The following is a 72,089-nucleotide window of genomic DNA, read 5'->3' on the forward strand; positions in this document are numbered from 1 at the left end:
GATCATCCTATCCAGCAAAAACTTCCTTTAGATTAGTTTTGATTCGAAAATTTAGGGTTAGGTTTCCGCCGAACTCATCTCGGACCGACCGAGTTGTGGAAATCGGTTTCGCCGATTTGGCTTAGACCATTGCACTTGTAACTTTTGTTCTGACCAAAACTTGCAAATCGGTGTGACCGAGTTCAACTCTCAGTGAAACCCTAGCAATCTCGGAGTCACCAAACTGTGTCTCGGTCTGACCGATTTCACTAGTTTAGACTCCAAAGTTGCTTTGGTGTCACCGAGTTTAGCAAATCAGTAGCTCCGAAATGCTTTATGTGGAAAACTAAAACTAAGTTTTTGACTCATTTGTTTGGAAAAATCTCTAGACTTTGTGATTCTCACAGGGTCAGCTGTCAGATTGCAGTGTTAGAATGTCAGATCAAAGTGATAGTCAGAACAAGTCTGAGGAGCAAGTGAATCTGAGTGAGGGCACTAGTCCCTCTGGCAGTTATGATGAAGGCGGCAGAAGTACTCCTAGCAACTTGCTTAAGGCTGCTACTAGGCAAAGGAGGAAGAGAAATTATGATTCTAAAGATGAAGATTATGTGGGTGCTGAGGAAGAGGTCAGCTCAAGGAAGAAGGTTGTCAAGAAGGAATTTGGCACAGTTGCCTCTACAAAGCCAGGTCTGAACAAGAAGGCACCTGCAAAGAGAGTGCCCATGTCAAAGGCCAGAGCCTCAACTCTTGAAACTTCCAAGTCAACTATTGGAGAGGCTGCTGGTGAGGGCAAGAAGAAGAAGGAAAGAAAGAGATGGAGATGGTGCAAGAAAGTAGATCCCATGGCAGAATTTGAGAAGCACTCCTCTGATGAGGAAGAAGATGAAGAAGAGGATGCTGCACCAGCACCTAAAGCTCAAAAGCTGATGGGGGATGCCATCAAGTCTGGGGCTACTACATCTAAGCCCAAGACTGCCCCCAAAGCTTCTGCTCCAGCCCCCAAGACTGCACCAAATAGGAGCACAAGAAACATACCAGCTGCAGAAAAGAACAAGGCCCCAGTGCCTGAGATTGAAGAAGAAGAAGAAGATGAACAAGCCCAAGTGCTCAGGAAACTAAAGCCAAAGATCCCTGACCAAGATGACAATCATCCAGTAGCAGAAAATATGAGAATCAGGAAGGATGCAGGTCTAAGATTATGGAGAGAATCAGATCCATGTGCTGTGAGGAGAAGGACTGCTGTGGACTATAGATTTCACACCAAGGAGCAGCAGGACTTCTATGAGACTATTCTGTTAGATAAGAAGCCCATAGTGTGTGACATGAAGTGGGTTGACTGGAAATACATCGACAACAATGAAGACCATTTTTCAGGAGTGCACGGAAGTTTCAGACTCAACGGAGTAGACACTTTTGTGGGTCGGAAACTGACAAAGTGGAATGATGAGCTCATTATGCAATTCTATTCTACAGCTCATTTCTATCCTGATGGAAGGATTGTTTGGATGTCTGAAGGTACAAGGTACCAATCAACAGTTGCTGAGTGGTCCAAGCTGATCAATGCCCCTCCAGTTGCCACTCCACCAGCTCCAACAACTTAAACATATGCATTCGTCCTTGGAGTCCTCTCAACGCCACCTCCCGATGATCAAGCCTGGAGATACGCACAGCACTATGCATTTTCGAGCTTTTTGGTAACATGTTGCCAAAGGGGGAGAAAGTGTATAGATCATAGGCTTCGAGAGAGAGAGCTTGCTTCTTTTTGCTATCTCTTTTGCAACTTGTTTGATACTTATTTGTGTGCTTGCCTGGATGATACTCTATGCTTATGTGTGTGAGATACTTGTATGGTCATGTGTTTGATCATATCCTACATTAATGCTTGTGCTTGGATGATATTATTTATCTCTCTTGTATGATCATTCACTTTGCCTTGGTGATAAGTGCATATTTTATTTTCTATCATTTTGAGCGCTCCACCAAGATGTATGTGACATGGAAGAGTAACCCATGATCCTAATCCATTGTGCATTTGCATTCAAAAGCAAATTTTAAATAATGCACAAATTTAGGGGGAGCTCTTGCTTATCACATACTTCTCAAAGCAACGATATATTTCGCTCTTATTATCACTTGTCGAAGCTTTGATCTATATGTTCTCCTCAATTACCAAAAAGGGGAGATCAAAAGTGCAACTAATCCCTGGGTGGTTTTGGTAATTCCTAACAACATATAGCTCATTGAACTAATACTCTTTCAAGATGATCATTTCAGAAAAGTTCAATGATTGGCATGGCATGGACTAGGAATGTGGACCCCTCAAAATGCTAAGGACACATATTGGCTCAACCTCAAGACTCCACATTTTCATTTTAGTGATCCGAGATCACATTGAGTCCATAGGAAAAGCCAATACTATTAAAAGGGGATGAGGTATTGCTTAATGGCTTGCTTGCTCAAAATGCTTCGTTATATGCTCCAAAAGCCCTCAACCACTTTCTCATATCCACATATGTCCCAAACCAAAAGTCAAACTCGGCCCCACCGATTTGATCTATCCAGCGCCACCGAGTTCATTTGACATAGCCACTGCGAGAAACCCTAATCAGTTCGGTCTCACAGATAGGGATCTCGGTCTCACCGAGATGGGATTGCAAACTCTTTGTTTCCCTTCATAACGTCTCGGTCTAACCGAGATGAGCGATCGGTCCCACCGAGTTCGCAATGCAAACTCTCTGTTTCCTTTTTGTAACGTTTTGGTCTCACCGAAATGAGCGATCAGTCCCACCAAGTTTGCCTGACCAACTCTCTGTTTGCCTATTACAGAAATCGGTCTCACAGAGTTCATGTGATCGGTCTCACCGAGATTACGTTATGCCCTAACCCTAACGAAATCGGTCCCACCGAGTTGACATGTCGGTTCCACCGAAAATCCTAACGTTCACATTTTGAACTAAATCGGTCTGACCAAGTTTGAGTATTCGGTCTCACCGAGTTTGGTAAATTGTGTGTAACCGTTAGATTTTGTGTGGAGGCTATATATACCCCTCCACCCTTCCTTCATTCGTGAGGAAAGCCATCAGAACGTGCCTACACTTCTAGCATTCATTTTCTAAGAGAGAACCACCTACTCATGTGTTGATACCAAGATATTCCAATCCAACCACAAGAATCTTGATCTCTAGCCTTCCCCAAATTGCTTTCCACTCAAATCATCTTTCCACCAAATCCAAATCTGTGAGAGAGAGTTGAGTGTTGGGGAGACTATCATTTGAAGCACAAGATCAAGGAGTTTATCATCAACACACCATCTATTACCTTTTGGAGAGTGGTGTCTCCTAGATTGGTTAGGTGTCACTTGGGAGCCTCCGTCAAGATTGTGGAGTTGAACCAAGGAGTTTGTACGGGCAAGGAGATCGCCTACTTCGTGAAGATCTACCCTAGTGAGGCAAGTTCTTCGTGGGCGTTGGCCATGGTGGGATAGACAAGGTTGCTTCTTCATGGACCCTTCATGGCTGGAGCCCTCCGTGGACTCGCGCAGCCGTTACCCTTTGTGGGTTGAAGTCTCCATCAACGTGGATGTACAATAGCACCACCTATCGGAACCATGCCAAAAATCTCCGTGTCTACATTGCGTTTGCTCCCTCAAACTCCTCCCCTTTACCTTCATATGCAATGATTTACATTCCGCTGCTATACTCTTAGAATTGCATGTGTAGGTTGATTGCTTGACTTGTGCTAAGTTGCTAAAATCTCCCAAGACTTAAAATTGAAAAAAGGCTAGATTTTTATTTGGTCAAGTAGTCTAATCCCCCCCTCTAGACATACTTTCGATCCTACACGTGCGCATCCCCAAGCTTAGGCCCTTGCCACTCCTTATTCCATAGTCCATCAAATCTTTACCCAAAAATTGAAAACTTTACAACACAAAACTCAACAGAAAACTCGTAAGATCCGTTAGTATAATAAAATAAATCACCACTTTAGGTACTGTTGTGAACTCATTCTAAATTTATATTGGTGTTATATCTACTTTATTCCAATTTCTCCGTGGTTCATACCCCCCGATACTACCCATAGATTCATCAAAATAAGCAAACGACACATAGAAAACAGAATCTGTCAAAAACAGAACAGTCTGTAGTAATCTGGAAACTTCATATACTTCTGTAACTCCAAAAATTATGAAAAATTAGGACAACCTAGGAAATTTATATATAAATCTTTTGTAAAAAATTCAGAATTTTATCATGCTTATGTGAATTCAAAAATTCTTCTACTGGACGCAAAAGTTTCTGTTTTTCAGCAAGATCAAATCAACTGTCACCATAGACCATCCCAAAGGTCTTACTTGGCTCAACCACTAATTAAAACACTAAAACACAATTACTACAGAAGTAATAATGTGTATACTCATAAAAATAGAAAATAAAAATATTGGGCTGTCTCCCAGCAAGCGCTTTTCTTTAAAGCCTTTTAGCTAGGCATTGATAATTGTAATGATGCTCACATGAAAGATAGCAATTGTAACACGAAGAGAGCATCATGTAGCTTGTGAAAAACAAGTTTAAGTCTAACATACTTCCTATGCATAGGCATTTTGTCAGCAAACAAATTATCAAGACAAGCAAAAACTAGCATATGCAAGGAAGAAGAAAGAAACAATAGCAATCTCAACATAACGAGAGGTAATTTAGTAACATGAAAATTTCTACAACCATATTTTTATCTCTCATAATAATTACATGTAGTATCATAATCAAATTCAACAATATAGCTATCACATAAAATTTTCTCATCATGACCCATATGCATGCAAAGTTGACACTCTTCGAAAATAGTGGGATTATCATCAAATAAAGTCATGACCTCTCCAAGCCTACTTTTATCAAAAAATTCATAAGATTGATCATTCTCCAAACTAGTGGGATCATTATTACCTAGATTTGACACTCTTCCAAACTCACTTTCAATATTATTGCAAAGACTATTATCAATATCAAATTCATCATGAGGTTTAACTAAATTTTCAAGATCATAAGAAACATTATGACCCCAATCATGATCATTGCAATAAGTAGTGGGCATGGCAAAATTAGCATCCCCAAGCTTAGGGTTTTGCATATTAATAGCACAATTGACATTAATAGAATTTATAATAACATGTTTCAATCATAATTTTCATTGAAGGAACTATCAAGTGTGGGTGCAATAACAATAATTTCATGTTTAACATAAGGAACTATAGCAAGTTCATCTCCATAAGCATAATTAATATTGGAATTGCGGCCATAAGAACAGCAAGCATCATGTTCATCAAGGGGAATTATTTCAATCAATCAACGGAATCATAATTATCTATAGATTCATGCATATCATTATTTTCTTCCAAAGCAGCGGACATTCTCTCAATAAATTCCTTAACATAAGCATTATGAGCATAGTTTTCATAGCAATATTTAAGTATGTCAAAATTTTCAGATTTGTAGAGAGTAATATCATACTTTTCAATCAAAGAAGCAACTTCATAAGCACCCTTAAAAGCAACAAAATCTTCAATTTGTTCGATATCATAGTAACTATAAACACCTTTTGGCATAAGAAGATAGGATTTCATTATCATTAAACTCACATAGGTAGGGAAGGTGTTTTTTAGGGTTTTCCGAGCTACAAGTAAAATTATAAATTTCACATAGATTCCAAGCATAGCATAGCAAACAATTTATTTGATTCCATAAGAGTCCCCCCTTTTGAGACAAACGGTGACGCGCAAAATGAGCATGCTCATCTAATGATTTTCCTCAACTAAACTAGTTGGAGTTTCAGCACGAGCACATATTGATTGAAGATGATCCAAGTAGAAAACTTTAAGTGGATCCATAAGCTTTTTGCTTTCTGATTTTTAATAAACACACAATTATACCAAGGAAATGAGCAAACAAACCAAGTAAGACATAAAGGAAAACGGAAAGAAGGCAGACAAAAAGGGAATTATTTTTGTATTTTTCTGAAAACGTTTTAGAAGTGGGGGAGAGGAAAACGAGAGGAAAATGAAAAATTATGGAAATGCAAGAGATGAGAGTTTATGATAGGTACTTGGTAGGCTTGATGTAGAACCTCCCCGGCAATGGATCTAGAAATTCTTCCTGCTACTTCTTGAGCTTGCATTGATTTTTTCCTTCAAGAGGAAAGGGTGATGCAACAAAGTAGAGATAAGTATTTCCCTCAGTTAAGAACCAAGGTATCAATCAAGTAGGAGGCACAAGCAAGTCTCCAATATACGCACCTGCACAAACTAACAAACACTTGCACACAACGTGAAAAAGGGGTTGTAAATCCCTTCACGGTCACGAACAAGAGTGAGATCTAATAGTGATAGGTATAAAAGATAAATAAAAGAGCAAACTAAAGTAAATATAAATAAATTGCAGCACGGTATTTTTGGGTTTTTTGGTTTATAGATATGAAAATATATGATGGAAAATAGACTTGGGGGCCATAGGTTTCACTAGAGGATTCTCTCTTGAATAAAGCATATGGCAGGTAAACAAATTACTGTTGAGAAATTGATAGAAAAGCGCATAATTATGATAATATCTAAGGCAATGATCATGAATATAGGCATCACATCCATGAAGAGTAGACCGACTCCTGCCTGCATCTACTACTATTACTCCACACATCGACCGCTATCCAGCATGCATCTAGAGTATTAAATTCATAAGAATGGAGTAACACCTTAAGCAAGATGACATGATGTTGAGGGATAAACTCAAGCAATATGATATAAAACCCATCTTTTTATCCATGATGGCAACAATATAATACATGCCTCGCTACCCCTTCTGTCACTAGGTGTGGACACTGCAAGATTGAACCCAAAACTAAGCACCTCTCCCATTGCAAGAAAAACCAATCTAGTTGGCCAAACCAAACCGATAGTTCGAAGAGAAATACAAAGATATCTTAATCATGCATAAAAGAGTTCAGAGAAGACTCAAATAACATTCATAGATGATCATAAATCCACAATTCATCTATATCAACAAACACACCGCAAAAGAGGATTACATCGAATAGATCTCCAAGAACATCGAGGAGAACATTGTATTGAAGATCAAAGAGAGAGAAGAAGCCATCTAGCTACTAGATATGGACCCTTAGGTCCGTGGTAAACTACTCACGCTTCATCAGAAGGGCAGCAAGGTTGATGTAGAGGCCCTTCGTGATTGAATCCCCGTCCAGCGGAGCAGACAATGCCCTAAGATGGGATCTCACGGGAATAGAAGCTTGCGGCGGCGGAAAAGTATTTTTGGTGTGCCCTATGTTATAGGGGGAATGTTTGAGGATTTATAGTACAGAGATTAGGTCAACACGGTCCACGAGGGGCCCACAAGCCAGCCCCCCTGGGGCGTGCCCCCATGGCTTGTGGCCGCCTCGTGGGTCTTCTGGCCTCCTCTCCAAGTCTCATGGGTTTCTTCTGGTCCAAGAAAAATCACCATAAAGTTTTATTCCGTTTGGACTCCATTTGATATTCCTTTTCTGTAAAAGTCAAAAACAAGGAAAAAACAGAAACTGGCACTGGGCTCTAGGTTAATAGGTTAGTCCCAAAAATAATATAAAATAGCATATTAATGCATATAAAACATCAAAAACAGATAATATAATACCATGGAACAATAAAAAATTATAGATACGTTGGAAACGTATCAAGTAGCAGTGCTGGTTTGGAACCAGCGCTACAGATAATGGGTTTAGTAGTAGCGTTGGGCCGTGACCCACACTGCTGCTAAGTCAGCCTTATCCTCCCCGTCCCGCCCGTTCCTCACTCTCTATGTTCTCACTCTCTCACTGTTGCGACCGTCTTCTTCCTCCCGGCCTCGGTAAGCTTCCCCTCCTCCTCCCTCCTCTAGCCGCCCCTCCTCCCTTCCCCTCCTCCTCCCTCCCCCTCCCTCCTCCTCCCTCCTTGCTCCTCTAGCCGCCCCTGCTCCCTCCCCTACTCCTCCCTCCTCTAGCCGCCTCTCCTCCTCCCTCCCCCTCCTCCATCCACATCCCCTCCTCCCCCCTCCTCCATCCGCAGCCCCTGCTCCCTCCCCCTCCTCCCTCCTACATTTTGATTAAGGTTTAGTTGATATGTAACACTTTGATTTAGTTAATAGTTTCTAGTCGATAGTTTGTAGTTCATATATAACACTTTGGTTTAGTATGCTTCTAGGGTTTAGTTGATAGCTTATAGGGTTTCACTAAGTCCTAAAATAAGCATGATAATGTTTTTGTTTATATTTTGTTTGTGCAAAAATCAAGTATTTGCCCCTACATCGTCCTCGCCTTCGTCCCCGTCACCGACCCCCTCCGACCTCGAGGTGAGACCAGCCAATGATGAACATGCATAGAGGTCCTGTTATATGCAAGTTTTCATAGATGTTTTTTTAGATGTAGTAGTAGTAGTAGATGAGTACTTGTGACAATGTGAAGCTAGTTTTCTTTTTGAAATGATAATTGATTCGGATAGCATTTCAAGTTTAAACCTTCCTGTATAAAAAATAACTTGACTCTATTCATGCTTAAAAAAGAACATGTGTAAGTGTATGGACATGTTGATCTTGAGCTCATGTGTATATGGTGCCAAAGATGGCCATATTTGACTCTTTGTATCGCAGGGAAAATCCTAGTGGCCTACGTTTTGCCGGAATGTCGATTCATTTCCGTTTCGGCAAATTCCAGACGCTCGATATGTCCTATTTTTAGCAAAGGTCATGCCGAAATTTTTCCATGAATTTTAGCATGACTTGTGCTAGAATATAGGAAATATCGAGTACCCTAGATTTGCCGGAAAGAGAATTAAACGACATTTCGGGTTGACTTTAAGTCTCTCGGGGCTCCGTACATGACAGTCAAAAAATCAGTGAGGGAGAGTGTCCACCATATATGAGAGAAAAAGAATGCCGACTCTTGTCGTGGGGGTCGCTCTTCCTCTTCTTTCTCGTGATAGACCTTTTGGTAATGCACGGGAAGGATGAGAAGAGCGACCATCACTGACGGTCAAAAAATCAGTGAGGGAATGTCCACCATATATTGTCGAAATATCAGAGAGGAAGAATCCTGACTGTTGTCGTGGGGGTCGCTTCTCCTTCTTCCCGTGTGCTAGACATTTTGGTGTAATGCACTCGGAAAAGAAGGGAGGAGCGACCATCACCGATGGTCGAATATATCAGAGAGGGAGTGCCCGCCATATACACCACATGAGATGAGAGTTTTCAAGGAAGACTCGACAGACCAAAAGTCAACCCGTGCTGAATTGTGATCTATGTGTTGAGTTTCTGGTAATTGTTGTCGATTTATAATCTTTGAATTATGAATACAGGAAATGTCTGATGATGATAAGATCCCTGAGTGTGAATACTGCAGCGACAACCGGGGTATGTGCGACATGCATCACCTGGAAAACGGTAGGTTCTTCACCATCAAGCTAGACGAGAACTTCGATGTTTTTACGGTATGCAACAACGATAGATTTTTTTCGTAATTACGCATGACTTGTGCTTCTTTGCTTCAACGTGTAGTGCATCACCTGCCATGCAAGACTGTTTGTCTTGAATAAGCTTGATTTCCAAGATAGTCACAATATGGAGACGGAGATAGCTTACCTTAGGACTCAACATGGTTACGCTTTTGCGTTTAAGGTCTACAATGCAATTAATCACACACATTTTGGTTGCTCAATTGGAGAGCTCTATGCAAGGCCTATGGATTTCATGAGGATATGCAAATAACTTTCGATATTCGTCCTGAAGATGATGTTGAAGATAATATCGACATTTGGCTGAATGTGGATATGATTCCAGTTCTACCTCTATGTGAGTTTGTCAAATAAATTTGTTAAGTAATTTATATTGTTTATTTAACAATAATTGACAGCTTATTTCCATTCTTAAAGAAATGTACGGAAGGTAGTAGACAACACCTACTATGGTTATGGCTCTGAACTAACTTGCGAGGGGGAAAATCATCTTGTCTCATTTATTAATGATATTGAGACTTTCAAGAACAATTATGAAATTAATCCACATTATAGTCAATACGTGCCACTAGTCCACGTGTTGAACTACGGTAATATAAATGGAAATAGCATGGTAAGAGTTTTACTATTATTTCACTAGTGCATCTTTTGCATACAATCTTATTAAGCTAAACTACATTGCTAACTATGTTATTATTGTGTTCTTCAACAGAAACTCCCGAAGGATTGTGCCTCATCTGAAGACATCACAATCAAAGGATGGATACAAGTTATGGATGATCGCAGGGAGCTACTTGGAGGGGACATGGTGCGAAGCCCATAAATTGGAGACATGTTATCGGAGTAATTGGTCACGGATACCCCGAAGACGGCGATACAATAATTCAAGACATCGGGGCTAGCAAAGCCCCTCAGTCCGACTGCCCGGCCGCTCCTGCCGGCTCCCCGTCCGACTGCTCATCCGGCCGGCTGCAGACTGCTGACTGCGCCGACCAGCCGGCTGCCGACTGCAGCCCGACCCGACATCGACAAGACCCCGACGTGGCGGCCATACCGCGGACGAGACGGCTGTACCTCGATGCCATCATGTATAGTGTCACTTGTCCCCTGGCACTATTTATGAAGTGACCCAGGGGACAAGCATGACACCCCACCATACCCCCTTGCTTCCATGCCACCACATAGCTTACATGCTAAGCTAGCCATGCCTATATAAGGCACACATCCATCCATCCACTCCCATGGGCACACACATGCACTCACGCATGAGCACCCACGGCCATAACCACTCGGCCACAAGAGCATGCATGGTCATCCAGCCACCCGCATATACAAAGTCAGATGCCTATGGCACTGACCAATGATATAGCTCCAGGAGCACTATGTACCAGATATACCAGATATACTCAGACATGCAGGAGTAGGGGTATTATCTCTCCGGAGAGCCCCGAACCTGGGTAAACTAGCGCGTGCTACTCGCATACCCGCTCCCAGGCCTATCAGCAGCAGTCTTACCCTCACACTAAGCCCTTGTGGCATCTGTCGACTCGCAAGCCCCCCGTGAGACTACCACGACAGTTGGCGCCCACCGTGGTGTGGTACTACTACCATGCTACCACGCTGCTGCTGGTTTCGCAGTCCGGGCGGGACCATTTTCGTCTTCACCGCCGCGGCGTCTGAAGGAAATATGCCCTAGAGGCAATAATAAAGTATTATATATTTCCTTATATCATGATAAATGTTTATTATTCATGCTAGAATTGTATTAACCGGAAACATAATACATGTGTGAATACATAGACAAACAGAGTGTCACTAGTATGCCTCTACTTGACTAGCTCGTTAATCAAAGATGGTTATGTTTCCTAGCCATAGACATGAGTTGTCATTTGATTAACGGGATCACCTCATTAGGAGAATGACGTGATTGACATGACCCATTACGTTAGCTTAGCACCCGATCGTTTAGTATATTGCTATTGCTTTCTTCATGACTTATACATGTTCCTATGACTATGAGATTATGCAACTCCCGTTTACCGGAGGAACACTCTGTGTGCTACCAAACGTCACAACATAACTGGGTGATTATAAAGGTGCTCTACAGGTGTCTCCAAAGGTACTTGTTGGGTTGGCGTATTTCGAGATTAGGATTTGTCACTCCGATTGTCGGAGAGGTATCTCTGGGCCCACTCGGTAATGCACATCACTATAAGCCTTGCAAGCATCGTGACTAATGAGTTAGTTGTGGGATGATGTATTACGGAACGAGTAAAGAGACTTGCCGGTAACGAGATTGAACTAGGTATCGAGATACCGACGATCGAATCTCGGGCAAGTAACATACCGATGACAAAGGGAACAACGTATGTTGTTATGCGGTCTGAACGATAAAGATCTTCGTAGAATATGTGGGAGCCAATATGGGCATCCAGGTCCCGCTGTTGGTTATTGACCGGAGAGGTGTCTCGGTCATGTCTACATAGTTCTCGAACCCAAAGGGTCCGCACGCTTAAAGTTACGATGACAGTTATATTATGAGTTTATGTGATTTGATGTACCGAAGGTTGTTCGGAGTCCCGGATGTGATCACAGACATGACGAGGAGTCTCGAAATGGTCGAGACGTAAAGATTGATATATTGGACGACTATATTCGGACACCGGAAGTGTTCCGGAGAAGTTTCGGATTAAACCGGAGTGCCGGAGGGTTACCGGAACCCCCCGGGGAAGTATTGGGCCTTGGTGGGCCTTGAGGGGAGAGAGAGGGCAGCAGCCAGGAGGTGGCGCGCCCCCTCCCAAGGGGAGTCCTAGTTGGACTAGGAGAGGGGGGCGCAGCCCCCTTTCCCTCTCCCTCTCCCTCTCTTTCCTCCCCCCCCCTTCTTTCCTAGTAGGACTAGGAAAGGGGAGTCCTACTCCTACTAGGAGGAGGACCCCCCCTCTCTCCTTGGCGCGCCTAGGGCAGCCGGCCTCCCCCTTGCTCCTTTATATACGAGGGCAGGGGGCACCTAAGAACACACTTTGATATACGATATTTTAGCCGTGTGCGGTGCCCCCCTCCACCAGATTACACCTCGATAATACCGTCGCGGAGCTTAGGCGAAGCCCTGCGTCGGTGGAACATCATCATCGTCACCACGCCGTCGTGCTGACGAAACTCTCCCTCAACACTCGGCTGGATCAAAGTTCGAGGAACGTCATCGAGCTGAACGTGTGTAGAACTTGGAGGTGCCGTACGTTCGATACTTGATCGGTCGGATCGTGAAGACGTACGACTACATCAACCGCATTGTGATAACGCTTCCGCTGTCGGTCTACGAGGGTACGTGGACAACACTCTCCCCTCTCGTTGCTATGCATCACCATGATCTTGCGTGTGCGTAGGAAATTTTTTGAAATTACTACGTTCCCCAACAGTGGCATCCGAGCCTGGTTTTATGCGTTGATGCTATGCACGAGTAGAACACAAGTGAGTTGTGGGCGATATAAGTCATACTGCTTACCAGCATGTCATACTTTGGTTCAGCGGTATTGTGAGATGAAGCGGCCCGGACCGACATTACGCGTACGCTTACGCGAGACTGGTTTCACCGTTCGGAGCACTCGTTGCTTAAAGGTGACTGGCGGGTGTCTGTCTCTCTCACTTTAGTTGAACCGAGTGTGGCTACGCCCGGTCCTTGCGAAGGTTAAAACAGCACCAACTTGACAAACTATCGTTGTGGTTTTGATGCGTAGGTAAGAACGGTTCTTGCTAAGCCCGTAGCAGCCACGTAAAACATGCAACAACAAAGTAGAGGACGTCTAACTTGTTTTTGCAGGGCATGTTGTGATGTGATATGGTCAAGACATGATGTGATATAATGTGTTGTATGAGATGATCATGTTTTGTAACCGAGTTATCGGCAACTGGCAGGAGCCATATAGTTGTCGCTTTATTGTATGAGATGCAATCGCCATGTAATAGTTTTACTTTATCACTAAGCGGTAGCGATAGTCGTAAAAGCAATAAGTTGGCGAGACGACAGCGATACTACGATGGAGATCAAGGTGTCGTGCCGGTGACGATGGTGATCATGACGGTGCTTCGGAGATGGAGATCACGAGCACGGTGCTTCGGGGATGGAGATCACAAGCACAAGATGATGATGGCCATATCATATCACTTATATTGATTGCATGTGATGTTAATCCTTTATGCATCTTATCTTGCTTTGATTGACGGTAGCATTATAAGATGATCCCTCACTAAAATTTCAAGATAAAAGTGTTCTCCCTGAGTATGCACCGTTGCGAAAGTTCTTCGTGCTGAGACACCACGTGATGATCGGGTGTGATAAGCTCTACGTTCAAATACAACGGGTGCAAAACAGTTGCACACGCGGAATACTCAGGTTAAACTTGACGAGCCTAGCATATGTACAGATATGGCCTCGGAACACAGAGACCGAAAGGTCGAGCGTGAATCATATAGTAGATATGATCAACATAGTGATGTTCACCATTGAAACTACTCCATCTCACGTGATGATCGGACATGGTTTAGTTGATTTGGATCACGTAATCACTTAGATGATTAGAGGGATATCTATCTAAGTGGGAGTTCTTAAGTAATATGATTAACTGAACTTAAATTTATCATGAACTTAGTACCTGATAGTATCTTGCTTGTCTATGTTGTAGATAAATGGCCCGTGTTGTTGTTCCGTTGAATTTTAATGCGTTCCTTGAGAAAGCTAAGTTGAAAGATGATGGTAGCAATTACACGGACTGGGTCCGTAACTTGAGGATTATCCTCATTGCTGCACAGAAGAATTATGTCCTGGAAGCACCGCTAGGTGCCAGGCCTCCTGCAAGAGCTACGCCAGAAGTTATGAACGTCTGGCAAAGCAAAGCTGATGACTACTCAATAGTTCAGTGTGCCATGCTTTACGGCTTAGAACCGGGACTTCAACGACGTTTTGAACGTCATGGAGCATATGAGATGTTCCAGGAGTTGAAGTTAATATTTCAAGCAAATGCCCGGATTGAGAGATATGAAGTCTCCAATAAGTTCTATAGCTGCAAGATGGAAGAGAATAGTTCTGTCAGTGAGCATATACTCAGAATGTCTGGGTATAATAATCACTTGATTCAACTGGGAGTTCAACTTCCGGATGATTGCGTCATTGACAGAATTCTTCAATCACTGCCACCAAGCTACAAGAGCTTCGTGATGAACTATAACATGCAAGGGATGGATAAGACGATTCCCGAGCTCTTCGCAATGCTAAAGGCAGCGGAGGTAGAAATCAAAAAGGAGCATCAAGTGTTGATGGTCAGTAAAACCACTAGTTTCAAGAAAAAGGGGAAAGGGAAGAAGAAAGGGAACTTCAAGAAGAACATCAAGCAAGTTGATGTTCAGGAGAAGAAATCCAAGTCTGGACCTAAGCCTGAAACTGAGTGCTTCTACTGTAAGCAGACTGGCCACTGGAAGCGGAACTGCCCCAAGTATTTGGCGGATAAGAAGGATGGCAAGGTTAACAAAGGTATATGTGATATACATGTTATTGATGTGTACCTTACTAATACTCGCAGTAGCACCTGGGTATTTGATACTGGTTCTGTTGCTAATATTTGCAACTCGAAACAGGGGCTATGGATTAAGCGAAGTTTGGCTAAGGACGAGGTGACGATGCGCGTGGGAAATGGTTCCAAAGTCGATGTGATCGTCGTCGGCACGCTACCTCTACATCTACCTTCGGGATTAGTTTTAGACCTAAATAATTGTTATTTGGTGCCAGCATTGAGCATGAACATTATATCTGGATCTTGTTTAATGCGAGACGATTATTCATTTAAATCACAGAATAATGGTTGTTCTATTTATATGAATAATATCTTTTATGGTCATGCACCCTTGAAGAGTGGTCTATTTTTAATGAATCTCGATAGTAGTGATACACATATTCATAATGTTGAAGCCAAAAGATGCAGAGTTAATAATGACAGTGTAACTTATTTGTGGCACTGCCATTTGGGTCATATCGGTGTAAAGCGCATGAAGAAACTCCATACTGATGGAATTTTGGAATCACTTGATTTTGAATCACTTGGTACTTGCGAACCGTGCCTTATGGGCAAGATGACCAAAACACCGTTCTCCGGAACTATGGAGAGAGCAACAGATTTGTTGGAAATCATACATACAGATGTATGTGGTCCGATGAATATTGAGGCTCGTGGCGGATATCGTTATTTTCTCATCTTCACAGATGATTTGAGCAGATATGGGTATATCTACTTAATGAAACATAAGTCTGAAACATTTGAAAAGTTCAAAGAATTTCAGAGTGAAGTTGAAAATCATCATAACAAGAAAATAAAATTCCAACGATCTGATCGTGGAGGAGAATATTTGAGTTACGAGTTTGGTCTACATTTGAAACAATGCGGAATAGTTTCGCAACTCATGCCACCCGGAACACCACAGCGTAATGGTGTGTCCGAACGTCGTAATCGTACTTTATTAGATATGGTGCGAACTATGATGTCTCTTACTGATTTACCGCTATCGTTTTGGGGTTATGCTTTAGAGACGGCTGCATTCACTCTAAATAGGACACCATCGAAATCCATTGAGACGACGCCTTTTGAACTATGGTTTGGCAAGAAACCAAAGTTGTCGTATCTTAAAGTTTGGGGTTGCGATGCTTATGTGAAGAAACTTCAACCTGATAAGCTCGAACCTAAATCGGAGAAATGTGTCTTCATAGGATACCCAAAGGAGACTGTTGGGTACACCTTCTATCACAGATCCGAAGGCAAGATATTCGTTGCTAAGAATGGATCCTTTCTAGAGAAGGAGTTTCTCTCGAAAGATGTGAGTGGGAGGAAAGTAGAACTTGATGAGGTAACTGTACCTGCTCCCTTATTGGAAAGTAGATCATCGCAGAAATCAGTTTCTGCGACACCTACACCAATTAGTGAGGAAGTTAATGATAATGATCATGAAACTTCAGATCAAGTCATTACTGAACTTCGTAGGTCAACTAGATCAAGATCCGCACCAGAGTGGTACGGTAATCCTGTTCTGGAGGTCATGTTACTAGACCATGACGAACCTACGAACTATGAAGAAGCGATGGTGAGCCCAGATTCCGCAAAATGGCTTGAAGCCATGAAATCCGAGATGGGATCCATGTATGAGAACAAAGTATGGACTTTGGTTGACCTGCCCGATGGTCGGCAAGCCATTGAAAATAAATGGATCTTCAAGAAGAAGACTGACGTTGATGGTAATGTTACTGTCTATAAAGCTCGACTTGTTGCAAAAGGTTTTCGACGAGTTCAAGGGATTGACTACGATGAGACCTTCTCACCCGTAGCGATGCTTAAGTCTGTCCGAATCATGTTAGCAGTTGCCGCATTTTATGATTATGAAATTTGGCAAATGGATGTCAAAACTGCATTCCTGAATGGATTTCTGGAAGAAGAGTTGTATATGATGCAACCGGAAGGTTTTGTCGATCCAAAGGGAGCTAACAAAGTGTGCAAGCTCCAGCGATCCATTTATGGACTGGTGCAAGCCTCTCGGAGTTGGAATAAACGCTTTGATAGTGTGATCAAAGCATTTGGTTTTATACAGACTTTTGGAGAAGCCTGTATTTACAAGAAAGTGAGTGGGAGCTCGATAGCATTTCTAATATTATATGTGGATGACATATTGCTGATTGGAAATGATATAGAATTTCTGGATAGCATAAAGGGATACTAGAATAAGAGTTTTTCAATGAAAGACCTCGGTGAAGCTGCATATATATTAGGCATTAAGATCTATAGAGATACATCAAGATGCTTAATTGGACTTTCACAAAGCACATACCTTGACAAAGTTTTGAAGAAGTTCAAAATGGATCAAGCAAAGAAAGGGTTCTTGCCTGTACTACAAGGTGTGAGATTGAGTAAGACTCAATGCCCGACCACTGCACAAGATAGAGAGAAAATGAAAGATGTTCCCTATGCTTCAGCCATAGGCTCTATCATGTATGCAATGCTGTGTACCAAACCTGATGTGTCCCTTGCTATAAGATTAGCAGGGAGGTACCAAAGTAGTCCAGGAGTGGATCACTGGACAGCAGTCAAGAACATCCTGAAATACCTGAAAAGGACTAAGGATATGTTTCTCGTTTATGGAGGTGACAAAGAGCTCATCGTAAGGGGTTACGTTGATGCAAGCTTTAACACTGATGCGGACGATTCGAAATCGCAAACCGGATACGTATTTACATTGAACGGTGGAGCTGTCAGTTGGTGCGGTTCCAAGCAAAGTGTCGTGGCGGGATCTACATGTGAAGCGGAATACATAGCTGGTTCGGAAGCAGCGAATGAAGGAGTCTGGATGAAGGAGTTCATATCCGATCTAGGTGTCATACCTAGTACATCGGGACCAATGAAAATCTTTTGTGATAATACTGGTGCTATTGCCTTAGCAAAGGAATCCAGATTTCACAAGAGAACCAAGCACATCAGAAGACACTTCAATTCCATCCGGGATTTAGTCCAGGTGGGAGACATAGAAATTTGCAAGATACATACGGATCTGAATGTAGCAGACCCGTTGACTAAGCCTCTTCCACGAGCAAAACATGATCAGCACCAAGACTCCATGGGTGTAAGAACCATTACTATGTAATCTAGATTATTGACTCTAGTGCAAGTGGGAGACTGAAGGAAATATGCCCTAGAGGCAATAATAAAGTATTATATATTTCCTTATATCATGATAAATGTTTATTATTCATGCTAGAATTGTATTAACCGGAAACATAATACATGTGTGAATACATAGACAAACAGAGTGTCACTAGTATGCCTCTACTTGACTAGCTCGTTAATCAAAGATGGTTATGTTTCCTAGCCATAGACATGAGTTGTCATTTGATTAACGGGATCACCTCATTAGGAGAATGACGTGATTGACATGACCCATTACGTTAGCTTAGCACCCGATCGTTTAGTATATTGCTATTGCTTTCTTCATGACTTATACATGTTCCTATGACTGAGATTATGCAACTCCCGTTTACCGGTGGAACACTTTGTGTGCTACCAAACGTCACAACGTAACTGGGTGATTATAAAGGTGCTCTACAGGTGTTTCTAAAGGTACTTGTTGGGTTGGCGTATTTCGAGATTAGGATTTGTCACTCCGATTATCGGAGAGGTATCTCTGGGCCCACTCGGTAATGCACATCACTATAAGCCTTGCAAGCATTGTGACTAATGAGTTAGTTGCGGGATGATGTATTACGGAACGAGTAAAGATACTTGCCGGTAACGAGATTGAACTAGGTATCGAGATACCGACGATCGAATCTTGGGCAAGTAACATACCGATGACAAAGGGAACAACGTATGTTGTTATGCGGTCTGACCGATAAAGATCTTCGTAGAATATGTGGGAGCCAATATGGGCATCCAGGTCCCGCTATTGGTTATTGACCGGAGAGGTGTCTCGGTCATGTCTACATAGTTCTCGAACCCAAAGGGTCCGCACGCTTAAAGTTACGATGACAGTTATATTATGAGTTTATGTGATTTAATGTACCGAAGGTTGTTCGGAGTCCCGAATGTGATCACAGACATGACGAGGAGTCTCGAAATGGTCGAGACGTAAAGATTGATATATTGGACGACTATATTCGGACACCGGAAGTGTTCCGGAGAAGTTTCGGATTAAACCGGAGTGCCGGAGGGTTACCGGAACCCCCCGGGGAAGTATTGGGCCTTGGTGGGCCTTGAGGGGAGAGAGAGGGCAGCAGCCAGGAGGTGGCGCGCCCCCTCCCAAGGGGAGTCCTAGTTGGACTAGGAGAGGGGGGCGCAGCCCCCTTTCCCTCTCCCTCTCCCTCTCTTTCCTCCCCCCCCCCTTCTTTCCTAGTAGGACTAGGAAAGGAGAGTCCTACTCCTACTAGGAGGAGGACTCCCCCTCTCTCCTTGGCGCGCCTAGGGCAGCCGGCCTCCCCCTTGCTCCTTTATATACGGGGGCAGGGGGGCACCTAAGAACACACTTTGATATACGATATTTTAGCCGTGTGCGGTGCCCCCCTCCACCAGATTACACCTCGATAATACCGTCGCGGAGCTTAGGCGAAGCCCTGCGTCGGTGGAACATCATCATCGTCACCACGCCGTCGTGCTGACGAAACTCTCCCTCAACACTTGGCTGGATCGGAGTTCGAGGGACGTCATCGAGCTGAACGTGTGTAGAACTTGGAGGTGCCGTACGTTCGATACTTGATCGGTCGGATCGTGAAGACGTACGACTACATCAACCGCGTTGTGATAACGCTTCCGCTGTCGGTCTACGAGGGTACGTGGACAACACTCTCCCCTCTCGTTGCTATGCATCACCATGATCTTGCGTGTGCGTAGGAAATTTTTTGAAATTACTACGTTCCCCAACAGCGTCGCGCCGTCTCTCCGATAGTGGTCGGGGGCTCGACATCGACATGCCCCCGGAATGGCCGCGAGGGGCGGCACGTCCTCGCCGTCGGCCTCGCCTTCTTCGTCACCACCACCCTTGCGACGCCAGCCATCCAACCGCACGCGCGCCGCGCGCGGGGCTTCGCTTCGGTCGGCCGCATCCGTCCACGCGCTGCTCGCGTCTGCTCCCCTCCGTGTTGCGCCTTGCTCCGGCCAAAACGCGCGCTCACTCCTTCATATTTCATCTATGCTAGCTAGCTAGATGCGAGTCAAACAATGATCAAAGCATAGCCATACACAAGCCAGATATTGCCTATACACTACACAAATACTACCCACACAATCCCCATACACTAGCCAGATGCAAGTCGGGTGATAGTCAGACAATGGTTGTAGTTGGCCCGTACATTGGCTGGATACAAGACGCACACCGCCCGTGCGCTAGCTCGCTTCGGCCGGCTGCGCCGCCAGCGCGCGCTGCTCTACATCGCTCTGCTCCGTCCGCCGCGCGCTCATGCCCAGCCATCTCCACCACCATCTCCAGCCGTTGCACGTGAAGCACAGCGTGCACCCACCAAGCCGCCTCCTTGGTCTTGCTTCATTCTGGACCACTGCTCCTCCCCACAGCCCCGCTGATTCAGTCCACGGGTCGGCTCCGTCCGTGCGATCTCCTCCACTACGACACCGAGCTGCGCTGCCAACGGCCTCTGGCTGGCCGCCTGCGCACTCGCCGGCCTTGCGCCCGCGCTGGCACGGCCGCGTCCCGGCGGCTCTGCCTGCTGCAACGCGCGGCTGCTCCCCCGAGCGCCTCCCGCGGCGAGTCCTCCCACCGCGTCGTGCCGACCCCGCCTCGCCGCTGGTCTCACGCACGACCGACTTCCCCTCAGCCCGCTGCTGCTGTGCGTCATCCAACGCCCCCCGCGGTGCTTCGTCCCCTGCGCCGGCCGCCAACTCGCCCCGGCTCCAGCGCCCGGCCGGCTCCGGTCGTCCTCGCGCCCGTCTGCGGCTGGCCTCGCGCGCCCGTGTCTTCCTCCGCCAGGCCGGCCTCGGCCGCGTACGGCCTCGCGCGGCCTCGCGTGCCTCGCCTCTCCTCCGCTCAAGCCGGCGGCTGCGCCCCCGTGCGCACCGGCTCAGCGCCTCCGCGACCGCCGGCCTACTGCCGGCTGCTCCTCGTGCCCGGCTGCCGCCTTCCCGCAGCTCGGCCATCGCCCCGCGCTCGGTCTCCACACCCGGGGGCTGGGCGGGCCGCCTCGCGCCACGCCGGCTGCCGCCCCGGCCGCCTGCTCCGCCACTACTCCGGGCCGACTCGGCGCCCGCGCTGCCCTTGGCCGGCTGCCGGCTGGCCGCTCCTCCGGTCCGCCCCGCCAGCCGGCCGGGTCGCCGCTGCCGCCTCTGCGCGCTGGCTCCGCCTTGCCGCGCTGGCCGGGTCGCCGCTACCGCCTCCCGCGCGCCGGCTCCGCCTGACCACTCCTCCGCCTGCCAGCTCGTGAGCGCTGGCTCCCGCGGCCGGCTGTTCGGGCAAAGAAAAAGGGTCGTTTTGTCGCTGTGGCCGGCTGCTCGTGCAAAAGAAATGAGTCCGGCTACCCACAGCTGGCTAGAAAAGTCAGCGGCCGGCTGTCCAAAAAAAAGAGAAGAGGCTGACTGCCTGCTAGCTGACTGGTAAAAAAGAGAGAAGTCAAGGGCTGTGTGCCCAGCCAGCTGGCTAAGAAAAAAATGTTCGGCTGCCCGACCGAAGAGAAAAGGAGAAAAGAGGGAGGCCGGCCGGGTCAACGCAGTACGCCGGCTGTGAAAAAAAAGTCCGACTACCCAGCCGGATGAAAAAGAAATGTGTGTCCGACTGCCCACCGTCGGACAAAGAGAAGAAGAAGAAGACAAAGTAGTTGCCGGGAGATCCGGTCCGACTGCTCAGCAGTCGGCCCAAATCTCGGGGGCTACACCCAGCGGGTGCGCTGACGCGCCCCCGCGAGAAAGAGACAAAGTAGTCGCCGGGAGATCCGGCCCGACTGCTCAGCAGTCGTCCCGAATCCCGGGGGCTACACCCAGCGGGTGCGCTGACGCGCCCCCGCGAAGAAGAAGACAAAGTAGTTGCCGGAAGATCCGGCCCGACTGCTCAGCAGTCGGCCCAAATCTCGGGGGCTACATCCAGTGAGTGCGCTTGCGCGCCCCATGGAAGACTGCAGACAAGAGAAGAGTTTTGTTCGGCTGCCAGCAGCCGGCAGAAGAGAAAAACAAGAAGAAAAAGGGCGCTGTCAGACGCCTCGCCACCTGGCCGGCTGTGCCAGGCCGGCTCGGCTGCGTTCTGCTTGCCGCCTGGCCGGTCAGGCCCGACCGGCTGGACCCTCCTCGAGCGCCTAGAGGCTCGAGGGCTACACCCAGCGGGTGCGCCGACGCGCTCCGCGAGCGCCGAGCCGCGCCGGCTATCTTCGACGACCTCCGCCTCGGCTACACGAAAATCAATGTGAGCTCCTCACCCGCATATTTTTTCACCGCGAGAGCACGGATAACCCCGAGCGATGCTCGGGGGCTATCTCCGCATTTTATTACAGTTGCAGCACTGTTCGCCCCGGCGCTAGCCAGAGTTGGCCCGGGGGCTGAACGCTTGGCCTGAGACGTTTGTTCCCGCAGACGGCTTAGTAGCGTGCGCGGTACCAAAGGCCCACTCTTAGTCACAGACCGCAGAGCGGCTGTCCGACTAGCAAGAGTGAACGCTGGAGGCCACCCACGCGAAAAACGTCCGGGAAGAAAAGCGGTTCGGGCGACCCGACCGTTTTCTTTATGAGTATCTGCTCGGTTAAATTCGCTCCCAGAGTCTGAGTATTGTACACTTCACTCCGCGGCCCACTCTCAGCCACAGACCGCAGAGCGGCTGTCCGGCAAGCGAGAGCACAAGCCAAAGAGCGGAGGGAACATGAAAGAGATTGAAGGGGGCTCGGACGAAACCGAGTCAGCACCCTCCGCATAAAACTTGCAGTGCTAAAACCAATCATTTGATATATCTGCGTGGACTAACTTTGTCTTTTGCATGATCATTTCCATGAAACACCCGCCAAAAAACCTCCGCCCAACTTTGCCAAGTTGCCCGGAGGCTTGGGGGCTATTGTCGGAGTAATTGGCCACGGATACCCCGAAGACGGCGAGACAATAATTCAAGACATCGGGGCTAGCAAAGCCCCTCAGTCCGACTGCCCGGCCGCTCCTGGCGGCTCCCCGTCTGACTGCTCATCCGGCCGGCTGCAGACTGCTGACTGCGCCGACCAGCCGGCTGCCGACTGCAGCCCGACCCGACATCGACAAGACCCCGACGTGGCGGCCATACCGCGGACGAGACGGCTGTACCTCGATGCCATCATGTACAGTGTCACTTGTCCCCTGGCACTATTTATGAAGTGACCCAGGGGACAAGCATGACACCCCACCATGCCCCCTTCTTCCATGCCACCACATAGCTTACATGCTAAGCTAGCCATGCCTATATAAGGCACACATCCATCCATCCACTCCCATGGGCACACACATGCACTCACGCATGAGCACCCACGGTCATAACCACTCGGCCACAAGAGCATGCATGGTCATCCGGCCACCCGCATATACAAAGTCAGATGCCTATGGCACTGACCAATGATACAGCTCCAGGAGCACTATGTACCAGATATACCAGATATACTCAGACATGCAGGAGTAGGAGTATTATCTCTCCGGAGAGCTCCGAACCTGGGTAAACTAGCGCGTGCTACTCGCATACCCGCTCCCGGGCCTATCAGCAGCAGTCTTGCCCTCACATTAAGCCCTTGTGGCATATGTCGACTCGCAAGCCCCCATGAGACTACCACGACACATGTGGATCTTCATTCTCCATAATGGAGAGTGAGGCGCTATCTTGTTTTATGCTATTTTACCTTAGAGAGAGTAGGAGGTCCTAGGTAGTACTCATCATGTGCTAAGAACAATTAACTAGTGTTGGTTATGACTATGATGATGAGGAGGAGTTGTTATTATTATTATTATGATGATGAGTTATGTGCTAGAATGATAAGTTGTTATATGACTATGATAATGATAAGTAGGACTTGTTATGATGATGATGATGAGTTGTTATTATGATCATGATGAGTTATTATATCAGTGGGTGAAAAAAACGTGGATTAGATTCAAGTGGATGGATCCGGATCTTGGATCTCGTACCGGCGCTCCGGCGTGAGCATTAATTGCGTAGTATGTGATCTTGCTCTGAACCATGGCGGAGCGCCGGAGTGGGAGAGGGAGGAGGTGGATGGGCTCGGATTGGCGGCGCGGAGAGGGGGAGGTGGATGGGCTAGGGTTGTGGGGCGCTGCCCAGGTTAAATTAGGCGAATTTGGTCTCGGGCGACGAACCGGAGCGGCGCCACGCGGCGTTCACAACACAGCGACGAAGGAGGCGCCCGTCGGATCGCCAGGTTTTCGGGCAAGTCCGTGTGAGACCCCTTCGTCTATGTGGCAGGCGCGCCCGTGCGCCCCAATATCCGACTCATATTTAGGTTGGATATGAGAGGTGCCGATCAGTTCGGGCGTTTGAGGCATGTTTGAAGGGCCGTCTAGGTCAAAAATCGTGACCGGGCGACCTGCCCAGGCGTATGAGACAGGTTTGGAGCGCCTGGTTGTAGATGCTTTTAAGGGAGTCTCCGATTTTGAGATATAGGGAATAAATTTTAGTGGAACTGCTGAACTTACGATGTGTCTACAAGACTAAACCGCTTTCTTGAAAAGCCGGCCACAGCAGCACTCGGTCCACTTCTCCCGCGACAACCGCAAAAGACGGCGGCGGCCATGCCTCGTTCCAAACCTTGACATACGCCATCGTTTATACCAACGCCCCGACATCATGACCTCTTTGTTTCTATCACCGCCCTTGCCGCTAAAACCACACACATCTTTGTATGCTTCTGCTCGCGACGCCCATTATTTATATACCCGCGATTAATCTGTAACACTGCACACATGAGCTTCGACAATCAAGTAGTAGGAGCAAGAAGTACCAGTCGAGGTAGCACAGCAGGTATCCCTCGGTTTTCTGCAACCATGAGCAAGCCACTCCTCGAGCTGATGGCGGCCGTGGACGCCAGCCCTGTGGCCGCGGAGGGCGACGGGGCTAACTTGGTATCCCGACGCCGTGCGAGCTACGGCCGCAGCCGACAGACGGTGCCGGTGGTGGCGCCGCAGATCCCGCCCGCGCCATCGACGGAGACGGACGCCAGCTTCGAGTTCAGCGCCGTGATCAGCAACAGCTCGGCGTCGCCCGCCAGCATGGTGTTCTCGGACGGCCAGCTCCGGGCGCACCAGTTCCCCGCCGTGCGGTCACCGGCGGGCTGCAGCCAGGCCGCGTCGCCGGTGCTGGGCTCATCCGTGGGTGGCACGGCCGGGAGCAAGAAGCGTGTCAGCTTCGCGGCGGACGGCGCCGGGAAGACGGCGGCCAAGTCCGGTGGTGCGCAGAAGAAAGGCGGCGGCATGCTGGGGTGCATCGGGTCAGCGTGCGGGCTGTCTCGTGACGAAGTGGTGGAGCCGACCATCAACGCTAATCGTAAGGTTGTGTGTGTTTGATTGTTGAATTTGGCAGTAAGTGATCTTGCGTATGCGCGCTAGCTTGTGCATTCCAGTTCGTGTTGTTTGGTCCGCCCTGCTTTGATTAATTTTCCTTTGTCGTCACGGCCTCACGGGTGATGGACTCTTTTGGTGCTGCTGTCATCAAGACACCTAAATTTCTTCGTCTCCCCCTCATTTGTTCAAATGTACCTCCTCCGTTCCTAAATATTTGTTTTTTTAGAGGTTTCAAATGGTGACTACATACAGAGCAAAATGAGTGAATCTACATTCTAAAATATGTCTATATACATCCGTATGTGGTGACCATTTGAAATCTCCAGAAAGACAAATATTTAGGAACGGAGGGAGTATCACGTATGCAAAAATCCCCAAACGCAGCCCTTATGTGGGGAGGAAATGGGGTGTCCACGCTGTTAGGATGATCTCCACCGTCTGGGCCCAACGGCCCACCGGGCCTTAGATCTGCGCCCTGATCGGGGGCGTTCAACCCACTATGGGTGACGGGCCCCTGTCACCTGCACTATATAAAGAGGTGGGGGCCGACGGCTCGCATCACGAAGTTCGTCGCAACGCCGTACACCCCACCTAATCCCCTACCGATCTAGGGTTAGTGCAGTGCTAATGGGAAGCGCCGCCACCACTTCGCCCACTACTCTCTGCCATCACCGGCCACCGTCACCATGGCATCTATCAATGGTATCAGCCAGAGATTGGTTTAGGATTTTTGGTACAGAAAAGAAAAGGAAATCCTCTCCTCCCCAAAGAACCCTAACAGGGCAGAGAAAAGCAAACAAAAGAACACAAAAGTACACCGGAGAAGGCCTTGGGCCGCCGGCAAAGTGCGCCGCCACTCGGCCGCGCCTGTTCCTCTCGATCCCCACACGCATCGGCAAGCCGAGGTGCGGGGACGAAGAACCAACCCCACACGGGGCAAAGGGCACCACCACCAAGCCGTTTGACGGCGGCGCGTTCACCCTCGAGGTGCTCGCGCACGCCGGCAAAGGGGTCAGCGGGACGCCGCATCGGAAGGCCGCGGCACCTCTCTGCTCTCTCTCTCTCTCTCTCGCATACAGGAGGATGGTGGATGGGTGAAGTGAAGAAAGGGAAGGGGGCTCGCGCGGCGCGGCTTGACGCCGTGGCCGGCGGCCGGTGTGGCTCTAACCCGCCGCATAGAAAAGCTCCCGTGGTCGTCTTCAGGGGAGCAGACGAGGGCGCAAGCGCGACCCTCTCTCTCTCTCTGCCACAGAAGCATGAACAGAGGAAAAGGATGGGGGAGGGAGAAGAGCTCGGGGGAACGGTGGCTATCAGCCCTCTCCGGCGGCCGGCGGCCGGCGTGGTACGCCACGGCGCAGTCCGGGGAGACGCGGGGTCGAGGAGAGGAACTGGATCGGGGTCGGGGGAACTCGCCCGGTTTTGTTCGAGAGAAAATCGCGGGTGACCGTCGGATCGTGATCGATGGCCCGGATTGAAACCCTAACCTGCTGCAGGCCTTGGGCCAGAGAGGAGCTGGGCTGCTGGCCCTGGCGGGCCTTCTAGGCCGAAAGCAGAAGAGGCCAGGCCGGCTCGCGTGGCGCGGCGCGGGGAGCAGGCAGTGGACCGGCTTTTTCCGCTGCGGGCCTCACGCGTCAGGCCGAGGCTGTAGCTGCGCTGCAGTTTTCTTTTTTGTTTTTTTTCCAGTTTGGGCAAATTTTATTCAAATTAATCCAACGAAAATTTGTCTAGAAAATAGAAAAGTCAAAGAAAAGTTTATGAAAAGAATAAAAAGTTCATGAATTTTTATTCATGTTTTCCGCTGCAAATAAAAATAAAGTGCTTTTTTAAAAAGAGAATAGAATTAAAGTAAAAGATTAAATTGTTGCTTCTCTAATGCATTTTTGAACCAACCGGTTAAAATTGCTTAGAGAGAAAAAGAGTACGGAATTGTTTCTAAATAGAATATTGTAAAGTTTCCGCTGCAAATTAACAATTTTATCCGCCAATTAAATTGGAACCAACGGGAAAATTTAATTGGAAGAATGGTTCTTAGCAATGTTTTTCCCCTGTGGGTGAAATAAGATGCAGATAGTTTCCGCTATGACAAAAGAAAGATATTTGTTTTAAAGTTAAAATATGGTATTGTTATTTTCTGACTAACGTTGATGATAACAATACTATAATTCTATGAGTCTTATGTTCAAAGCTTAAACTCTGATAAATTTTGTGTCAAAGTGATCAATTTTCAGAGAACAGTTAAAGATGAAGAAATGCTCTTGAACTAGAGAAATGCATATTTCTTGTTTCCGCTGCAATAAAGTTGAACGATTTGAGATGAAACAAGCAACATGCGTGTTTAATTTGACCAACGTCGGATTAAGCATGTGTGTCAAAGAGCGTTCGGATTTATTTCTGAATTTCATGATTGCATATGCAGTCAAAAGAGCCAATTCTGGCATTTATGTTCCTTACAGGGAATTACCCGCATAGCGGGAAAAGAGGATTATGATAAAACCTGCATGGCGGGGAAAGTCTAGCTCTTTGAAGTTTCCTCAATTCACAAAAGTTAACTTCGAGTAGTCAGATGAACTTCGAGTAGTCAGATGAATGAAATAGATAATTGAAGTTTCCTCAATTCACAAAAGTTATGAATGGTTTTTGAAATTGTGGCAGAAAAGTTCTTGCCACATTTCGAGGGGGAGAAAGAAATATGAGATAAATTAAGAATGATGAAACTCCTCTATGCTGTCGATAATGTGATGCACATTATGCATCTAAAGTGATCCATTAATGAAGAATGTGATCGTCTGGGCTAGTACGACGGTCATAATAATACCCCTAAAGAAAAGAAATAGTTGTATTCCTGGATCTTTTACAGTTCCGAAAGCAGACTAAGGAATACTAAGACGGTGCTTAAAGTGCCATAAAGAAGAAAGTTTTAACAAAATAAACCCAAATTATAAAGTTTAAAGATACGCCATTTTTAGTGAAGATGGAGTAATCTGGGGGAGCATGTTCTATGACCTATACAACACCTGATGTTAGCTCTATAAAGGATGAATGAGTACACATGGATCTTGTGACATATGTCCCTGTAAAACCTATTGCCTCTTGGAAATAAAAGACTATAGAATTAATTGCCTCTTGGCAATGACAGAGTAACAACAGCCCCATATGAAAGAAGTGCCAGTACCTGAGACACAGATGGTCTCAAGGAATGAGAAAATCAGATACTTCTGATTACTATAAAGTCTATGTTAGTGAAATTCAAATCGAGGTTGATCACACCTCATTTAAAGCGCTCAATCGAGCTTAGAGAAGTGTCTGATTGTTTAAATGATAAGAGACTATGTGAGATGAAATAAAATTGGTGAATCCCGACAATGTTTGGGACTCATAAGTAATTTTCAATGGAGCATAAACAGTAGGCTGTAAAAGGTCTACAAGGTCAATGTGACTCCAAAGGAAATATGTAAAGGTGTAAAGCGCGACTTGAATCGAAAGATTTTGTGCAAAGCGAATGAACAAATTACAATGAGTGTTAGTGGCACATCATGACCGACATCATGATCTGAGTTACATCAGATGAAAGTAAAGAACACAAGGGATACTGCTTCAAGAATTTTTTTATGGACTAGAGCAAGTCTCTAGATAGTTGCATTTAAAGTTTAAAGAATCAGATGATATTTTGGGTTAAAGAAAATGGAAGGACAATTGTATTCATGCAAAGTTATAGAATGGGAAATTCATTTCCCAATCCTGTGCATGTGGATGACGTCCTACTTGCTAGTGGTGATGTCAATCTACTTCAGGAGGAGAAAAGAAGTTCTTGTCCTCAAAGTTCAAAATTGCATTTCTCGAATTGTCTCTCGTTATAAATATCGAGATTCACCAAGAAAAGAATAAAATGGGGTATTAGGAATGCCGCATGGACATGCTAACAAAGGTCTCTAAAGTATGCATGCGAGAAAACCTACGCCTGTTCTTATAGTCAAGGGTAATGGAACTGGAAACTATGGTGTTCCAAAAGTTGATGAGAAAAGATTGAAAACGGCTATGGTACCATATGCTTCAGCTGTTGGAAGCTCAATATATTACCCTGACATAGTTCATGTATCCAGGTTGTTTTGGCAATGTCCAGTCCATATATAGATCACTGGGATGGAGTCAAAGATATCGGCCTCATGCTGAAAGAAATAAGTGCTCTCAAAAGATTGTGAGTACAAAGACAGGACTTGTGAAATGTGTAGCGAAATCCACAATTGTCGCTAACTTTCATACTTGGAGCTTTTTGTGTGGAAAAGCTCCAAAGAATGAAACAATTATCATCAATGTGATGCAAAGATATTTTATAGCTTGATATGAGGCTGAGTGACAGGCAAAATGGTTAAGGAGACCTGTACCCGGTGTTGATAATGGTTGACAACGGCGATAACCATTTTAAGTTTTTCGCTCCTATAACAACGAGTCAAGTGTTGATGTCAAACACATTGACACAGAGTTATGCGTTGTAAAGGAGAAAGTCCGGAATTATGTAGAAATGCTTGAAGCATAAAAGCAACAGACAAGTGTTTGCAGATCTGCTTATTAAAGGCTTACCGCCCAGTGTGTTCGAAGAACACAGTCGACATGGGTTTTATGGTATAGTCTAACATTTCGGACAATAAAAGGGCCCAAGGTTAAAGAATTTGTTTCAAAACAGAGAGGTACGTTGTGGCTGTCTGATTCTATCGGCAATTGTGTTGTGACGATGAAACATGTTCTATGTATTGATCTGTTATGAAACGAGTAAAGTATAAGTATAAGGTCAAAAGTAAAAGTTGAGATCAAGGGGGAGAATGTTAGGATGATCTCCACCGTCTGGGCCCAACGGCCCACCGGGCCCTTAGATCTGCGCCCTGATCGGGGGCGCTCAACCCATTATGGGTGACGGGCCCCTGTCACCTGTATTATATAAAGAGGTGGGGGCCGACGGCTCGCATCACGAGGTTCGTCGCAACGCCGTACATCCCACCTAATCCCCTACCGATCTAGGGTTAGTGCAGTGCTGATGGGAAGCGCCGCCACCACTTCGCCCACTACTCTCTGCCATCACCGGCCACCGTCACCATGGCCGGCACCGGTGGCTCCTCGAGCCACAAGGAGAAGGTAATGCCTACCATCAGTTGCCGGAATCCTAGCCTACACGATCCAGAGCATCTATCACACGCATGTTCAGCCAGCCACGTCGAACACAGTCCACCCCAGACCACTTTGGCTCTTTCTTTGTCTCTCACTTCATCTCCACCAATTATATGCACATGTCCGGACAATTTTGGGGGACACCATTGTGTGCATAGATAAATGAGCGTCCGGAGCGGACACATAATGCCAATGTCCACAGACAAATGAGGGGCCAAATTAGCCTAGCCCAGCTGAAAATGCTCTACTAACCGAAATATAGAGAAACTCCATTGAACAAACTAATTTAATTAGTTCCTAAAATATCTATAACAAGAATGGATCACATCACAAGAAAGGCCACAAAGAAGCACGACTACTCGACTAGGCGTAGCTATAGAGGTGTAATGTGGTAGGCCGTTCGAGCATGATATAACCAACTAAGAGTGGAGCAAACATGATAACAATGGCTTAACATGATCATTTGTAGTACTGTGTTTTTACAACTAACTTGCTTTCAGACTTACTGTCTGAAGAGCAAAGAGACATCTTTTTTGTTCATTCTTTTTTCTTTCCTGGCTCTTATCGCTTCAACGGCCCAGCTCCGGTGGAGAGGCTGTCACTGATCTGAGAAGTGAGTCTATAGTTCAGATAGACTAATTCTGCAAATGCCTAACCCCTGGAATCAATTTCAAAAATTAAGCGTCAAGTTTCCATAGCAAGTCATGGGTATTTAGCTAGTTATAAGGCTAATCTAACTGCCGTTGATCATCTATCTGTACCAAAAAGGACCACGTCAGAGTTCGCGAGGAAGCACGGCAAGTGTGACTCTAGAGGTGTAATGCCATAGGTCAGAACATAATGTGACAGCACAGCAAGAAACATGAGCCCTTCACAATGGCTTAGCATGATCAGTTATGGGTATTTTTTGGTAGCAAACCACGGGTACTTAGCTACTAAAACCTAATACAACTGCCGTCGGTCATCTATGCCATGACCATATTCTTTGCTTATTTAGTCCAGAGAATGTACAAAATGAAGTCACGAGGTAACTGAAATCAAACATGCACTTCATAAAGTCTCTGCAACAGCAAGAATTTAGAAACACATGAACCAGCAACTTGATCTTTCAGTACCAGCCATGAGGGGAAAAAAAACCACTTGGTTTCTTTGTCAGGGAAGGTCATAACAGTATGTTGAACAGCACGCCTAACAAATGCACAATCTTAACTGCCAAGCTCAGGTTTGTGATGCTATACCTGTTACCCACAGAACCACTCTGGTCTTTTGGAAAGTTCGAGCAAACCTTCCGATGAGAAACAGAAATTGATTCAACACAAATTTACAAAAGCAGGATTTAAACAATATCGTAAAAATAAAACTATCTTCTCAGTGCAATGGTAAGCCTCTATTTTTGTATGTCCTTCTAGCTCCATATTGTTAGTTATCACCCAACCATTATGCATGAATATGACACAGATCCAGGTATGCAGAAGTACCAGAAAACAATCCACCATGAAAGAACAGTAGCACCTACTGACTGTGGAAACTAAGTAAGAAACATCAACAACATCAACCGTAGCTAGCTTCAATGTCATGGACAGCCACAAGCCAACAAACACCGTCAACATACATTGCTGGTAGCCCTGGCCTATCCGTCGCTGCGTCGCGTGGAAGGATATCAGAAAATTCACAAAAAGAAGACAAACATGACTATGTTATAAAATGTAAATATTGGTGAGTCTTGTATGTTGTTGTAAAATAAGCATTGAAGCAAAGCCTGCCAAATTTAGTACCATTTTCAATCTAATAAACTATTACATTCACCCAGCTTTGAAGCACAGCTAAACCTTCTTCATTCATATAAACGCCATGCTGGTTTTCCTAACGAAACTGCTTTGCAGACGACAAAGGCATGCACGCAATGGTGGAGCTAAGGCTGGGCAAAACCGGGCCGTGGCCCGCCCAGCCAAACAAGGATTCGGTGTAGATTGGTGCTGAATTTGGGCCATAAGAGCAAAATTACAGACGTGTTTCTTAAGCTAATTTGTTTTGGCCCGCCCAGTGAAGCGTGTTTAGCTCCGCCACTGCATGCACGACAGCTGCACGACGGGAGTGCTGGCCGTCTGCTACCCTTTGATGATACGGATGAACGAACGGATGTGCACTGTCGTGCAGAAATCGTCTGGAAACCATCGTGTGCACAGCAGCACTCTTTTCCTAATGCATCCTCAGCCATCTTTCTAGATGAAAAGAATATTCTTGACAGCTAGCATGAAGCATAGGTAGAAGAAACTGAAGCTTCAAAATTTAGTATTTGGTAAACTATACTTCTCATCTAGCAACACATGACCAACTAATTTAAAATGACTTAATTCTGTATGCAGACGTAGCTGCATAGTGCACACCTAGCATTGCAATCGGGTAGTCTTCACTGGAGTGCCAACTACTAGCAGTACATGTTACATAAACACCTAAAAGCACTTACAAATTTATGCATGTGGCCTTTTGGAAAACAATATGTGCCTATTTTCAACCCAAAATAGATAGTACGTACGTAGTATTTACTTAATCAGCTCAGCAATATACTATCCTCTCTGTACATAAATATTACTAGAAACGTACTTATTCAACAGAATGAAACCTACCTAAGAACTAACGCAATCCAAGTGCATAAGGTCAAAATGGACCAAGCAAACACTGCTACACCAGCCAAACGAGAACAAACTCAACACAGAAGGAACAAGCATACAATTGGCACCATTGCTACGAATATTCATTGGTACAATCTGCTTGCAATCTACTGCAGCCAGTACAGATGACCTGATGAATCATTCATGCACACCTTAAGGACAATGATGCACCCCTGATAGGCTGATATAGCTTAAAGTTTGTAGCAAGGCACCAGGTTCATGAAACAAACATCAATTCCCCATCTCATAGGCATCTCTAATAAAGTAGTAGTAATAACAATAGATAATCCCCAACGAAATGCCAAAATAGCAGCACTCCTCGGTGGATCAAGGCTCGGGGTCAGCACCTTACTCCTCCGTTGGGGGCGGAGCAGTCACCGACGAACCCTCCGACTCTTCAGCGCTCGGTTCCGCGGGGGTCTCTGTTGCGGCGGCGGCAGCGGCGCGCGACTTGGCGAGCTCGAGGAGGCGGCGGCTGACCTCCTTGGAGTAGGCCTGGAGGACCTCGATCCCGTCCTCCAGGGAGGTGGGGGAGGCGGCGGCGGACTCCGAGGCGGCGGCGAAGGCCTCGGCCTCGACGGCGGCTGCGGCGCCCTCGGCCTCGGGCTCAGGGATGGCGCCGTAGCGCTGGGAGAGGACGCTGGGCGCGGACAGGGTCTGCACGACGCGCCGCACTACGGCGTCGCGCGTGCGCTGCGACGGCGGCCAGATGCTGAGCGACGGGAGCAGCGTCTCCGACGAGGACTTCTCTGCCGACGCCGGAGGTGTAGCGGCGTCGGCGGAGGCTTCGGTAGGCGCGGGGTGGATGTCCTCAGCGCCGGCGTTGGGGGCGTCCTCGGCCATGGCGTGCAGAGCTAGGGGAAGGGGGCGGAGAGGGAGAGATCTGTGGCGTGGAGTGGGAGGAGAGCGAGGTGTCCTTCTGTGGGTTGGAGACTTGGAAGGTTGGGTCTGGTTTGGTTCGCGTCACGGGTGAGGGAGACTGCTCACGTGTCACGTCACGTGAAGACGACCAGCGTGCCGCGTGCGCCGTGCGCCCATGGGTTTTACTATCGGGCCGGTATATGGGCTGCAGGGCCGACCGATGCTCTCTCACTCCCAAAAGCATTTGCCATTTTGTTGACTAAAAAAGATTTTTTTTCTCAAAAAAAAGACTAAACAAGATTTAAAAAAACATTTGCCTTTGTTTTTGTCAAATGATAAGTACGACACGCGTGCCACGAAGCACTCCTGCCTTGACGTTTTATATACAACTAAAGTTTCCATCTGAAAAGAAAAAAAAATAAACTAAAACTTCCCATCCAAAAATAATAATTTGTCATACGTGACAACTAAAGGTGACATCCTCGTGTCAGTAAACTTGTCATAAAAAAGTTTGGAGTTGCCATGTGTTTGGGTCACACATGTGACATTTATCAGGGCCTGTGTTTTTTCGGAAGAAAGCATAGTTTTGACTGCACTGCGGTCTTCACTGCTTTCCACGGTGATGGTGTTGGCAATGATCCTATCCTCTATTTCCTATTCAATCTTTTTCCCTAAAGAGTCTATTTAATGTTTCCTTAAGCTACAGGTTATGATGAGCAAGCGAATGTTCGTTGTAATTTTATTTTTTACATGTCGGCTTGTGTCTTGTTGTTCTTGATTGTACTGTCTACTATTTTTCATGATAAATATCATATATGTATGCCCTTTCGGTGTCTTTTCTCAAAACAAAACCATGTTGATGTCTCATGTCCTCTCGATCTCTAACACCATATTCATGTACACCCTAAACCTTGCAAAACTAGATTAATGAGGCCCGAGAGGTTTCACGTCACACCATAGGTGATTTTCGTTTTTCAAAATGCTTTGGGCCGGCCCATGTTGGGGGTGGGGCGCCCTGTTCTTTTTTTATTTCCATTGTTGTTTCTCATTTCTTTTTCAATTTCTTTTTGCTTTTAAAACTTTACCAAATGTTCATGAATCCCAAATTCTGCACAAAAGGTTCGCGATTTTTTTTCAAATTTCCAAAAAGACAACGAATTCAAAAAATGTTCGTGAATTTGAAAAAAAAAATGGAATTTGGAGACTGTTCTTGGATTTAAAAACACATTCCAAATTTTAAAAGATTGGCTGGCTCGCGAGCCATCAGATCTCGCGCATTGAACAGTCGAGGCATCATCCACCATTGCAACACAGGTCTTGTTTTAGATTATTTATTTTTTTTGCAACAAAGTCTTGTTGCTGATTTTTTTTCTTATTTGGAACAAAGGCCTTGTTGCAAAAACTCGTGCCATAGTGCTTCGTCCCATGGCATGCATGCGTCAAACAGTGCACGTGGCCGATAGCATGCCTGCTGCATCCCGCACATCGCGGGTAAGTGTCAGCATGCCCCCACATGACACGTGGAAGGCGATGGACGTGAGTGTTGTTTTTGACCTGGTGATTTGAATCATTTCCCATTTAAAATTGTTCAAGAATTTAATTTTATTTCCAAAAAATTTAAAAATGTTCACAAATTTGATAATGTTTCCGAATTTCAAAACATATTCACAATTTTGGAAAAAATAAAATATCAAATAATTATGAATTTAAAAAATGTTCTTGAATTTCAAAAAACGTTGTGAATATAAAAATATTCCAAATTTTAGAAATAATATTCACGAATTTGAGATGAATGTTCTGGATTTCAAAAATGGTAACAAATTGGCAATAGTTTCATGAATTTAAAAATTGTTCCAAATTTGGAAACAAGTTCAAAAATTTGAGAAAATATAACCTTATTTCAAAAATTATTCTTGAATTTTAAAAAGTACTCAGTTTTTTTTCATGAAATTAAAAAAGGTTCAGATTTTAAAAAATCATGAAATTAAAAATGTACTTCATCTGTCCCATAATATAAGGCATTTTTGCAAGCTAACATAACTTGTAAAAACATTTTATATTGTAGGACGGAGGGAGTAAAAAAAGAAAAATAAATATGAAAGAAACAAATCAGAGGAATATTTCGCGGGCGGGGGTGCGTGTTTGATCGCTATCCCTCGACCTGGGTACAAGAGATTATGACTCATAACTTTTTTTAGTATAAAGATTATGACTCATAAGGTTTTCTTTTGGCGTCTGCTACGCCTAAGCCGGCTGATGCCAGCCAATTTTAAACCGCCTCGCCCACCATCGGATGCAATGGACTGTGACCCTCCGATTAATTAAGTGACCCCGACATAACTTCCATCTTGTGCACATGTCTATCCACAACGTATCCAACCAGCAACGGCGGCATCCCGGCGTCGCGTGGCGTAACTCCTGTGAGAGCCTCACAAGCTGCAGCCCTCGGGTTGCAGCAGCCAGGTTTCCCACCCCCTCACAAAAACGGCCGATGAGCTTCCCACGCACCGCCACCGCAGCAGCCTCGGCGAGCTATGGGGTTGCAGCACGTCGCTACTGGTGATGCTTCGGCCGCCTGGCTATGCTCTATTGCAACGCAGGAGATGCTCCGATGGCTTGGCGACGCTCCATTGTAGCACGGGCGATGCTCCGACGGATTGGGGACACTCCATTGCAGTACCGGCAATGCTCCAATGGCTTGGCGATGCTCCGTTGCAGCACCGGTGATGTTCCGGAAGCCCTACGATGCTCCATTGCAGCGTCGCGACGTTCCGGCGAGCCCACAATGTTCCATTGCATCACTGACGAGCAATGATGTTCCAGCGGTCAACGAGTGCTCCATCACAGCGCCTACAAGCAGCACCGGCAATGTTCCAGTGGGCCCACAATGTTCCATTGCATCACTGATAAGCAGCATCGGCGATGTTCCGTTGGTCGACGAATGCTCCATCGCAGCACCTACAAGCAGCCCCGACGATGTTTCGGTGGTCCGACGAATGCTCCTTCGCAGCGCCGATGAGCAGCACCGGCGATGTTCCAGTGGTCCGGCGAATGCTCCATCGCAGCGCCGACGAGCAACACCGGCGATGTTCCGGCGGGCCCACAATGTTCCATTGCATCACTGACGAGCAACGATGTTCCGGTGGTCAACAAATGCTCCATCACAGCGCCTACAAGCAGCACCGGCGATGTTCCGGTGGGCACTGTAGCGACCCGACCCAAATGGATCAAGTCTCTGTGCTTAAGTGTCATCCCTGGATCGGTATGCTGACACACACAGTACTCGAGGATTTATAACAGAGGTAAATCACATGTATAAAGTAACGTAAATACTATTACCTCAATCCATATAGCGGAATTAACAACAAAGTTTTGGAGTTCCCAACAACACCAACGACAAAGTTGAGTGTAGACATCGTAACCCTAACGTATCACTTACTCATCGTAAGGTTCTTGCAACATGAGACGTTGCAGGCATGTAGGTCAGCACATTGAATGTACTGGCAAATTCACACCATAGAGCAATGATGAATAATAGCTATCACTACATGCATATTTGGCTGGTGGAGGCTCTAAGTTTATTTTTGCATAAAGCCAATTTTTCCCTACAACAAAGAAATATATTTTATTTAACTACAAAGTTTGTTGAAAACATTGAGAAGGTAACCCCAACTCAATCCCAATTAAAAGTTAACAACCCAACAAATTAATTAGGTAAAGTGATGAGATCAACATAATAATTCAAGCACCAGATACTCAAGATGTCCATAACCGGGGACACGGCTAATCATGATTAGTTTATACGCTCTGCAGAGGTTTGCGCACTTTTCCCCACAAGACTCGATCTCCTCCGTTATACTTCTCGCACTGCATGATGTTTGAGAAACGGATGACTGAGACACAATCTTTCAAAAGCGTTAGCTCGTTACGACGGGTAGACAGTACCACCTACATCCCCTACATCTACTAGTCTACCACTGTAAGAGGTCACACAACATACTCAACTATGCCAGAGCCCATAATGTCTTGTGGCTGCACACGGAAGTTTCCAGCATGAATAACATAATGATCCCTTTGAGCCTGGGTGGTGAACCATAGGATGATCACACGGGTACCCCGGGATCTCCTAGGACAACACTGGATTCCCCAGGTGCCCGGGCAAGCCACTGGTATCCCCAGGGTGCCCCAACCAATCCGCCCAGATGTGTATTAAAGTAGACACCTTAAGTTTCCCTTAGTTAATATAACTCTCACATCTTTCATGAAATCTCACATACCTGTTTTGAATCGAAAGTGCTTGATCCTTTGTCAATGGTTACAGAGAGTATATATATCCCCTGGAGAGACGCGACGATCCCGAAGAGATGCATCGGTTCCAGGAGGACGGGAGAGAGGCGACGGTTGCAACGGACACAGGCGTCCGTACGGGTGCAACTCGTTCGATGGGCAAGGGGAGATTTCCCTTAATTACAGATTATAGTTTAATCTTAACACTCCCCCTAATTTACGCTTGACCATGTAGAATCATCTTCACGATTGTCCGGGAAGCTCTATCATCTCAAAAGATTCTCCTTCAAAAGTTCTTCATAAAATCTTTGATGAGATCCTGAAACATATACTCACAAAGAAAGATAGCATAATGTGATGTCATTAAAATAAGGATATCTCAAGAAGAGACTCCCCCTAACACCTGCAAGTCCCTAAGTCTTCGCATACCAATTCCATGAACACATTTCTGGAATGTAGAATTTGGTAGAGACTTGGTAAATAAATCAGCAAGGTTGCCGCATGATTTGACTTGCAGAATGCTTATTTCCCCGCTTTTCTGAAGATTATGGGGGGAAAACCATTTAGGAGAAATATGCTTGGTGATATTACTCTTGATGTATCCTGTTTGCATCTGCGCAACACATGCCACATTATCTTCATAGATAATGGTAGGCGATTTTATCGAACCCATTCCACATGACTGTTGTATGTGGTTTATCATTCTGCGAAGCCATACACATTCACATGTTGCTTCAAATAATGAAATTATTTCAGAATGATTGGTAGATGTTGCCACCAGAGTCTGTTTCGAAGACTTCCATGATATAGCAGTGCCACCATGTAGGAACACGAAGCCGGTCTGAGATCTGGCATTATGGGGATCAGACAAATAACCGGCATCTGCATATCCAATCATATCAGAGTCCTGATTTTTCTGGAACTGGAAAAATAGGCCAAGATCCTTTGTGCCTTGGAGATATCGAAAGATATTCTTCACTCCAGACCAATGACGTTTGGTGGGAGCTGCGCTATGTCTAGCAAGTAGATTCACTGCAAATGCAATATCAGGTCTTGTGCAATTTGCAAGATACATAAGCGCCCCAACAACACTAAGGTATGGAACTTCAGGTCCCAACACCTCTTCTCCATCATCCCTTGGTCTGAACGGATCTTTCTCTATGTCTAGAGATCGAACCACCATGGGAGTTTTAGATGGATAGGATTTGTCCATATTGAATTTCTCCAATATTTTCTGGATATAGGCAGATTGGTGTACCATGATTCCTGAGGGAAGATGCTCAAGTTGAATACCTAAGCAAAATTTGGTTTTACCCAAATCCTTCATCTCAAATTCCATCTTTAGGTGATTGCGTGCTTCATCAATGTCTGGTGTGCTGCCGATGATGTTGAGATCGTCAACATACACAGAAATGATGCAAAATCCTGTAGATGACTTCTTGATGAAAACACATGGGCAATCAGCACTATTGGAGTAACCTTTCTGAAGAAGGAACTCACTGAGTCGGTTGTACCACATCCGTCCCGACTGCCTTAAGCCATATAATGACTTATTCAGCTTTACACAATACATGTTGCGTTTTGCATTTTTATTCGGGACAGAGATTCCATCAGGAACCTTCATATATATGTCCGAATCTAGTGACCCATAAAGATATGCGGTCACGACGTCCATCAACTGCATAGATAGACGATTTTGCACTGCCAAGGATATAAGATATCGGAAAGTGGTTGCACTCATTACTGGAGAATATGTTTCAGTGAAATCAATGCCGGGTTTTTGCGTGAAACCTTGTGCTACGAGCCTTGCTTTATATCTCACCACCTCATTGTTCTCATTCCGTTTCCGGAGAAAAACCCATTTGAATCCCACAGGGAAAACACTGGGAGGTGTAGGTATTGCTTCAGTGAATACCTTTCTTTTGTTAAGCGAGGCAATTTCTGCTTGGATTGCATCCTTCCATTTAGGCCAGTCGGAGCGCTTTTGGCACTCAACGATAGACCTTGGATCATGATCAGTGAGAAGGGTATCTGCAATCTTTTCAGCAAAATATATGTCGACAGTCGTAGTCTTACGGTTAAATGATTCTCCAGAATCAACATAGTTGATGGAAATTTCCTGCACCCCTAGTGACTCTTCGTGATTTCCCAATACGATCGAGTCTGGGTGTTCCGATGTCCCAGTCAGTTTGTGCATACTGGAACTAGGTTGTGGAGGTTGCCCTTCGACTGGGTGTATACTACCCATCAGGTGTTTGTCAACGTTGAGTTGACCTGCATTTACTGACTCCGAGGTTTTTCTCCTCGATTTCCTTTGCAGCTTGCTAGAAGCATGCTCCGGGTCAGAGGCCGTACTACTCCCCCTCTTTTTAGGAATAGGGAGTTGAGTGGTTTTTATTGGTACCTCCACTCTTTCTGGCGCGTTTCTGGCCGGGTTTAAGGATTTTGTAACACCTTTCAAATCAATAAATGAATCTGGCAGATTATTTGCAAGATGTTGCAAATTAATGATCTTCTGAACTTGAAGTTCGGTCTCTTGGGTACGTGGATCAGAGGATGAAATGGAATGAGCATTCCAATCAATTTCCGGGCATTCTTTCTGGTACTTGAAATCTCCCCCTAATGCCGGAAAATGTTCCTCATTAAATATGCAATCAGCGTGACGGGCTGTGAACAGATCCCCAGTCAGGGGTTCCAGGTACTTAATAATCGACGGCGATTTGTACCCCACATAGATCCCCAACTTTCTGTGTGGGCCCATAGATGTCCGCTGTGGTGGTGAGATCGGGATGTATGCAGCACATCCGAACTTACGCAAATGGGAAATGCTTGGAGGATTTGCACGTACCAATTCCAGAGGGGAAGAACTGTGATATGCAGTTGGCCTCAATTGTATCAAGTCAGCAGCGTGTAAAACAGCGTGACCCCAACAAGAGGTTGGCAAGTTGCAATTCGTCAACAAAGGTCTTGCAATGAGTTTGATCCTCTTAATCAACGCTTCAGCCAAACCATTTTGTGTATGGACATATGGAACAGAGTGCTGAACTTCAATCCCCAAAGCCATGCAATAATCATTGAAAGCACGTGAGGAGAATTCTGCAGCATTGTCCATTCGAATTGATTTAATCCGACTTTCAGGATAATGGGCTTGCAACTTAATGACTTGCCTCATTATCTTGGCAAATGCATGGTTTCGTGTGGATAGAAGACACACATGTGACCATCGTGTAGATGCGTCAATCAGAACCATGAAATACCGGAAAGGTCCAGATAATGGCTGAATGGGACCACAAATGTCTCCATGAATACGTTCAAGGAACTGAAGTGGTTCAGCTTGTATTTTGAGGTGTGAGGGCCTCAAAATTAGCTTTCCCGTGGCACAAGATGTGCACACAAAATCAGAGATTGAGGAAATTTCGACTCAAGCAAATTATGACCAATGGAATTGCTAGTAATTTTTCTCATCATCCCTATTCCAGGATGGCCTAGGCGATCATGCCAGGTTTGGAATGCGTTAACATTCTGAAAAATTACTTTGTATGCAACATGTTCCACGGGTTTGATGTACGTATAGTACAAACCAGACGATAGAGAAGGAATTTTCTCATGTACCTTTTTGCCATATCCGTCATCTTTAGTAAAGAGTAGATACTCCTCTTTGTTGTCTTCATGGGTTTCAATATGAAAACCATTTTTACAGATATCTCGATAACTGATCAGGGTACGTGCAGAATCGGGATATAGTAAAGCATCCTCAATTGTCACATATGTACCACTTGGGAGGGTGAATATGGCACGTCCAGTACCAACAATCACAGTATCATGTCCAGCGATAGTTAGAATATCTCCATTCGTCTTTTTCAGAGTTTGGAAATATTTCATCTCCCTCAGTATGGAGTTTGTGGCACCACTGTCCACAAGGCATAATTCCTCTTCCATCGGATTGTCCCCGTAGAAAACTATATAAAACAAAGAATTTTCAATAAGAAAACCTCATAGTAATATATAGAATACAATCTTTATTATATCAAATGTGTTGATACAATACAATATAAAGACAACAACAAACTTATGTTCTTATTACAATCATCACAAATGGACATAATTAAGTAGATCACTAGGAGATTGAGGGACTAGTCGAAGTCGCCAAACACGTTGTTTGCGGTGTACTCAATCAACGTGTTCTCCATTTCAGTAGTAGCCTCAGGCAGATAAGGAACCACGGCGTTGCTCGGTCCAGGAGGAACATCGTGTGAACCACCAGCTCCTTTTGCGCTATCCGGATGAAGGTTGAAGTTGGCTTCAAACCTTTTCCCTTGAGGTGCTTTGCGTCCCTGAGATTGCTGGTACAGCATAACCAGATGCTTGGGCATTGTGCACTTTTCAGTAGAATGCGTGGAGCATCCACACTTGTTGCAAAGCTTAGATTTATCAAGCCTGGGCTTTGAAGTGCCTTTTCCCTTGCCTGGGTATCTAGATCTCTTGTTCCCATTGCGCTTTCGCTTATGCTCGAAATTGGATTGTTTACCCCGAGGGGTACCATTAAACTTTTGTCTATTTGCAACATTCAGATGGACTTCAGGTAAAGGTTGTGCCCCAACTGGGCGCTGAGAGCCATTCTTAGCAAGTAGCTCATCATGCTTTTCAGCCTGAAGTAACATGTGAATAAGCTCGGAATAGACAGTGTAGTTACAAGCACGGTATTGTTGTTGGAGGATCCTATCTGAAGGGAGCATAGTAGACAAAGTTTTCTCTATCTTCTCCCCCTCAGTAGGTTCCTTCTCACAAAAGCGCAGTTTGGAACATATCTTATGAACAGCATGATTGTACTCACCGATGGACTTGAAATCCTGAAGACGGAGACAAGTCCAATCATGGAGTGCTTCGGGCAGGACTACTGCCTTCTGCTGTTCATACCTCGTTTTGAGGGCCAGAAACAGAGTACTAGGAGATTCCTCCTGTAAATACTCAGACTTGAGATCTGGATGAATATGGTGCCTTATGATGAATAAGGCAGCATAGTTCTGCTGTTCTGTCAGCGGCGTGGCCCCATCCGGGAGAGGAGTCTCCGGGGGTTGTATTGCACGCGCTATCCCACGGGACGCAAGACTGATCTTGATGTCCATAGCCCATGTAGGGTAATTGTGGCCGTTGAGGGCAAACTCCTCAAACTCTTTGGCAGTCATCTTTGCCTACATGGGAAAACCAGAGATAATTAATTTACAGGTGGTAAATTAAAAACCATCATGGTTCTGTAATAAGAATGCAAATTTTTTGATACTCAAGTGTAAACTTGAAAAATTCTCAACCTCAATTGTGTGAACATAACACTTTGAAGATCACTTAGATCTCACAGTAATAGGCTACATCGCCACTACCTTGTGTATGCTACAATTCAGATATAAGGAATACACGTTGGAGGTAATCGCTTGTCGAGAATGACAAAGCGTAGACCTCACGGTAAGAGGGGATAATCTGCAAATGAGCAGTAGATCCCAACTCATTACCTTGTGATTCCAAATATAGTGAGGGAGAAATATTCAAAAATTTGCAAGTTTGGTGTGCGAGAGAAGATGATCTCGATCGCTAAAACATGTTCAAGAGAACTTGATATGTGGTAAACACATGGAACATGTCATTCTTCCCAGATGAAATCCGGTACTTTATTTATATTATCAATCCATTACATAATATAAACACACTAATAATTACACTAGTCCTAGTCAGATGTAATCTAGAACAGGACTAGAATGTAAGTAGCACTCAAACTAGGTACTAAACAGTACTAAACAGAGTAAAACTGCATAAATACAAACATTAGTACTACTGTTAATAAAATAGAGAGAAAACGAAGTAAGAATCCAGGCCAGAAGGAGGCGGCTGGAGGACACAGCAGGCGCCTGGGCCTGGGCCTCCATGGCCTTTGGCCAGCCCACCCGCAGCCCCACCGCATAAGAGAGGGAGGAAGCGGCGGTTACGGATAAGGGTCTGAGACCCGAAGTCGCACCACCCGCTCGATCCCCTTCCCCGCACGGCGCCGGCGACTGGAGTGGCCGCCGCAGCCCCTCGCGGCGCCGGAGGTCACCGGCGCAACACCGACGAGCCTTCCTCGTCCGAAGAAAGACACGATGACGACAGGGTCCGGGCGAGCACCCTCTGGCGCGGCGCTGGCGAGGCCGAGGCTCGCCGGAGCCCACGAACCGGGGCGGCGGCTGGGGCGGCAGTCGATGGCGGCGACGGCGCGCCCGAAGAGACGCCCGAAGCGCTGTGCGGCTCGGCTGCTCGAGCCCGCAGCCGTCTCCTGCTGAGGCGTGGCGGTGGCGTCAGCGCTCTCCATGCCGGCTCCAAGGCGGACCACTCCGGAGGCACCGGTCAGCGCGGAGACGAAGGCGAGCGCCTCCTCGTTCACGACGGCGCGCATCGGCACAGGGCAGTATCCGGGCGGGCCGGCGGCCTCGGCTGCGGGCGTTGGCGTCGACGGCGTGAGCCACGCGGCCGGCGGAGGAGGTGGTGGAGGCGGAGATCCAGGAGGGGGTGCAGGCGCGGCTGCAGCCCTGTGCACCATGGGGGTGCTCGGGCCGGCCACTAGCCAGGGGTCGAACCCCATGGGCGCCTGGCCACGGGCGCAGGGAGCACCATCGTGGTTGCGTCCAGGGGCGAGGGGAGCACCGCGGGGGGCGCGTCCAGCGGCGCGGTGGCGGCCAGGAGCACCTCGTCCAGCGACGCGGTGGCGGCCAGGAGCGCCACGTCCAGCGGCGCCGCGGCCGAATCGACGGATGGCTTGCATCCGGCGACGGAAACAGCGGTGGCCACCAACTCCATGGCGGCGAAGGGCAATGAGGCGGTAGCGGCGACCGTCCTCGCGGATCAGACGGAGGAAGGAGACAAGGCCTGTCATCTCACCGGCGGCGAGTACTTCCTCTCTTCTCCTTTCTCTGTTGCCTTTCGCTCTCGCTGGCTGTTCTACGTGCGTGATAACGTGTTTTGAATCGAAAGTGATTGATCCTTTGTCAATGGTTACAGAGAGTATATATATCCCCTGGAGAGACGCGACGATCCCGAAGAGATGCATCGATTCCAGGAGGACGGGAGAGAGGCGACGGTTGCAACGGACACAGGCGTCCGTACGGGTGCAACTCGTTCGATGGGCAAGGGGAGATTTCCCTTAATTACAGATTATAGTTTAATCTTAACAATACCAATCCATGTCTACGAGCATAGCAAAGTAGTGCAAGCATAACGCAATAATACTCTGGGTTTGAATGCAAGACAATAGGTTCCTACCTCATCAACTACTTCCCAATACCCACATGTTATCAAAACCTACTAGATCATTGAAGGCGTGCGTTGCTGCGCCCGTCTATTTTTGCTATGGATTGATAGGAATTTTCACAATTATTTGAAGAAAAAAAATAAAACTTAAGGCTATTCAATTTCATCATTGGCCGTCCTAATCGTTAATTTAAGAATAAAGCATGCAAGCTGGGTCATTAAAAGAATCTCATGACATAACACTTACTTTTTTTTAGCCCTAGCATACAAAAAGGACCCATGCCTCACAAGATGCTTTACAACTTACACATTATACTTGACAAAACATATATCTGAAGTTAGCGAGTTCTTTACAAAGAATGTGATTTAGAAGGTTTAATTCTCGATGCACAAGATGCCTTCAAGATTTACAACCCTATCAAAAATCCTTTTGGGGCTCTTTTTAAGCTGTTGGTTCAGGAATCATCTAATAGCACAATATATGAAACAGATTACCCCTTCAACATTTCCAGAGCACAGACTCTTTTATCATGATGAAACTCATATAAAAGTTATATAATGAGGTTAAATCCAACCTTCAATGAAGAACCAAAGCTGGCATGTTCCGAATATTTTTACACCATCAGCACTGACTTGTTCGACCAGCTAGCTGGCGCACTGAAGGGAACACCATGAATTGACATAGTCCATCTAGTTAATGCAACTTACCATAAAGCGTTAAATGACAGCAGCAAACAGCTAGGTTGAAACTTGTCATCATCGGGGGAGAGAATCATACACTCACTAAGAAAATGCAAGAGACGGTCCTTTCTTGCTCCGATGCCTCGATGAATCTGAAGTTCAGAACATTGCCAATGCCTTAATTAAGCATTATCTATTTTTTGTAGTAAGAACCAATATGCAAAGCCATTGAAATAAACCTGAGAAACAGTTCACACGAAAATACTCAATTTTCATAACAAGGTTGAGCTATAAGGGGAGGAAATCTCTACCAGCTCACCCTAGAATGGTATCAAACTTGACATACCACTTCCGATGGTAATCACAAAACCTACAAAACAAGAAGGAACCAGATCAAATCCTCACACCACAAACTACAAAATCGAACCAGCAAGAATTTTTGGGACCCATCGCCGCTCATCGAGGTAGAACTTATGGCCTACCCTCACTGGTTGCTTTATTGAGAAATTCAAGAACTTCTTGAAAGCAGCAGCTATCATTGGTGTCACTGGAGTTGCTTCCCATTGTTGCAAAGTTGGCTTGCTATTGCATCCAGAAATCATGTCAATATGGAGGACAAAAGGGAATGTATGCAAAAATATGTTCATTGGTCTTAAAAAGAACATGATCCATTTATTCTATTATTTACATTCTTTACTATAGGATTTGAACTATCTTCAGCCTCTCAGAAATATCTGTGAGTAGTGGGCACATGAAGAAACAACAATATCATTAGTCATAGTCTACACACACAGATAGTTGTAAAAGCAAATATATAGTGTCGAGCCTAATGGCTTGGATGATTCCAGGCTAAAGAGAAGTGGCTAGATTTTTTTTAAAAAGTTGATGTTCCGATGGTACATCATGCACAAACTTGCTTAACTGAAGGAAAAGATATATACGAAGGTTTTAGACCTGACTTTAATGGGTTGGGCGATTTCAAGCTAAAAGGCAAATATCTAGGTAAATCCTTCAGAATTTGGGTATAACTGCTTTAGTTGTTTTATTAGGAGCTTGTGCCATATGGATTGAAACAGCTGATTCTGTTCACATAAGATTGAACGTGTATGCACGAAGTGCTGATTAAACTGGGCAGGAAGCTTGTCTAACCTGTAGGGATGTGGAGTAGACTCGTTCGTTGTTCAGGACTCAGTAGCATTAATGCAGAGAGTAGTTGAGTAGAATCAGGAAGATATATTATTTTTCCACGCTGGTGCCGAGAAATTGTAAGAATATGGTCGAGCATGGGTGACACTTCTATTAAGATCGTGGATGACAAGGAAATACATGTCAACTTCCATGATGCAAGTACAAAATATATATGAGACCATATTCTGAAGATGCAAAGTTTCATATTGCAATAATAACTAACTAAAAACACTTCACAGAAACAATAAGGTATGTAGATGTAGAATTATATTTGCACTGCAAAATATTAAGTGTCTGCATTCTTCATGTAAGCATAGTCCTACTAAGAAGCATACTTCTCTATTGCTGCGAAATTCACATCCATGTAGTATTTTGCGATAACTGATGTAAAGCTTATTTAATGTAAAGGTTCACAAAATTAACACCGAACTAATTTTAAGCATAATCTGTCAGTTCACCTCACAAGTTGAATAAGACCATAGGAAGAGATTCAGGGTATGTTCTCTTGTCAGGTCTGATGCCAAAAGTTTCCAACTCTGAGTATGGTTTGCCCATGACTTCATGCTTCAGTACAACCGATCATTCCTGCATGGTTATCATCAAAAGGTGTCTCATTAATCTTCTTTGGCTCAAACTACAGTGAAACATTAGGCAATATACTTCAGTTCATAGGTCAAGACTCAAGAGGATAGGTGATGAGAACCTTACCCTTGCCTTTGGATGAAGATGAGGAGGCTGGCCACGGGAAGCAGGAACGGCAGGAACCGCAGGCTGCAGTGCCACCTACACTCCGCACGGCTCCTCCACGCCTATGACACCGTCATGTTTTTCGCCACGCCGTTATCGTCGCCTGTCAGAGGGGCATCCGCCACCGCCGGCTCCGTTAGGCTTGCACACCGGCGGCCAAGTCGCGAGCCGGTGCCAGAGACGAGAGGTCGGCAGGATTACTTGGGAGGGATGGGTCCGCTCGACTATCCCCTCGCGCTGGATCCCCTTGCCGATCCTCTCATGGCGCTTCGGCTGGAGCGCGTCCGCTAGATCCCCACGCGCGCCTCGGCTGGATCCGTTCATCCTCTGACTACGCCACGATGATGGTGGCGGCGGCGCATGTGTCGTGGGTGAGAGAGAGGAGAGATGAGGGTAGGAATTGAAGGGGAGGGACGAGAAGTCAGCCTGGAATCGGAGGAAGCGAACGACCACCGTTCATCCGGGATCGGACGACACATAGTACTCCCTCCGTCCCGAAAAACAAGGGCTTTTTCGCAATTTAGTCCTTCGAACTTTCCCGACCAAACCCCCGCTGTCCACCCCGTCTCCTTCCTCGCTCTCTTCGTCGCTCCCCCACTCCGGCGACGGCGCTGCCTCCGACCCTCCGCCCCACGCCCCACGCCACCTTGCTCCCCCCAGGCCACCTTGCTTCCCCCACCCACCTCTTCGCCGCACCACGTAGCCGTCGCCTCTCCCCCCACGCCGCCCCCCCACGCCGCCGGCTCGTTCCCCTGCCAAAACAGAGCAGGCGGCAAGGTTCGATTTTTGCCGCCGCCTGGTTCACCTGCGCGTCGTGGATAACCGGCTAGTCTCCGTCGACCTCATCCCTTCCCCCCACAGCTGCACCCCGCCGCTCCCGCGTCATCTTCGGCCGGCGGCCCCGCCACGCCGCAGCTCCTTCGCCAGCAAGCCGACGCCGCCTTCCACCCCGTGTCGCCGTCGCCAGCAGGTAGACGACGCCGTCCACTCCTGTTCAGCCACGGCACCATCGTCCAGCACCTCAAGGCCGTCCACTCCTGTTCAAGATTTCAGATTCAGAGGTGAGTACTGAAACTACTTGATGCTAAGATTCAGACTAAAGTTCACTGTCAAAACTGTCAATTTGCTCCTTGATGTGGGCATTTCTAGTTTGATCCAGAGATTCAGAAGATTAAGCGACCCATTCGCACATCTAGAGCCAACGTAACGCGTCAATAATTCATCGACGTTTGTTTACTGATTGCCGCTAAAGTTTGATGCTTTCGATCTGGACATGATTGGGAGAGAGAGAGAGATGTAAAACAAGATGAGATAGAAACTAGTTCTTCTACAACTTGTATCTGGTTTCACACCCTTTTCTTTAGATCCAGGGACATAGGTCATGCTGGCATGGTAGCTTACATTGTAGTGCTGATGCAGAGGTCTCCTCTAGTTGGGTTAAATTAAGGCGGTGACATCACGTCTCGGTGTTAGAGTTCTTTTATCGGCATGCTGTCGGGTAATTAAGCAAATCTAACGAGGTTCAAGTGAATGCTGCTAATTCTTTTTCATTTGGTTTGTAGTGCGGCTTTCCGTAATAGGGGACTATAGACACTTTATTTCTTTTTTTGACGGTGCTACGGCGGGCTTACTATAGAAACTTCGTGACTGTAGTTGCTGCTGCACTAGCACTTGTGGTGCAGCTAGCTAGAAGCTAAGCTTGCCTGAATTATTTGTTCGGCTTAATTATCTGCTACTCTTATCATGTAAACAAATCGAGACCATTCTACATGCTTGTTTGTGACTAAGAAAGAGTAAAGTAACGGTAATTAACAAAGAGTAAAGTACTCCCTGATGTGGGCCTCCTCATTGGTTGTAAAGCAAAGCAATTTGACATTTTTCAATCATGAGTAAATCAGAAACTAGTCTCAGCTTGAGTCCTGATCTTGTGCATTTTCTTTTTCTTTCAGTGAACTAGTCTAGCTATTGAGTCATGATGTACTGTAGTTTTTTATTTAAATGTTTAATTGACAAATCATTTTAAATGGTGTGCACAGGTTTCAGTGAACTAGTCTCAGCTTGAAACAGTTAACTGAATTTTGTCAGTGGAACGGATCTTTTTGAACCACTCTGAATTCTGTTTCTGAAAAATAGTCGGGTCATCTTCACATCCTGTGTTGTCTGTGTTTCTGAAAAAACAGTTAACTGAATTTAAATGTTGTTAATGCATTTTAGAATTTTAGAATGACTGAATTTTCAGCCAAGTTTGTTTCTGAACAGTAGTGACATGGAGTAGTGTAGTGGTCCTGTAGTGACCAAATTTTCAAATACTCTCTGTAAGTTGGTGAAAATACCCCTTATATACTCTTACAACCTGGGTATGAACCTCTCTTCTCTACTTCATCTTTACTGAATTTACTGAATGTGTGTATTCTCTGAACCACTTATTCTCTGTCTACTGAATTTTAGTGAATGTGAGATGTACTCCTGTAAACTGAGATGTGCTTTTGTAAAGTGTGATGTCAACTTGTGAATTATACTCTGTGCAGTTGTTTCTGAGGACAACTGTTTATTGCCTGAAAGATAACACAGAACTGATCAAACATCTTGTAGGAGTAATTAACTAGCTATTTTACTCAAGGAAACCTTCCTCAGATTAACTTGTTTATTTGCAGTACTTCTCTCTGTCTGTACAACAATTCTTTAAACTGGAAAAGAGGAGGCAAAAGGGAACATGTGTAGCTGATGTCTGAGAGCCTAAAACTTGCTTATGCAGTAAATTGCCCAAGTTAGCTGTAATACATTCATCTTACTGCAAACAAGAATGGTGTGCCCAGGTTTACACTACTGTTTTCAGTTAACTAAACTGGCAAAGACTATGACATGACAAGTGTCAAATAGTTCAATTTATCTTGCAAGTACAGTTTGACCAGATTATATACTGCAATTTTGTTTCAATTAGATGATTGGCTTACTGGAGTACAGATTAACTGAATCCTGAAACCTGACATACAACACACAACATGCTTAGTCCCTCTTTAGTTCATTCACTTCACATCATTCAACTTTAGAGTTGTGATTCATGATTTGGACATATGGGTGCCCTCTCTTTTCTTTGTAATTTTGATTGGGAGTAAATGACAAAATTATAGGCCATTTTTTGAGAGTGGACTGTTTTCCATTATGTTTCTGCTTCAATCTGAATACCATCTTAATGTCATCTCTGAATGAGTACTGTATTAATGATCATTATTACAGGAAGCAACAGCGGCACGAAGAGATTACACTGGATGTCTACTCCTTATGCTTGCAACAACAACATCACTAAGAGATTACAACAAGGAACAACAGCAGTTGCTACAGATCAATCTACAGGTCAGAGATTACACTGTACCTTCTTCTTCAGAGATGATCAGCAGCGAAGAACAGCAGCGCAACACGAGCACGAGCTCCACCGGCAAGCATGGAGCATGGGCGAGCGTGCACGCACCCGAGCTTGGGTGGCGGCGGCGCCGGTTTTTGGTCACCGGAGGAGCTACTGACGAGCTCCAATGGCGGCGAGCGGCAGACCACCACGACCAGGAGAACCAGCAACCAATCGACAGCGGAAAAGAGACCTGGAGGACCCGAAGATCACCCTGAAGCTGTTGAGCAGCTCGAGGAAGCCATAGGAGGAGCGATGGCGTTGAGCTCATGTGCGGAATCGGCGGCCGGAGTGGGAGGAGACGGGATCGATTCTGTCGATCCACGGCTTCCCAGCAAGCGTGGCTCAAGGAGGACGTATGTCTGGGCGAGGCGGAGCTCCTGGTATGCTCGGGGAGGACTAAGGAGGTGCGACGTCGCCGAGCTCCTGTGCTGACGCTGCTGCCGGCGTGGGAGGAGACGAGCTCGTTTTTGGAGTGTGGGGGGAGCTCCTGTGCGGAAGCAGCGACCAGCAGCAGGGGAGAAGCAGCGACCGGCCGGCAGCAGCCGTTTTGGCCAACGGCAGGAGATCCACCAGCCTGGAGCCTGGCCGGCGGCAGGATCTTCCCGCGCCTGGATCCTGCGTGCGGGTTGATTTTAGAGAATTCAAAGTTGCGGAAGGTTGTTTTTGTAAAAAGTGCGATAGTTCAAATTTGAAACCCCCTGCGACATGTTTTTCGGGACGGAGGGAGTAAAAAACAACGAGAGGGCTTGGATTTGGTTTCCGGAGCAGCTGCCCACAGAACAGTTGGCCCAGGAGTAGCCCATGCGCGGGAGGAGGTGTATCAGATGGCCAAAAATGATTAAGACACGGAATCCGACGGCAAAGAGTGTGGATGCGTGAGAGGGATCGGATTAGGCTCAGTTTTACTGTTCTTAATTCATGCAATGTTTGAGGGTAAAACTAATGCATAAAAACTGGGTAATAAATGGATATGATCAAAGTGTGAACTTGCCTTGTACTGTTGATGAAGATGATTCGCACTCATAACTCCCGATAGTTCTACTCATCACACTCTGGTCAATCTATCGTAAGCAAGCAATAGTAACCACGCATAAGCAATCATGCAAAAGAATCGAAGAAAAGATCTCGGAAAACTTCAAAAACAAACAATTAACTTTTGCAACAGAAAACAATTTCTAACAGTACAAAATTGGGTGGATTTGGTCTTATCAGAAAGTTCAGGTCAAGAGTTTCAATTAGCAAAAAGAATCAATTAAATCGGAGTTATAAAACTCGAATTATGAACAAAAGAAGTTTGAATTCAAATCTGTTTGAAATCAAATTTTAAACTTTCAAAAACATGTTTAAGTTGATTATCTGGATAGAGGGGATCATAACGAAGAAGTGGGCGTTGGTTTCGTTGGATTTGGACAAGCGAGTAAAAAGTTGTGGTCGTTTGAAAACAATGGGCTAAACTGTAAATAAACTGATTGCATCCGGGTCCCTAGCCGAAATTAAAAAGAAAAGAAAATTTTTACCGAACGAACGTTCGCTAACAGAGGCTAAAGGGCGAAAACTGTTCGCTAAAGAAGCTAAACTAATGAACGTTCACTAAATAACTAAACCGGTTTTGAAACGAAAAACCAAACTAAAACAACTAGGAAGAAAACCGGGCGAACCGGGCGGTTTATACCGGTTCAAGCGGGTTGGTGGCGGATCGGATCGGGCGTCAGCGTCTCGGCTCCGGCGGCTCGGCGGTTGCGGGGCGGCAACGGCAAGACGGCGGCGGGGTTGTGCGGCGTGGGCGGCGCTGCAAGCGGCGGCGGCGCGACAACGGCGGCTAGGCGAGGCAGCAGCAGCGACGGCGAGCAATTGCGGCGGCGGCGGTGGCGGCTACGATCCGAGGAGGAGAGAAGGGGGTCGGGGTCCGGGGCTTATAAAGGGGCGGAGAGGGAGCGGCGGCAACTTGGGGAAGGGGTAGGGGAGAAGTCCGACGGCGGCACGGAGGCGCTCGGCGGCATCGGCGGAGCTCGGGACTAGTCGGGGGCGGTGGGGGCGACGCGCGGCTGGGCTGGGCCGCGGCCTGGCTGGAGCTGGGCTGGCCCAGTTCGGCGGAGGGAAAATTGTTTTTTAAAACAATTTTTACAGAAAATAAAATAAAATAAAAATATACTATAGGCATATAATATATCGAAATTTTCAGAAAAAGATTTTCTACAACATGAACAGTTTTCTAGCCTCAAATAAATTCCAAAAAAATTCAAATAAATCAAACAATGCTACTGGTTATTTAAAAACCAAATAAAAATTATTTTAAAATACTAAAATGATTTCAAATTCATTTTTCCCCAATTTTCTGATGTTGGGAATCATTTTACCCTATTTTCCATATAATTTATTTTTGGAGAAAAATAATTTGAATAAAAACCAAATAACTCCAAATTGAAAATAATTTCAAAGGGACTTTCAATTTGATTCTTTTAAACTCCCAACTCATATTTCATATGTTTTGGAGAAGTCATTTTATCTTCTCTCACAAAAATCATTGAGTTGCATTAAGTTTCTGAATTTGAAATATTTCCAAATGAAATTAAAATATTTTCAACAACCCTTTTCATTTGTTTAAATGGAAGAAGTTATATCATCTTCACTCTAGGGTTTTGTGATGAAATGAATTTGAATTCATGGAGATCATAGATGCAAGATGAAAGTTTGGGAAAGTCCTTTTATTCCCTCTCATTTAACTTTCAAAAGGTTTCAAATTTCACCCAGTTTCACACAAGCAACCACACCACAATCAAACAATCAATCAAAACTATTTATTTAATATAACATTCCAAAATTTAGAATTTTTGGGATGTTACAGGCCCACAATGTTCCATTGCATCACTGATGAGCAGCATCGGCGATGTTCCGGTGGTCGACGAATGCTCCATCGCAGCACCTACAAGCAGCACCGGCGATGTTTCGGTGGTCCGACGAATGCTCCATCGCAGCGCCGATGAGCAGCACCGGCGATGTTCTGGTGGTCCGACGAATGCTCCATCGCAGCGCCGATGAGCAGCACCGGCGATGTTCCGGCGGGCCCACAATGTTCCATTGCATCACTGACGAGCAACGATGTTCCTGTGGTCAACGAATGCTCCAACACAGCGCCTACAAGCAGCACCGGCGAAGTTCCGGTGGGCACACAATGTTCCATTGCATCACTGATGAGCAGCATCGGTGATGTTCCGGTGGTCGACGAATGCTCCATCGCAGCACCTACAAGCAGCACCGGCGATGTTTCGGTGGTCCGACGAATGCTCCATCGCAGCGCCGATGAGCAGCACCGGAGATGTTCCGGTGGTCCGACAAATGCTCCATCGCACCGGTGATGTTCCGGCGGGTCCACAATGTTCCATTGCATCACTGACGAGCAATGATGTTCCGGTGGTCAACGAATGCTCCATCACAACGCCTACAAGCAGCATCGGCGATGTTTCGGTGGGCCCACAATGTGCCATTGCATCACTGATGAGCAGCATCGGCGATGTTTCGATGGTCAACGAATGCTCCATCGCAGCACCTACAAGCAGCCCCGGCGATGTTTCGGTGGTCCGACGAATGCTCCATCGCAGCGCCGATAAGCAGCACCGGAGATGTTCCGGTGGTCCGACGAATGCTCCATCGTAGCGCCGACGGTGCTCCATCGCAGCGCCGATGAGCAGCACCGGCGATGTTCCGGTGCTCCGACGAATGCTCCATCGCAGCGTTGACGGTGCTCCATCGCAGCTCCATCGCGCATAGCGTGACCCGGTGGTGCTCCATCAGAGCACCCCATCGCTCGCTTGATGCACAGATGGAGCGTCAGTGGCCCCCATCGTTGCAGCACCACAGCGTAACCCCATCGGTTGCAGCGCCAACGAGATTATGCAGTCCCACGAGTGATTCGTTGCAGCATCCGCCGCCGGCAAGACCTCCCGGTTAGAGCGTCGGTGCCGGTTGAAGTGTCGGCAAGCTTTATGCGGTGGCAGCACCATGAGTCTTCTGGATTTGCAGCAGCTTGATCGCGCGCGCTCGTCGTGACCTTGCAACGCCGAGGCTATGCGAAAATAAGGCGTCACCGGCCCCATGGAGCAGCTTGAGCGGGCTAGTAGCACCCGGTCCCTGTGTTGCATAGGACACGGCCAGCGCAGTCGAGCGGTGACAACTGCTTTACCCGCAGCATCGAAGCAACCGGGAGGCGGGAGCTCGCAGCAGGGCGCGGCCGGGAATCGCCTCCGGTGTCCCCCATGCACGCAGGTAGCTTTTTGTATCGGTGAATCAGACAGCCATGGGAGAGAGAGAGGGAGAGGTGAACGAAGGAAGAGTCAAGGAAGAATCAGGAACGAGAGGATAAGGCGTGCGTGCTGCGTGACCCATGGCTGTCTTACGAAGGACGCGTGTCGATAGAACGAGGCGGCTTACGAGCTGGTGGGATCAGTCGGTAGATTTTAATCGTTTTCCTTTTCTTTTTTAAGAAAAGATTATGACTCGTAAGTTTTTTTTGAGTAATCTTATGACTCGTAAGATTGGCGAGTGGTTTAGCGGCCTGGATTGCCTCGGCCGCATGCCAATGGCCCAATGATCAGGATGAATATTTTTCATTTTGGTGAGGGCAACGATGACCTGGCTAATTTTTTTAAATAATATTTTTTATTAATTTACAGAAATAATGCACGGTTTAGATATATAACACAAATAATACGGTGTCGTCTTGGGGCAAGACGAGGAACTAATCCTGTAAGATAATTAGTCCTAGTCGTCCTCTCTCAAGATGATTACCATTAGTCGTCCTCCCTCAAGATGATTAGAACTAGTCGTCTTCCTTCAAGATGATTGGAATTAGTTATCCTCCCTCAAGATGATTGGTCATGGCCTAATTTTCCGCAACACTTTTTCAGAATATGTTCCCGCCATCTTCTTTCCCACCAACCCTGCCTTTCCCGCCAACTTTGTTCCCACCATCCCTTTTCCGCCATCTTCTTTTCCACTAACCCTTCTGTTCCTGACATCTTTCTCTTCTCGACGTATAACCCCCCCCCCCCACACACACACACACATACACATACATAATGGTTGGTAAGCAGTGCATTGTAGTCTCCGATTATCCTTTCGATCATAATTTCCATCCGAGTATGCCGAAATGTCTTCTGAGGTTAGCCAACAATTTCAAGATAGACAATAGGATAGTTCAATGGGACGAACTCATCAGTAGTGACACCATACTGAATGAGTTGGGTCACGCATTAAGTAGGTGCGGGTGTCCTGCAAGGACCTTTGAGGAGATACGGAAAGAACTTCTCAGGTTGCATCGAAGGTGGAAGAAGCAACAACATTTTTCTAATGATTGCAGCAGTTACAAAATTTTGCTCCTGTTTTAAAAATGTTTGAAACTTGAAACTTTTGTTCTCATTCCAAAAAAAAATCAAAATTAGAAAAACAATCCAATTTTTTTAAACAAATTGCGTTTTCCAGAAAAGTTGAGATATTCAAAATAAAATTGCATTTTAGAAAATGTTCCACTTTTTCTAAGAAAAGTGTGTTCTCCAAAACAAATTGGGATTTTCAAAATAAAATTGGATTTTACCAGATTCTATAAATATGCTTGTTTACTGAAATGTTCATAAATTCATAATAATGATCGTGGTTAAAATAAACACATTTTCAGAAATTATTATAAACGTCAATATCATGTTCCTATTTAAAAAATTGTTCCCAAATTCAAAAAAAGTTGGTGCTTTTTCAAAGGTTCATGTTTTCAATAAATTTTTTTGTGAATTTTAAAAAAAATCTCCCTATTTCAAATGTTGTTCATCTTTTTCCAAAATGAACAAAATTTTCGAAAAACTTTTCAGGATTTAAAAAATTGTTCATGTTTTAAAAATATTGTGCAATTCATAAATATTAATTTATTTTTGGAAAATTTCAGAAAAAAAACAAAAAAAGGTTTTGAATATGGGGATGCGGTATGTCCTTAAACGCTCGCGCTGGTCATTGGTAAGCAGGACCCGTTTATTCGATTGGCCAGCACCCAGTGGTCGAGTTTTTAGGTCATGGGTTCGATCCTTCAACTTGTCATTTTTTTGGATTTATACTCGTGCCTTACAAACACAGGTCCTTTTGGTGTGTGCCAGTGGGCTGGCCTAGACGCGAACCATTGTGTGTCCCATGTGCTATTTTACGATAAAAGAGTATGTTTTTTTGGGTATAACTGAAAGAAATTGTGGGCACAAACCAATAAAAGAGAATATGCTTAATTGGCTCTAACGAAAAGAACGGTAGGTAGGCAGGTGACCGCTAATATAATCAAAAAGAATAAACCCGGATAAAGAAATGACTGCCTGGTTATGCGTGGGTTATGCTAATGAAACTTGATTTATGCACTGAAATTAGTAATCCACCCAGTTACAGCGTACTAGGAGAGAGAGTGGCGAAGCACCCGTGCCCTGAAGGTCGCCGCGCAACCACCAAATGAGGAGGGAGCCACAAGGTCGACACGAGGGCGAACCCAAAGGAAAAAAAGCACGAGTTGGTTGGTCGCTGACTAACCCCACCAAAGCTCCTCGCTCTGTCGCCCCACTGCTGTGCAGACCGTTTTTGGTGCACACATCAATTATCTCTTCCATTGCTTCTCAAAAGAATATCTTTACCGTTGCAACGCACGGGCACATCTGCTAGTGTATTATTTAAAAAAATAGCGATGACCTGAGCATGCGGAGAAAACTCCCAAACCCTGGAGTACCACGCAAGATGAAATTCCTGAAGCTGCGCACCGTCCGCCTCTTTCCCAGACTACGCCGATGGATCTGAATGGACGGCGAGGCTAATCATCTGCCAGCCCACTCCGTGAGCTCCGGGTCCGGCCTGCAGGCGCTCGCTCTAGCCCTCAACAAGCGCCTCACCGATGACGCTGGCAGGAACAACCGCCGTAGAACGTGTCCTTCAGAAATGAGAAAATGGGCTCCATGGCGAATAAGGATCGCAAATCCTTGACCGCTTGGCGCAGGAGATCAGCGGCAGGGCCGTCGAAGAGATCGACGATGGTTGAACCAGAGGGGTTGGGGATGGACCACTTAACCTGTGACATTGCCCGCGTGAAGCCGTCGCTGTCGACGAGCTTGATGTCGTAGCCAGCTTTCCCGAGATACAGTAATACGCTAGCCTGCTAACATGAAGCCTTCGACATGGCAACGTAGTCAACGTCTTCGCCGGCTTCCACGGCGACGTGTTGCTCCGGGATCGACAGGTCGGGGCGAACGGCGGCCACCTTGCCAACGTCCGCCAGAGAGGCCATGATAAACCTCTTCTTGGCCGAACGCTCGTCGGGCTCCCCGGGACGTGGTCGAGCTTAGGCTGCTGAATTTTGGAGCAGGGGATGTGGATCTGGTAGGGAGGGACACGCAGGCCTCATCTAAAAACTCAGGGGAGTGGGGCGACGGTATGGGAATCGCTGGGTAACCTGAACTTTATTATCTAAGCTAGGAGGAACGGGCAGACCGGCAGGGGTTGGCGGCGGCGACCGCGAGCCAGGGTTCAAGGGGCTTGGGTGGGGGACTGTGGATGGGGTGGTGTTTGAGGATACGCCGCGGCTACTGAAAATTTTAGTAATGGTGGGTGGAGATGGTGGTGGACGAGGGAGGGCGACGGTTCAAATGCCTCGGCTACTGCAATTTTACTATAAGGTCGGTGCTGGAGGAGTGTGGGCGACGGTTGAAGTATGACGGCTACTAAAATTTGGGTAAAGGAATTGATGCGGGGCGGGAGTGCCCAAGATCGTGCACGGTCCAATAAGAATATGCGTGTATGATAATAAGGAAAATTGGTGCGGTGAAAAGGGTCCACGGTTGGGCGCGTCGTCAAAGATCGATGAGAGGGGCCAGAAGTCAAGAACCACCCGAAAGTGGCCAAATATATGTAGGAATATTGAGTGTGATGTTTAAAACTTTAAATACACAATGCACAACTTTGGTGGCACCTGCCTCGCAAACCCGAAAGCACCCTTGGATATATCTATAATGACATAATGTCGTAGCTAGCTAGGATGCTTGGCCCACCACCTCCCACTTCATGTCAGCGGGGCGGATGCACGTAATGATACTTTGGTCATACATGCATGTCGCGATGACCTGCCATAAGACGGACCAATGAATCTATCATTTGGTGTAAACGACAACTGTTGTTGTCGATAAACCGCTTGGGCCAATAGATTGAACCATCATAAAAATCGCATGAGAGGGGCCACAAAACCAGCAACTCTTGCATGCGGCCTAAAATGATGTACGTTGAGAAGGGGTGATGTGTGTTTTTAATATAGAATAATGTACAATTTAGATGTGGTGCCTACCTCTCGATACAGACAACAACCATGAAGGCAAGGTAGTTAAGGACGAGTGTAAGGGCATATTTATCCCTAAGATGTTTTGGTGATTGATGACAATGCTTTTGCGGACTAATCGTGTGCGTTGAGTGTTTTTCATAGATTCATCCTTTTGGCACGAGACGATTTCCTCCCCTCGGAGCTTGAAGCGAAGACGGTGTAGTCCTTTCGGATTAGTTTGGTGGACTAGTTTCATAGGGATCACCGTACTATCAAGAGGGGGTCCGTTTTGGAAAGGCTAGGGCGGAATCATCACGTACACTTCCTTTGCCCCTCCCTCCGAGCCTTTCCGTTTCGATGATGGGCTTGTTTCTCTTCTTGTTGTGCCCTCTCTGGTCCCAGCGGTAGTACCGCGGGCCAGAGCGGTAGTACCGCTTGGGTGCTACAAGCGGTAGTACCGCTCTGGAGCGGTAGTACCGCCCAGAGCAGTAGTACCGCTAGTAGCCCCCATGTGTGTACTAACTCTGGTCCCAGCGGTAGTACCGCGGGACGGAGCGGTAGTACCGCTTGGGTGCCACAAGCGGTAGTACCGCTCTGGGAGCGGTAGTACCGCTCCAGAGCAGTAGTACCGCTAGTGGCCCCAAGCCGTAGTACCGCGGTGGTCTCGTGCTAGTACCGCCTCGATTCGAGGGCTCCTTTTTCGTGTCGGGTTTTACGGTACTGGCCGCGGCTGTGGGGGGCCGTAGTACCGCTCCTGTGCGGTAGTACCGCCCTCCCACCGCGGTAGTACCGCTGTGGGCCAAGCGGTAGTACCGCGATGAGGAGCGGTAGTACCGCTTATAGTGGCAAGCGGTAGTACCGCTGGCACAGCGGTACTACCGCTCTCTTCGGGGCAGAAGTGGGGTAACGGTTGGTTTGTTCCCCCCACTATATAAAGGGGTCTTCTTCCCCAAAGTTGACCTACCTCTTCCCCCAAAAGCTCCATTGTTGCTCCAAGCTCCATTTTCGCCCGATCTCTCTCCCTAGCCAATCAAACTTGTTGATTTGCTCGGGATTGGTTGAGAAGGCCACGATCTACACTTCCACCAAGAGAAATTTGATTCCCCCCACTTATCCCTAGCGGATCTTGTTACTCTTGGGTGTTTGAGCACCCTAGACGGTTGAGGTCACCGCGGAGCCATAGTCCATTGTGGTGAAGCTTTGTGGTGTCGTTGGGAGCCTCCAATTAAGTTGTGGAGATTGCCCCAACCTTGTTTGTAAAGGTCCGGTCGCCGCCTTCAAGGGCACCAATAGTGGAATCACGGCATCTCGCATTGTGTGAGGGCGTGAGGAGAATACGGTGGCCCTTGTGGCTTCTTGGGGAGCATTGTGCCTCCACACCGCTCCAACGGAGACGTACTTCCCCTCAAAAGGAAGGAACTTCGGTAACACATCCTCGTCTTCACCGGCTCCACTCTTGGTTATCTCGTTCCTTTACTTTAGCTAGTTTACTTGTGTTATATCTCTTACTTGCTTGCGTGCTTGTTGTCGTTGCATCATATAGGTTGCTCACTTAGTTGCATATCTAGACAACCTATTTTGATGCAAAGTTTAATTTGGTAAAGAAAAGCTAAAAATTGTTAGTTGCCTATTCACCCCCCCTCTAGTCAACTATATCGATCCTTTCAATTGGTATCAGAGCCTCGTCTCTTTATTAAGGACTTTACCGTCCAAAGAGTATGGTTGACGTCGTAGACGGTGCGGAGGAGCACTCCGGTGAGAATCCAGTCTCGTCTACGGGAGATGGGGGAACCGCGGTCTCTCGTGAGGAATTCAATGTGGCGTTGGACACATTGAAAACCTCCATGACGACCAAGGTCGAAAGCATGTTGAATAAATTCTTAGAAGGGCTTAAACTTACCACCGCACCGTTGAAAGTGGGTGATCCCGCTAACAAGGTGACGGATGCTACCTCCGACAAGGGGGAAGCTTCGAGCGAGAAGGCTCCTTGTTCTAGTGATAAAAATGGGACCGGCATCTTTGCCCATGTGGAACCTCCACCTGTCTATGGTGGACCGCTCCCTTCCACTCATTTGAATCATGCCGGCCCGGCCCCTAAGATTGAGAAGAATGTAGATTTTGATTCTTGGGTCTATCGTTTTAAGCGTCATTTAAATCATGTGAACACTAACCTTTGGAGAATCATTGAAGAAGGCTTTTATCCGCATGACCGAAGTAACTTCACTCCTAGAGAAGTTGTGGATCATCAATTCAATGAGAATGCTCTCTTCATCATCCAAGAAGCCATCCCACCCGAAGATCTTCCTCATCTCCGGCCTTACACCGTGGCCAAAGATGCGTGGCTCCAAGTTGTTTCCCTTTATCGGGGAAGCGCAAGCATTCAACGCTCCAACTATGAAGTGGTGCAAGATGAAGCCGACGAGTTTGCAATGAAAGAAGATGAAGAACCTCGTGAGCTTTTTCGGAGAGTAACCAAACTCGCGGTCTCGCTCCGAGATCATGGAAGTAAGGACACGGATGACAATTGGATCAAGCGCAAATTCCTCAAGGCAATGATGCCCTACCACAAAGCAATGTCCTCCGTAATTCGTCAAAGGCCGGACTTTCACACCTTGTCCTCAAGTGAAGTGTTGGATGAGTTTGTGGCTATGAGCATCTTGGACAAGACCGCCGACAATGCGATTCTTCGCTCTCAAAGAGTTAAGAAGCCCAACCTTGCTCTAAAGGCCAAGGTTAGTATGGAGGAAGAGGATGAAGAGGAAGAAGAGGAGGGCAACCTCGAAGATACGAAGTATGCCTATCATGAACACATGGCTCTTGCTTCAAGGCAATTTTGGAGCAAGAAGAACACGAGGCCAAACTTCAACAAAAGCAACTCAAGTGGCGCAAAGGGCAAGCAACGGATGAGGACTTGCTTCAATTGTGGCAATGTGAGCCACTTTGTTGCGGAGTGCCCTTACGAGAAGAGGGAAGACAATGGTGGCAAGCTCATTAGAAAAGACAAGGCCAAGTCGTTCCCCAACAAGAGCAACTTCACCAAGAAGACTCCTCCCAAGGCGTTGGTGGTTCAAGAAGAGTACAATGAGGATGATGACGATGATGAAGATGGTGAGTCGGTTGCCATGGCCTCCGTTGCCATTGCGAAGACTCCACGGGTGTCTCTCTTCGACTCACCCAATGAGAACATCACCGCCAAGTGCCTCATGGCTAAAGCCACCAATAAGGTAACCTCCAACATCAAAACTACCATCATTAATCATCCTTCTTCGACGGATAGCATTGATGAACATGAGGGGACAAATGTGGAGGAAAATGAGTTTGAGATCTTTATGGGTAAACTCAAGGGTAAATCCAAGAAGCACTTCGTTGCTCTCTTGGAACAACTTGGTGAAGCCAATGACATGATCGAGGCTCACGAAGATACCATCTCTAAGATGGAGGGGCATAGTCGTGACTATGCCGATGAGATTTCGGATCTTTCCAATGCTCTTGACGAAGAGCGTGGTCTTCGTTTGGCTCTTGAGGAGTCATACAACGATGATCATGCTAAGTTAAAGAAAGATCTTGATCATGCTCTTGTTGTGTCTCGTGTGCTAAACTCCGAGAAGGCAAAACTTGGGGTTGATCTTGCTAGACTCAAAGAGGAGTTTGGCATTCTCGACAAGGCTCACAAAGTCTTGAAGGGTGTTCATGCTAGCCTCAAGGAGTCTCATGATCAACTCCAAGTGAAGCTAACAAAGGAGAAAGCCACCTTTCCTCATATGGTGTTAATTGATAATGCAAATGCTACTAACCCGTGTTGTGAGCATGTGCATCTTGTTGAGGAGAATGCTAAGTTGAAGGAGCAACTTGAGAAAGGCCTTGTGTCATGCATACAAGGTGAGAAGAACCTCAACGACCTCTTGAGCAATCAAAAGGAAGTTGTGGCCAAGGAGGGGATTGGGTTCGCACCCAATCCCAAGAACAAGAAGAAGAATGACAAGACCAAGCGACCTCCTCCTCTCAAGCAAACTTTTGTGAAGGAGGGAGAGGGTGCTTCCAAGGAGAAGAAGAACAATGCGAAGGGTGGCGGTGTCAAGAAGAGCAATGCCACTCCTTCCAACAAAGCCGGCGACTTTAATCCTTCTTATGTGTTATGCCGTGCTAGTGATGGGCATGTTTATGCCAAATTCGTTGGTTCTCCTCATGAGTACATTGAATGGTCTATTTGGGTTCCTAAGACCCTTGTTACTAACATCAAAGGACCCATTACAAAATGGGTACCTAAAACCAAGCATTGATCTCTTGTAGGTGTTTGCTTCCGGTGGGGGATCATGGTTGCTCGATAGTGGAGCTACAAATCATATGACCGGAAGCAAGGACTTGGTGGTGGACGTGCACAAGATTCCATCTATGCCCACCAATGTCGAGTGGGGTGATGCCTCGTCTTCTAAGGTATTGGGACTCGGCAAAGTTGTCATTTCTCATGATCTCACGATCGAGAAGGTCATGCTAGTTGAGTCCCTTGCATACAATTTACTTTCCGTTCGTCAACTTGCTATCATGGGCTTTGCCACCTTCTTTGATATTGATACCGTGGCCCTCTTGTGGAGCAAGACTCTTAAGGTAGCCTTTGTTGGGCATGTCGAGAACGGTCTCTATGTGATTAACTTTTCGGAGCGACCCACTAAGACCGCGACATGCCTAATGGCTAAAGTTGACGTGGGATGGCTTTGGCATCGCCGTTTAGCCCATGTCAATATGAGATCTTTGCAAAGTCTTCTCAAGGGGGACCATGTCCGTGGACTAACGAACGTTAGTTTTGCCAAAGATCGTGCTTGCAGTGCTTGTATCGAAGGAAAGCTTCATGAGAAGGCTCACCCTCCCACGACTCTTATTTACTCGAAGAGGCCGTTGGAGCTCCTTCATTTGGATCTCTTTGGGCCTCCATCCTTTGATAGTCTTGGGGGTAGAAAGTATTGCTTGGTAATCGTGGATGACTATTCTAGATACACGTGGGTGTATTTCTTCAAGAGGAAGAGTGAGACCCAACAAACCGTCATTGACTTTGCAAATGAAGCCCAACGTCAACACAATGCAAAGATCTTGACAATAAGAAGTGACAACGGCACCGAGTTCAAGAACTACACCTTGGATGAGTTTCTCAGTGATGAGGGGATCAAGCATCAATATTCCGCACCTTACACCCCTCAACAAAATGGTGTTGCGGAGAGGAAGAACCGGACGTTGATGGATGCGGCAAGGACCATGATGGCGGAGTTCAAGTCTCCATACAACTTTTGGGCCGAAGCCATCAACACCGCGTGTCATGCTTCAAATCGGCTCTATCTTCGCAAAGGCTTGAACAAGACTCCATATGAGATCCTCACCGGTAACAAGCCCAACCTCAAGTACTTTCGGGTGTTCGGGTGTAAGTGTTTCATTCTCAAGAAAGGTGTTCGTTTGTCTAAATTTGAGACTAGAGCTCATGAGGGCATATTTGTTGGTTATGCTACAAACTCCCATGCTTACCGTGTTCTCAATAAGTCCACGGGACTTATTGAGGAGACGTGTAACGTGGAGTTTGATGAAAATAACGGCTCCCAAGTGGAGCAAAGTGGTACTTGTGATGTAGGTGATGAAATTCCTCCCCAAGCCATAAGAAGAATGGGTATTGGATATATCCTACCCATTGAGGAACCCCTTGTGGCCGAAGGAGAAGGACAATGCTCCACTCAAGTGGAGCCATCACCAACCCAAGACCCACACGCTTCCGAAGAACAAAGTGAAGGCCCTCAACCTCATGAACAAGATCAAGGGCAAGATCAACCTCAAGATGGTGGTGATCCACCAAATGATGCCCAAGGTCAAGTTCTTCCCCTCGAGCTAGTTCAAGATCAAGAACAAGCTCAAGACGACGCTCAAGATGATCAAGTAACCCCTCCTCACTTCACTTCCGAGGAGGAATTGGAGCGTCGTGCCGCTAAGATCGCTTCCAAGCTCACCACCAAAGGTCATCTCATGGAGAATGTGGTTGGAAGCCTAAGAAAGGGGGTAAGCACTTGTAGACAATTAGCAAACTATTGTGAACATCATGCGTTTGTTTCTTGTGTCGAACCCCAAAAGGTCTATGAGGCGCTTGAGGACCCGGATTGGCTCAACGCCATGCATGAAGAACTCAACAACTTCGAACATAACCAAGTGTGGAAGTTAGTGCCAAGGCCAACCGGGAATCATAATGTCATTGGAACCAAGTGGATATTCAAGAACAAGCAAGACGCTCATGGAATTATTGTTCGCAACAAGGCTCGTTTGGTGGCACAAGGCTACTCCCAAGTCGAGGGTATCGACTACGGTGAAACCTTTGCCCCCATCGCTCGCCTTGAATCTATTCGTTTGTTGATTGCCTATGCTTCTCATCATAATTTCACATTGCAACAAATGGATGTGAAAGTGCTTTTCTTAATGGTCCCATAAATGAGTTGGTATATGTCAAACAACCCCCCGGGTTCGAAGATCCCTATTTCCCCGATCATGTGTATCAACTCCATAAGGCGCTCTATGGCCTTAAACAAGCCCCACGTGCGTGGTATGAGCATCTTACGGAGTTGTTACAAGATCGTGGATTCGAAATCGGGAAAATCGACCCCACTCTTTTTACTAAGAAGGTCAAAGGGGAGTTGTTTGTGTGCCAACTATATGTTGATGATATTATTTTTGGTTCCCCTAACAAAGCCTTCAATGAAGAATTTGCCGCTCTCATGACCTCAAAGTTTAAGATGTCTATGATGGGAGAGTTGAAGTTCTTTCTCGGATTCGAAATCAAACAAAGAAGAGAAGGAACCTTCATCAACCAAGCCAAATACACTCAAGACATGCTAAAGAGATTCAAGCTAAGTGATGTCAAGCCGGCTTCCACTCCAATGCCCACCAAGTGCCAACTTGACATTGATCCCAATGGTAAAGCGGTGGATCAAAAGGTATATCGCTCTATGATTGGATCCTTGCTTTACCTTTGTGCATCTAGACCGGATATCATGTTGAGTGTGGGAATATGTGCACGGTTTCAAGCCGCACCTAAGGAAAGCCACTTTGTGGCGGTCAAGCGAATCTTTCGATATTTGGCTCATACCCCAAACTTTGGCCTATGGTACCCAAGAGGAGCAAACTTCAAGCTTGTAGGTTATTCGGACTCCGATTGGGCGGGAGACAAAGTGGATAGGAAGTCCACTTCCGGAGGGTGCCAATTTCTTGGTTGCTCTTTGGTAAGTTGGTCTTCTAAAAAGCAAAGTTGTGTGTCTCTCTCGTCCACCGAAGCGGAGTATGTGGCGGCCGGAAGTTGTTGTGCACAACTCTTATGGATGAGGCAAACTTTAAAGGATTACGGTGTCATTTGTGACAAAGTGCCTCTTTGGTGTGACAATGAAAGTGCTATCAAGATTTCTCTCAACCCGGTGCAACACTTCAAGACAAAGCATATTGAGATTCGGTATCACTTCATCCGGGATCATATTAGGCGAGGGGAGATCGAGCTCAACTATGTCAACACTCATGATAACCTTGCAGATATTTTCACGAAGCCATTGGATGAAGCAAGATTTCGCGAGTTAAGGCATGAGCTAAATATCATTGATTCGAGCAATGTGGTTTGAACCTTTGCACACCCCTCACATTCATTGTGCATTCTTGTCTAGGTGTAGGCATGGACGTAGGGGGAGTGTTGTTCTCTCAATGAACTTTCCCTCCCCCCACAATGCATAAACTGATCTCACTCTTTCACATTAGCCATTTTTGATGGTACTTGTGCTTCAAAGACGAGCTTTGGTCATGGGCCCAAGGATAATTCTTCGCGGTGCCATACCAAGTGACTCAAACATAGGTGGCCTCGGCCACCGCCCTCTCGTATAGAGGCGTGTGATTCTTGTTCTCTTGCTAGTGCTCTTGTTGGTCTTCTTGCCGTTGTTTCCTGTCTTTCGTTTTGCACCATATGTGTTGAGTTTGGTTTGAGTTGCGCTGGGCGGTACTACCGTTGTGCAGGAGCGGTACTACCACTGGAGCGGTACTACCGCTCCACGGAGCGGTACTACCGCTTATACGGCTAAGCGGTACTACCGCCCCTCACCACGGTACTACCGCTGCGGGGCGGGGCCAGGGGGTTAAGTTGTGGCCAGGGGTGGTTTCCTCCACCCCATACCCATTTGCTTCGTCCCCTGGTTCCTCTTCCTCTCTCTCCAGCGCCATCTCGCCGCGGGAAGGCTCCGGCGGCCCTCCGTCTCCGGACCGTTCCTCTCCATTTCCTTCGGTGGAGTCGATCCCCACCTCGTCCTCTTGCCATGGATGCCGGTATTGCCCCCGTTCCTCTTCTCTTCTTGTTTAGTTTTCAGATCTCGCGTTTTAGGGGCAATAGTAGTTGCATCTCTAGATTTTTGGCCAAATCTAGGCTTGAGTAGGTTGGAGAAGGCAACTAGACTATTTGGATTGATGTTTGGTAGGTTTATTTTTGAATTTGGCATCCCCGGTAGTGCCGGATCTGACCACGGCAGTAGGGATCCGCCGTGCCCCGTCTCGGGCGGTACTACCGCCCATCTGGCACGGTACTACCGCTGGAGCGGTACTACCGCTCCACCGAGCGGTACTACCGCTTATGTGGCTAAGCGGTACTACCGCTGAGCAGGCACGGTACTACCGCTGGATGCCCAGTTCCATTGTTTCCTACCACATGTTGATCCATATTTGTTGTGTTTATTTGGTTTTGATTGTTCCTTCTGGTTGTTTCTTGTGTCCGTGTGTTTGGTTCCAGGTGATGAACATCCTGAGCAGCAAGTCCGCCGTGTCAACCCCGGGCGTTCAACGTCGAAGCGGTACCGCTCATCTGAGACTGCAGGTGGTTCTTCTAGTGCTCCACAGCCGGCAGGGGGTGCTTCCTCAAGTGCTAATCCTCCTCGCAAGAAGAAGATTGCCAGCCGACCGAAGCCAAGTGGCAAGAAAGTGACTGAGATGTCTAGCAAGGAATTCTGGGACAGGCGTCAGCGCAACCCCTATGAGGAAGACCAAGAACCCAATCTTGTCAATCGCCCGTTCTAGAACCGGTTTCAGTATGCCACATACTTTGATGTGATCAAGGCTAAGAAGAATCTCTTTGTCAATGTTCATTCCATCAACACGGATGCTATGGAGAAGGACCTTGAGTACTTTGGTGATGCCCTACAGATGTGCTCTCAGTTGAACATTCTCAGGATCATGCAGTTCAACAAGGACTTTGATGCAGATTTGCTGGCACAGTTCTTTGCCACTGTTCACCTAGGAACTGATGCAGACAGGACTCTGACTTGGATGACAAATGGAAAGGTGCTAGCTGTCAAGTGGCAGGCCTTCATGGGGCTGCTTGAGGTGGAAGATCAAGGGCTCGAGACTCCAGTTGGTTTTCGTCCTCACCAAAATGTCACCTCCACTCACAAGCAAGCCCTCTGGCCCTACTGTACTCGGAAGGTCCACCCTGAGAGCAGGAAGGAAACCTATGAGTTGTCTACCTATCTGGACATCCTTCACCGTATCTTCCGTGAGACTCTCTTCCCTCGTATTGGGAATCTGGACATGGTACACTCTTACCTTGTGGACATGCTTCTCTTCTACCAGGGTGAGAAGGACGCAAACACCGGCGAGTCCATGGACATCTCTCACGTCATGTGGTCTGAGCTTCTGGCGGCTGTTTCTGAGCGCAAGTGCCCAATTTATGGTCCGTTCATCATGTTGCTTATTGAGAGGGCCTGGAGACATACCTATCCTGAGGAGCAGCTGGAAACTGGAGAGTTGGTCTCTCATGAGATCAAGCGTCTGAGGAAGAAGGATAATTGGGGTAGATCTGGAGCTCCATCTTCTGCTGCTGCCATGGAGACCGAGGACAAGGCTGATGCCGGTGATGATGATGAGGATTATGTGCCTCCTGGGACAGAGCCTTCTGCAGCAGAGCCCTCTTGGGCAAAGAAGCTCAAACGCAAGATGAAGAAGCTGTTCTGCATGGAGTCTCATGGTCAGTACATGACTCATGTGGCTAAGAAGAAGGCAAGAGGACGTCACAAGGAGCTGATGCGTCAGATGGGTGCGATAGTCACCAGCGGCTCTGAGGGTCAGATTACTGAGGAGGAGGAGTGGATCCAGCAGCACTGTCCGTGGACCGACTCAGATGCCGAGCAGTTTCCGGGCGAGGACGGCAGTGCAGATGATCACGCAGAGTCCTGATGTTCGAGATCCTCAGCATGTTCTCACCTGGAGCCGTAGGTTAGCTCTTTGCCCCTTTTGGTGTCTCGATGCCAAAGGGGGAGAGAGTTTAGGGATTTGCGTCGTTGTGTTGCGAGTGTGTCTTTAACTTGTGCTTTCGTTGTGTGCTTTGCTTGGACCTTGTGCTTTGCTTGGCTTTGTGTTCAGTGAGACTTTAGTTCGAGTCATATGGTGTGAGACATATGCTACCCTATCCTTATCATATCTTTATCTTTGTCTCTAGTCATTTGATATCTCATGAGTTATATGCTTCATTATGTTATCATATCTTTATCTTTGTCTCTAGTCATTTGATATCTCATGAGTTATATGCTTCATTATGTTATATATCCTGCTATCTTGTATCTCGCTTAGGTTGTTGGTCTCTAAAATACAGGGGGAGTGTTGATTCTAGTATGTGTGTCGTGCAGTTCAAAGCACTTATCTTGATGGCACACATCTAGGGGGAGCCCGTCTATATTTTAGAGATTTGGGGTTTGCTTATGTCCTTTGTCTTTTCCCAGTTGTGCAAATCCCGTATTGTCATCAATCCACCAAAAAGGGGGAGATTGTAAGGGCATATTTATCCCTAAGATGTTTTGGTGATTGATGACAATGCTTTTGCGGACTAATCGTGTGCGTTGAGTGTTTTTCAGAGATTCATCCTTTTGGCACGAGACGATTTCCTCCCCTCGGAGCTTGCAGCGAAGACGGTGTAGTCCTTTTGGATTAGTTTGGTGGACTAGTTTCATAGGGATCACCGTACTATCAAGAGGGGGTCCGTTTTGGAAAGGCTAGGGCGGAATCATCACGTACACTTCCTTTGCCCCTCCCTCCGAGCCTTTCCGTTTCGATGATGGGCTTGTTTCTCTTCTTGTTGTGCCCTTTCTGGTCCCAGCGGTAGTACCACGGGCCAGAGCGGTAGTACCGCTTGGGTGCTACAAGCGGTAGTACCGCTCTGGAGCGGTAGTACCGCCCAGAGCAGTAGTACCGCTAGTAGCCCCCATGTGTGTACTAACTCTGGTCCCAGTGGTAGTACCGCGGGACGGAGCGGTAGTACCGCTTGGGTGCCACAAGCGGTAGTACCGCTCTTGGAGCGGTAGTACCGCTCCAGAGCAGTAGTACCGCTAGTGGCCCCAAGCCATAGTACCGCGGTGGTCTTGTGCTAGTACCGCCTCGATTCGAGGGCTCCTTTTTCGTGTCGGGTTTTACGGTACTGGCCGCGGCTGTGGGGGGCCGTAGTACCGCTCCTGTGCGGTAGTACCGCCCTCCCACCGCGGTAGTACCGCTGTGGGCCAAGCGGTAGTACCGCGATGAGGAGCGGTAGTACCGCTTATAGTGGCAAGCGGTAGTACCGCTGGCACAGCGGTACTACCGCTCTCTTCGGGGCAGAAGTGGGGTAATGGTTGGTTTGTTCCCCCCACTATATAAAGGGGTCTTCTTCCCCAAAGTTGACCTACCTCTTCCCCCAAAAGCTCCATTGTTGCTCCAGGCTCCATTTTCGCCCGATCTCTCTCCCTAGCCAATCAAACTTGTTGATTTGCTCGGGATTGGTTGAGAAGGCCACGATCTACACTTCCACCAAGAGAAATTTGATTCCCCCCACTTATCCCTAGCGGATCTTGTTACTCTTGGGTGTTTGAGCACCCTAGACTGTTAAGGTCACCGCGGAGCCATAGTCCATTGTGGTGAAGCTTTGTGGTGTCGTTGGGAGCCTCCAATTAAG

General features: G+C 46.7%; 1 protein-coding gene across 1 annotated transcript; it reads right to left on the bottom strand.

Annotated features, from left to right (window-relative positions):
- Positions 1-32,054: 32,054 nt before the first annotated feature.
- On the bottom strand, positions 32,055-34,334 carry LOC123052213 (MFP1 attachment factor 1). The gene is made up of 2 exons (XM_044475328.1): positions 33,713-34,334; positions 32,055-32,333 (listed from the first exon to the last, which is right to left on the bottom strand). Exon 1 carries the CDS (start codon positions 34,206-34,208, stop codon positions 33,714-33,716), a length of 495 nt encoding a protein of 164 aa, XP_044331263.1. The 5' UTR covers positions 34,209-34,334; the 3' UTR covers positions 32,055-32,333; position 33,713.
- Between the last annotated feature and the right edge of the window lie 37,755 nt (positions 34,335-72,089).

The sequence above is a fragment of the Triticum aestivum genome, chromosome 2D (assembly GCF_018294505.1).
Source record: "Triticum aestivum cultivar Chinese Spring chromosome 2D, IWGSC CS RefSeq v2.1, whole genome shotgun sequence".
Lineage (NCBI taxonomy): Eukaryota > Viridiplantae > Streptophyta > Magnoliopsida > Poales > Poaceae > Triticum > Triticum aestivum.

Coding starts and splice junctions, on each gene's coding strand:
- LOC123052213 (XM_044475328.1), bottom strand. CDS start 34,208: ATGGCCGAGGACGCCCCCAACGCCGGCGCTGAGGACATCCACCCCGCG.